This window comes from Sphaerodactylus townsendi, linkage group LG03 (assembly GCF_021028975.2).
Source record: "Sphaerodactylus townsendi isolate TG3544 linkage group LG03, MPM_Stown_v2.3, whole genome shotgun sequence".
In the NCBI taxonomy this organism is placed as follows: Eukaryota; Metazoa; Chordata; class Lepidosauria; order Squamata; family Sphaerodactylidae; genus Sphaerodactylus; species Sphaerodactylus townsendi.
The window spans coordinates 18,967,693-19,037,683 of record NC_059427.1 but is presented as its reverse complement, the minus strand read 5'-3'; the positions used below and the strand labels follow the sequence as shown (position 1 = coordinate 19,037,683).

The 69,991-nt window shown below is 46.8% G+C and overlaps 1 protein-coding gene and 1 long non-coding RNA gene across 2 annotated transcripts; both read right to left on the bottom strand.

Moving 5' to 3' along the window:
* Positions 1-22,219: 22,219 nt before the first annotated feature.
* LOC125430149 (neural proliferation differentiation and control protein 1-like) lies at positions 22,220-43,544 on the bottom strand. Its single transcript, XM_048491938.1, has 10 exons — positions 43,255-43,544; positions 38,081-38,233; positions 35,813-35,926; positions 34,610-34,825; positions 34,396-34,462; positions 29,608-29,692; positions 29,434-29,510; positions 26,476-26,563; positions 23,680-24,183; positions 22,220-23,542 (listed from the first exon to the last, which is right to left on the bottom strand). The coding sequence occupies exons 1-9, from the start codon at positions 43,325-43,327 to the stop codon at positions 24,118-24,120; spliced, it is 939 nt and encodes a 312-aa protein (XP_048347895.1). The 5' UTR covers positions 43,328-43,544; the 3' UTR covers positions 22,220-23,542; positions 23,680-24,117.
* Positions 43,545-50,718: 7,174 nt separating this feature from the next.
* On the bottom strand, positions 50,719-56,526 carry LOC125430233. Its single transcript, XR_007244114.1, has 3 exons — positions 56,482-56,526; positions 52,894-53,002; positions 50,719-50,931 (listed from the first exon to the last, which is right to left on the bottom strand). It is a non-coding gene; the product is annotated as an uncharacterized LOC125430233 (long non-coding RNA).
* Between the last annotated feature and the right edge of the window lie 13,465 nt (positions 56,527-69,991).

Sequence of the window (69,991 nt, the reverse complement as noted above, 5' to 3'; positions counted from 1 at the left end):
AATCTACCTTGCTTCCGCTGACCTCAAAAGGGATCCAAGAAACGTTCAAGCCACACCCCGCACTTGTACGGAGACCTTCAACTCAAAAGGAGGCAGGGATGAGAAGTTGCAACCAAGACAGCTTCAGTCAAGTTGGGGAGGGGGTGGGGGAGAGAAAATCTGCAGGAGGTTAAATAGTTTGCAGGGATGGCGGGCAAACAAATTTGGGGGTGTAAATAAGGCTGGAAGCAGAAACCAGCTGCCCAGCTGGTTGACTAAAACAACAACAACAAAAGTTACAAAAGGTGCCCTTCTCTAGCTGCTGTAAGCCGCCTTCAGCCCCGGAGTCTGGGAAAGGAGAGAAAACCCCACAAGGAACGAAACTGGGGAGGGAAGGGAGCCCAGAAGGAAGGAAGGAAGCCCCAAGAGGTGCCCAGAACCCGTCAAGAAGAGCAGACGCAGGTGGGGAGCCCAGGAGAGGCTGAGCAGCAAGAAAAGGGAAGGCCCCCCGGACAAGGGACCCGCATGTCTGGAGGTCACTGGGCTGCAAAGGCTGCAGGGCCGCCATCCTAAGCTTTCAACATTCCCGGGCTCCAAAGCCCCGCCCCTGGCCACGCCCCTCCTCCAGGTACAGGCCAAAGGCAAGGGATGGGAGCTGGGGGGGTGGGGGGGGTGGGAGAGGTCTTCGCCCCGCCCTTCCCACCTGGATCAACCCCCTCTTTAACCCATTGGTAGCTTCAAACGCCCAGTCAAGGTTGGGCTCCACTGGATCCCTTCCCCCTCCCCCAAAGCCATGGCCCTTCTCTGGCCAGCCTTAGAAGCCCTAGTAGACAATAGACCCCGGGGGGACACACACCCGGGGGTGGGAGGGGGGGGGCAAGGCTGGAGATCGCCGGGCGAGATGGCTGGGCGGGCGGGGCAAAGGGTTGGGAAAAAGCGATAGAGTGCTTCAAAGCCAAAGGGGAAGCGGGGGAGGAGACCCCAAAGGGGCCAGGATTCCCTGGCGGGGGGAAGGGGCCATTGAAGAGACCAGCAGGGCCCGGGGGTGGGGGGTGGGGGGTGAAGCAGTGGGAATGGAGAGAGCTTAAAGAACGTTTGGGGTGACTCTAAGAGGAGAAATGAAAAGTGTTAGTCGTAATACTGTAGTTAATAAATGTTATATATTATATCATTGTTACTATAATTATTTATAATGATTATGATAAATTAATTATAATGATTATAATGATTATTTATTTGTATTGTCGAAGGCTTTCACGGCCGGAATCCTCTGAAGATGCCAGCCACAGATGCAGGCGAAACGTCAGGAGAGAATGCTGCTAGAACACGGCCATACAGCCCGGAAACCATACAGCACCCAAATTATTTATTTGTTTTGTTACAGTTTATTATATTTATTTTTTAGTTTGGTTTATATAGTTTATTATAATTAATCTAATTAGCCCTTTTAAGAACATCAGAACATAAGAACTGGCCTGCTGGATCAGACCAGAGTCCATCTAGTCCAGCTCTCTGCTACTCGCAGTGGCCCACCAGGTGCCTTTGGGAGCTCACATGCTCCATGTGGGGAACTCCTTATGTTGCCTCGGTAATGCCACCATTCTGGGGGGAAAGGCGAGGGCTTCTGTGGCTGGCAGACACTCCACCGGTGAAGTTCAGTCCCCCTCGCATTGAGCCTTCAATGGGATAACCAGCTGTTAATGGACCTGGTGGATTTCTGCCTGCTGTTAAGGGGAGAGAAGGAGACAGGCACTCTACCAGCAGAGTTTTCCTATTCGCATTGAGCCTTCAGAGGAATGGGATAACCAGGTGTTAATGGACCTGGTGGATTTCTGCCTGCTATTAAAGGGGGAGGAGGAGACAGGCACTCTACCAGCAAAGTTTTCCATTCAGCCCCACTCGCATTGAGCCTTCTGAGGAATGGGATAACCAGCTGTTAATGGACCTGGTGGATTTCTGCCTGCTATTAAAGGGAGAGAAGGAGACAGGCGCTCTACCAGCAAAGTTTTCCATTCAGCCCTACTCGCATTGAGCCTTCTGAGGAATGGGATAACCTGCTGTTAATGGACCTGGTGGATTTCTGCCTGCTATTAAAGGGAGAGAAGGAGACAGACACTCTGCCAGCAAAGCTTGCCATTTAGGCCTACCCACACTAAATTTTCAGACAGGTGGGATCTTCAGCTGTCAATAGACCTGGTGGATTTCTGCCTGAGAAGCTCTGCACAGTAAAGATAGGGGGTGGGAGGTTAGTGTGTGGGGGAGGGGAGAAGGACACACCTGGGTTCTTTGGAAAAGAAGTGGTATCTACTGGCTACAGTCGGGGACCACAGAAGGATAGAAAATCGGGCTGGGGGACTGGGTTTCCATATGAATTTTCAGAGGTGCTTATTCTCATACGGAATAGGTGAGCTGCAGCCACAGCTATGCAAAGCTGGCTGTGCCTGAAGCCATTTAGGCACCTAAAACTCCACCTTGAGCTTCTCTACTCCCACTATACCTACAACCTTTGTTCAAGTGAAGTGTTAATTTGGTTTAATAAACTCCACAGGGCCCCCTCCCAAATAGATTTATTCAGATGCAAGTCCCATGTCAGCTGCAATCTGAATGCTTTCCTGGGAGTAAGCCCCACAGGGTAACAAGAGACTTGCTTCCGAGTAAAGCCGTTTTGGATTGTGCCTATTAAGTCTTATTTCCTGATAACTATACTCAGAATTACAGCTTCAGTGTTTCAGTGCTGGAAATGCTAACTTGGGAGTAAGAACATAAGAACATAAAAACTAGCCTGCTGGATCAGACCAGAGTCCATCTAGTCCAGCACTCTGCTACTCGCAGTGGCCCACCAGGTGCCTTTGGGAGCTCATGTGCAGAATGTGAAAGCAATGGCCTGCTGCTGCTGCTGCTGCTCCTGAACACCTGGTCTGCTAAGGCATTTGCAATCTGAGATCAAGGAGGATCAAGATTGGTAGCCATAGATCGACTTCTCCATAAATCTGTCCAGGTCCTTTTTAAAGTTATCCAGGTTAGTGGCCATCACCACTAAATATTCATCATCAGTAAGATTGGTTAAAATATTTATCATCGGATTAGATTGGTTCAAATTAATGTATTGTCGAAGTCTTTCACGGCCGGATTCAACTGGTTCTGTTGGACACAGTGTGTAACAGACTTCCCTCTGTGATACACCTCTGAAGATGCCAGCCACAGATGCAGGCGAAACGTTAGGAACAAAATCCACCAGACCACGGCCACACAGCCTGGAAAACCCGCTAATTAAAATTACTTCGGAGTAGTTGCTTGTTGTATGGGCAACACTGCAACTGCATGGAATCCTTGTTTCCAGGAAAGACGCCATGATGAATATTTATTTCCAAATAAACTGCATAAGTCTGCTGGAAATCCCCGGCCCAAAACAGATCCGGCTGGCCTCTACAAGGGCCAGGGCTTTCACAGCCCTGGCCCCTACCTGGTGGTACAGGCTTAGTGGGACGTATTTCCATATAGACAACCTTAGATGCACACATTAAGTTATCTTTGTACCACTGTTATCCTTGTACCACACATGAAGTTAACGTTGTACCACTGTTCAGTTCCCAGAACCTCAGCCCTCCTCCCCAGTATTTATGTGTAGGGTTTATATGTACACTTGGGAGTGCTATGTCCTAAACCTACAAAGTAAATCCTACTATTTGGAATGGTACTTCCTCACCCAAATTAAACAGGAGGCCTGTGTCATCTTATAAATATTGTTAGTCTTTACAATGCCACCGGACTCCTGTTTTATTTTGCTGCACTAGCAAGATACTCCTGGAGTGATATACTCCCACGAAAGAGTGGCTAGTAGTGTCGACTTGCAACATGGTCCTACGTCTGTTTTTACTCGAGAGAAAACCCCATTGTTCATTAGTGCCCCCAAGTAAATGAGCATAATCGTTCGTTATATTTTGACCCCTCTTGTGTCTTATCATGGAAGAAACCAGAGTTATATGCTCTAATCGTACATCCAGTTGTGCGTAGTTAATGTCACTATAGTGAACAAAGTTGTGTCCAAGAATAAACTTGATATTGGACTAAACCCAGAGCCAGTGTAGTGTTGTGGTTAAGGTGTTGGACTTGGTTTGAACCCCTGCTCTCCAATGAAAACTTGCTGGTGTCCTTGGGCCAATCACACACTCTCCACCCTGACCGTAGCAAATTTTTGGATGGGAGACCTCTAAGGAATACCAGGAACGTGACACAGGGAATGGAGAACGACCTCCGAATGTCTCTTGCCTTAGAAATCCCTCTGGGGACACCAAAAGCTAGCTGTGACTTGACGGCAAAAACACCCGCAGAGACCCGAAGAGAAAAAGGAGCAGATTCTTCTTTAAGTATATTTGCTGTTAATGTGATCAAGGGAGATCAAGTAAAGCATATTCCCCAAAGGTGCATAAGCAAGAGATCTACTGTTTGTTTTCCTCAAGAGCGTAGGTGGACTTGAATGCGACTCTAGGGAATATGATCGGTCTTGAAGATCAGACCAAAGGCCCATCTAGTCTTAATGGCCAAATAGTTTTCCCATGCTGGAAAACAGGGCAATAGCCCTCCCCCCACCCCTTTCCTTCCTCCAGCTGAAAATTCCCAGCACTTTCCCATCCAAGTGCTGAGCAAACAGACATTTCTTTAAGGGCATTCTCCTTGAAAAGGGGGGAGGGGAGAAAGATCTGTGTTCACATAACACAACTGGGTGGGGTGGGTTGTTTTGTGATGGGCGTTCTAAATGGAATTTGTTTCATTTGACTGGCGATTATGGTTTTGCCGCAAATATTATTCCCATTTATGTCTCTCAGAGGTTTAAACAGTTTTTTTCATTTACTGTTAGGAGAGGCAGCGGTTCAGAATAAAAAATGCAGGATTCCAAAATCCCAATAAAGTCGCTGTTTATGCACCGGCAGCAAGGACGATTCGAGCCAAAGAGTCTACAAATAAAGCCTATATTCTGAGTGGTTGAAAATGTTTTATTAATGAAAGATATAATTTACCATGCATGTTTCTATATTAAACTTTGTCTCTCTCTTTTTCTTTCTTCCTTTTTAATATTGTGAGGCCCTTTGGCCAAATACAATAAAAATGTGCTACTACTACTATAAACAAACAAACAAACTGTAATAGGGCATATGTGTGGCACTTGAAGAAATGAAACTAAAATATCTTTTATTCTTTTGTTTTTCTGAAATCTGAAATTTACACAATACTTTTCTAAGGAAGCGGGACATATCTTTGTGCCTCTATTTTCACAAGTTTCTGAGCGGCAAACATTACGATCAGAGATGTCTCTTTCCTGTCAGGTTCAAGTAGACTTTTTCTTTTCCGTAAGTCTTTTCAATTGTAGTAAAAATTGGTGTTTGGATGGCGAGGACTCTTCAAGTTTATGCACTCAAATGAAAAACAGCTCTGTCCGCACGGAGGTCTCCGAATAAAAATCATTGAAGAAGAGGTCTGATCCTGATACCTATTCATCTTAGCTTTTCATGTTGTCTTTTTTTTTTATTGTGGAGAGCCAGTGTTGGGTTATGGTTAGAACACTGGACTAGGGTTTGGAGATAAGGTTGCTGAGTGGACAGAAAGAAAATTATCCTGCCCCTTTAACAGAAGCCTGATGTATTGAAATCAGCAGTGGAAGTTTTTCAGGGTATGGAGGTAAAGATCCCACCAGCTGGTGTTTGCCGCTGATTAAACTGATATTAAAGAGGCAGCAAGTTGACCAAGTTAAAAAGCTGGCAGCTCTGAGAAAGATCAAGTTGTAGTCCTCACTCTACCATGAAGTTCACGGGGGCAGTATAATCTGTCAGCCAAATTTAACTCACAGACTTGTGAGGGGAAAATGGAGGAAGGGAGAGAGCTGCCTGTTATTTTAGCCCCCTTGGAGGAAGGGGGCAGGTAAAAATTAAAAAAAAAAAGTTACCCCTGCGACAATATTGGTATTTACTTTTCCTATGTAATTCATAAAACATTATGTTGTCGTTATGATTGATAACCCAAAAAGGCAGGTGTCGTGGAACACCCGCCACAAAAAGGTCCACGGAATAACAGCATGAGGCTTCGCCTACCTTACAGGATTGTTGTGGGGCTTGGAGGAAAATTGAGATATAAACACTGTACTCAATCGAAAACATTGTGGCCCCACTATCCAAACAACATCCATAAATCATAGCAGGGATCTTGATCCAGAAGTGAATAAAGATGGAACAATGTTTTATTTCTGTGTTAGGTAGGAGCAAACTGTATTAGATAGAAAATAGGATTTATAGTTATCTCTTGTATCCTTTGTATTTGCGTCTGCATGGAACCTCCTTGGCTCAAGGCAGGAATCCACCCCTGCTCCACCTGGGCTTGTCCCTCTGCCCGCTTAGTTTTACTGAGCTCCCATGTTTCATTCCTTCCTTCCCCCTCAGTTTGAGTGTCAGCGTGCCTTCCCATCACAATAAAAAATCCCTACAACCCACCCACCCCACAAATCCTTCTTTTAGAGAGCGCCTTCGTCTTGGTTCCAACCACTATTCGCCACTGCCACATTTCAATACAACTTGGCTGACATTTAGTGCTCATCAAGGATCATAAAGTGATCAAATCTCAACTGAGGGCTGACAGATGAAGCCCCGGGAGTCAAGTTCTCTCCCTCCCCCCCCCCCTCAATCCCTCCTCCCCTAGAGGTGTCAAAACCCAGCGACCAGCACAATGTATCAAAGGGCCTTCAGTCCCCATTCTCTTGCTAAACGAGCTGTCAATTTATCAATGGCTCTTGCCGAGGCCTTGATGGGTCTCCCATGGGGTTGGTTTCCTGGTCTCCTATTCTCTCTTGGCCAACAGGAGTTGCAGGCCCCCCCACGGCCCATCTCCAAAAGGTCCCATCAGCTTCCCTCAACAATGAGGCATTCACACCTCCCTAGCTTCTACCAGAGCCCCCTCCCCAAATTTACCCGCTTTGGCTGTAAACAAGTCCTTCCACCCCCCAACCCCATAAGGTGGAAATCAAGGTCATCTGTTCCCTGCAGAAAGGCATGTACCTCTAAACCAGGGGTCCTCAAACTGTGGCCCTCCAGATGTTCATAGATTACAATTCCCACGAGCCCTACCACTTGGCCATGCTGGCAGGGGCTGATGGGAATTGTAGTCCATGAACATCTGGAGGGCCATAGTTTGAAGACCCCTGCTCTAAACTGTACCTCTTTGATAAGAATATCCCCTTTCGCCTCAGTACGAGGCAGGCACGCTAGCTATTCAACTTGAACATCTGCTGAAATGGTTCTTATGTACCAAAACCTACCTGTCTCCCTCGCTCAAAATGTCTCTGCTGTGGCGACACTAAAGTATGCAATTCCGTTTGGCTCATGTGGAAAGAAAGCTGAGAGGCAGTGAGGATGGACAAATGGGTAAAATGAGAATGTGGAAATACTCCTTTTTGTTCTGAAACAAGCGGGGAAGCTATGTTAGTCCTTTGCAGGAAAAAAAATGTTTTGGGGCACTTTAAGAATTAATATTGATACATGAGTTTCTCTAGGCTTAAAAGCCCAGCAGGAGGTGAGCCTTCCATGTACTGTTGTGTACACAGTCCGCGGACAGAAATGGCAATTTGTTCATCTATCAAAGTGGGCATTTGCTTCAATAAACCTATTATAGGGAGCAGCAGTGGCGTAGGAAATTAAGAGCTCATGTATCTAATCTGGAGGAACCGGGTTTGATTCCCAGCTCTGCCGCCTGAGCTGAGAAGGCTTATCTGGGGAATTCAGATTAGCCTGTGCACTCCCACACACGCCAGCTGGGTGACCTTGGGCTAGCCACAGCTTCTGGGAGCTCTCTCAGCCCCACCCACCTCACAGGGTGTTTGTTGTGAGGGGGGAAGGGCAAGGAGATTGTCAGCCCCTTTCCTTACAGGAGAGAAAGGGGGGATATAAATCCAAACTCTTCTTCTTCTTCTTCTAGTTTAGGGTCCCACAAGACCATTTTTTGTCATTAATCGGAGAAGAATGTTTCCACCATTTCATGTCACCAATTCATCCCTTGGAGACTGAGTATGGTCTAGTAGTGGTTAAGAGTGACTCTAACCTGGAGAAGTGGATTTGATTCCCCACTTCTCCATATGAGCAACGGAGTCTAATCTGGTGAACCAGATTCCCTTCCCTGCTCCTACGCATGAAGCCTCCTGCGTAACCTTGGGCCGGACACAGTTCTCTCAGAACTCTCTCAGCCCCACATAATTCATACAAGGTGTCTGTTGTAGGGAGGGGAAAGGAAGGGGATTTTAAGCCACTTAGAGACTCCTTAAAGGTAGAGAAAAGAGGGGTATAAAAACCAACTCTTCTTTAATTGTTGTGTGGCACACTTCATCTCCATGAAAATGCTGTTTTGCATTTCAGAAGCGTTTGTGTGTTGTACATCAGTATACCTCAGTTATCCTAAGGTGATATTTTTCCCGTTGTCAAAATGCCAGCCTTGATTATTTCTGTTGCTCCAAGTTACATTACATATCTATTACATTATGTTTTATCCCACCCTTCCATCAAGTGGAAGCAGCAGCAGTGGCGTAGGAGGTTAAGGAGCAGCAGTGGCGTAGGAGGTTAAGAGCTCATGTATCTAATCTGGAGGAACCAGATGGAGTTTTGGGATTCTCTGCTCTGCCACCTGGAGCTGTGTGGAGGCTTATCTGGGGAATTCAGGGAATTCAGCATTAGCCTTGTACACTCCCACACACGCCAGCTGGGTGACCTTGGGCTAGCTCACAGCTTCTTGATGCCCTCTCAGCTCCCACCCACCTCCACAGAGGTGTTTGTTGTCAGGGGAAGGGCAAGGAGATTGTAAGCACCTTCGAGTCTCCTGCAGGATAGAAGGGAGGAGATAAATCCAAACTCCTCCTCCTCTCTCCCTCCTCTTCATTGTGTCTTCTTCTTCTTCTTGTCATCACTTTTAATTTTAACAGCTAACCTCTGAGAGCAGGTTAGGCTGAAAGAAAAAGATACTGATTGGGTCATATTCACCCAATGAACTACATGCCTGATGGAGATTTGATCTTAGAACTTGTGAGTCCTAAGTCCATAAGAATTTAAGAAGAGCCCTGCTGGCTCAGACTAGTGGTCAATCTAGTCCAGCCTCCTGTCTCACACACAGCGGCCAACCAGTTCCCCTGGATATCCAACAGCAGGGCAGAGAGGCTGAAGTCTTCCCCTCATGTTGATTCCTGGCACTTGCTTACTGCCTCTGAACATGGAGACTCCATTTAGTCACCATGGCTAATAGAGAAGGGCAACGAGGATGATTGAGGGACTGGAGCACCTTCCTTATGAGGAGAGGCTGCAGGGTTTGGGACTCTTTAGTTTGGAGAGGAGACGTCTGAGGGGGGATACGATTGAAGTCTATACAACTATGCATGGGGTAGAAAATGTTGACAGAGAGAGATTTTTCTCTCTTTCTCCCACAATGCTAGAACCAGGGGCATACATTGAAAATGCTGGGGAAGAATTAGGACTAATAAAAGGAAACACTTCTTCACACAACGTGTGATTGGAATATGCTGCCACAGGAGGTGGTGATGGCCACTAACCTGGATAGCTTTAAAAGGGGCTTGGACAGATTTATGGAGGAGAAGTCGATCTATTCTCCCTGTTGGGCTGTTTTAAAAACATGTTTTAGAAATCACGGTAAAGCAGTTCCTTGTTTAAAAGGAAAGTATCAGCTTCTTTGATTTCTAGAAACAAAAGTAAGTATTTGAAAGTATTAAGTATTTGACAGGGAGTCAATTGGAGGAGGAGGAGTTGTTTCTGTTGGCAGTAGCCGATAGGACTTGCTATAATGAGCTTAAATTATGGACAGAAAGATACCAGCTGGAAATTAGGAACTTTTTTTACAGTAAGAGTTTTTTACAGTAACAGAGAAATTATTAATGCCCCGCCCCCGGAATGCCCGGCCACGCCCCCGTCGTGCCCCGCCCAGCCCCATTGGCGCTACACCACTGTTTGAATCCCACCCCCATGGGAACCTGTTACTAAAATTTTTGGATCCCACCACTGTATAGATTGTCTCTCCCCATCCTGTATTTCACCCCAAATCAGGCTGCCTTTGCTGTAGAATTCAACAGGTGCTGTTCTAAGGGCTCAGAAATCCCCCCTCCCCCAGGAAAAGGGGAAAACTTTGGAAAAGAGATTTGCCAGCCCTTGAAGGCCGAGGACTTGGCTGTGAATGACCCATCCAGGCGTAGACAACGACCCATCATCCCTGTCATTGTAAAGTATTGTGTCAAGAGGCCCTGGCTGTATGGCAGAGCCTGAGGGAGAGGATCTATTTCAGCTGTGCATAGATGAATGGATACCCCCAGAAGGACCTGAGAACATAAGGAGAGCCCCACTGGATCAGATAAGTGGTACATCCGGTGCAGCATCCTGTCTCCCACTCTGGTGAACCAGTTAACTCTGGAGGGCCAGCAGTAGGGCATAGATGCCGAAGCCTTCTCCTGCTGTAGCCTCCTGGCATGGGTATTCAGAGGTTTACTGCCTCTACATGTGAAGTTTTCGGTGGTGGGATCCAAAAAATTTAGTAACAGGTTCCCATGGTGGTGGGATGCAAACTGGCCCAGCACCAATGGGGCTGGGCGGGGCACAACGGGGGCGTGGCTGGGCATTCCTGTGCAGGGCTGTGGCAAGGACGCAGCCGCTGCGCCGGTCCTTGGGCGGGAAACGAATGCACACAGGCGCAGGCTGCCATGCACGCCGGTGCACCTCCTGCTAGACTGCTTCAAGTTCTGCGCGCTACTGCTGAGAGGAGGGCGTAACTAAGGCAAAAATCACGTGGGCAATCTTCACCACTAGTAACCCCCTCTCGGCACACACAAATAATTAGTCACCTACTCTCGGGAACCTGTGAGTACCTGCTGGATCCCACCTCTGGTAAAGGGTTTCCCTTACCCAGTGTAGTGGACGGCCAGTGTGGCATAGTGGTTACGCTTCAGGGTTCGGACTGGGGAGCATTGGGTTCGAATCCCCACTCCGACATGGAGTTTGCCCAACAAACCTTACAGGGTTGTTGTGAGGATGAAATGAAGAAGAGCGAGCCTCATATAGAATCCTGAGCCCTGTGAAGGAAAGGTAGGATAAAAAAAATACCCTAGGAAAAGAGCACCAGTGGTATTAATTCATTACAAGTATTTATTAGTTGCATGTATTTATTTATAGAATGTATTCATTATCTGTCACAAGGCATATTACTATAGCATATTGCATTTATTTTTCTTTTATTATGAGCTCAAGTTGGTATAGAGAAAGCTCCCAGAAGCCATTCACCATTCAGGTGGCTTCAGACACTGGGATGACCGGTTTGGCTGGTCTAGAACCCATTGACCTCCTGGGGCTAGTTTACTGGGGGAGGGACTGTGACTCACTGGTGAAGTATGCGTTTTGCATGCTTGGGTTCAGTCCCTGCCACCTGCAGTCAAAAGCATGCCAGGTAAGGCCCTCCTGTGCGTGAAAACCCAGACAGCCTCCTGCCAAAGTGTTGAATTATCCAGAGTAATAGCTTGGCTGGGTATTGCCTAGCTTAACAAAATGGGCAGAGGGGATTCTGCAACAACAATTATAGAACAACGTCCCCAAGGAGCGACTGCATTTGGTGGATCTAACTTTTAGAGCAGCAGTGGCGTAGTGGCTAGTGGCTAAGAGCAGGTGCACTCTGATCTGGAGGAACTGGGTTTGATTCCCAGCTCTGCCGGTTGAGTTGTGGAGGCTTATCTGGGGAATTCAGATTAGCCTGTACACTCCCACACACGCCAGCTGGGTGACCTTGGGCTGGTCACAGCTTTTCAGAGCTCTCTCAGCCCCATCTACCTCACAGGGTGTTTGTTGTGAGGGGGGAAGGGTAAGGAGATTGTAAGCCCCTTTGAGTCTCCTACAGGAGAGAAAGGGGGGATATAAATCCAAATTCTTCTTCTTCTTCTTCTTCTTCTTCTTCTTCTTCTTCTTCTTCTTCTTCTTCTTCTTCTTCTTCTTCTTCTTCTTCTTCTTCTTCTTCTTCCAATTGAGAAAAGTGGGGTATAAATCCAAACTCATCTTCGTCTTCTAAAATAGTCGTACTCTGATCTGGATGGCCCAGCTAAACTCATCAAGATTTTGGAATTTCAGCAGGATCAGCCCTGGTTAGTTCTTGGATGGGGGACCACAAGGGAAGCCCAGGGTTGTTGTGCAGAGGCAGGCAATGGCAAGTCATGTCTGAACATCATTCATTGAAAATGCTGGGGGGAAGAATTAGGACTCATAAAAGGAAACACTTGTTCACGCAACGTGTGATTGGTGTTTGGATTATGCTGCCACAGGAGGTGGGGATGGCCACTAGCCTGGATAGCTTTAAAAGGGGCTTGGACAGATTTATGGAGGAGAAGTCGATCTATGGCTACCAATCTTGAACCTCTTTGATCTGAGGTTGCAAACGCCTCAGCAGACCAGGTGCTCAGCAGCAGCAGCAGCAGCAGAAGGCCATTGCTTTCACATCCTGTGTGTGAGCTCCCAAAGGCACCTGGTGGGCCACTGCGAGTAGCAAAGTGCTGGACTAGATGGACTCTGGTGTGATCCAACTAGCTTGTTCTTATGTTCTTATGTTCTTAACATCCCTTTTCTTGAAAGCCCTACAGGGCTGCCATAAGTTAACACCACTTTCCAACACCAAGAAAGTAGTAAAACACTGAAATGGTAGAACGAACTGTAGTGTCTGAGACCACAGGCTTTAAGACTCCTGCCTGTTTCTTTGTGACTAATGTGGTATAGAGGTTAGACTAGGGCCTGGGAGTCCTGTGTTTGAATCCCCGCTCTGTCACCGAAGCTGGGTCAACTAGGCCTGGTCACTGTCACCCACCTCACAGAACAGTTGTAGGGAGAATAAAACCGAGGCAGGGAGAATGACACTTGTAAGCCCTCTGAGGCAATTTTTTTGTCCCGCCATTTGGGACTGAACTGCAGCGTCAGCGTCGAAGCATTTTCGGATGGTTGTTTGTGTCTTGAAACGCTTCCTCTCTGAGGCCCCTTCTGCACCTGCGGAATAATGCACTTTCAATCCACTTTCAATGCCCTTGGCAGCTGTGCGGAATAGCAAAACCCATTTGCAAACAGTTGTGAAAGCGGACTTAAAGTGCATTATTGTGCTTGTGCGGAAGGGGCCTGAGTCTTGCACAAGCCTATCCGACAAAGGGAGAGGCAGGAGCAAAGCCAGGCTATTTGGTAATCTGGCAAGTCCAGCCGAGATGGAACTGAAACAGCAATCCCACCCCCCACCCCGCCAAATCTCTTGTCCATTGACAAAACCAGACCGACACAAACAGGCAGGCCAACTCAGATTACTGCATTTCTCTTGTGTTCCCAGTTGTTTATTCAAGTACGTGAGGAACACATAGGGGCAAAAAATCCAAACTTCACATACACGCTACAGGGGTCAGTGCTATCAGTCACAGACCAGGAAAGGGATTTAGGCGTCTTAGTTGATAGTTCCATGGAGATAAGCCAGCTCAATGCATGGCAGCTGCAACTCTATGCTGGGATCAATAGAAAAAGGAATTGATAATAAAACTGCAAAGATTGTCATGCCCTTATATAAAGCAGTGGTGCGATCAAGCACTTGAGTACTGTGTCCAGTTCTGGTCGCCGCGATCTCAAAAGGATATTGGAGGAGATAGAAAAGTGCAGAGAAGGGCAACAAGGATGATTGAGGGACTGGAGCACCTTCCCTATGAGGAGAGGCTGCAGCGCTTTGGGACTCTTTAGTTTGGAGAGGAGGCTGGCTGAGGGGGATATGATTGAAGTCTACAAAATTATGCATGGGTAAAAAAATGCTGACAGGGAGAAATTTTTCTCTTTCTCACAATACTAGAACCAGGGGCATACATTGAAATGCCAAGGGAAGAATTAGAACTAATAAAAGGAAACACTTCTTCACGCAACGCAGGATTGGCTTGATTATGCTGCCACAGGAGGTGGGGAGGGCCACTAACCTGGATAGCTTTAAAAGGGGCTTGGACAGATTTATGGAGGAGAAGTCGATTTATGGCTACCAATCTTGATCCTCCTTGATCTGAGATTGCAAATGCCTTAACAGACCAGGTGATCGGGAGCAACAGCCGCAGAAGGCCATTGCGTTCACATCCTACATGTGAGCTCCCAAAGGCATGTGGTGGGCCACTGCGAGTAGCAGAGAGCTGGACTAGATGGACTTTGGTCTGATCCAGCTGGCTTGTTCTTATGTTCTTATGTTCTTATGAACAATGTTAAGTCTTCAGGGGCGGTGGCAGACTGGCAAGAGCAGGGCAAGGCAGCGGCTAAGAGAGGCAGGACTAGAAAAGCAGGGCAGCAGGGACTTCAAAGCCAGATTAAGTTGCACCTTTCCCTTCCTGGAAGAGCCCTAAAGGCGTTAAAAGCTGAAGCGACTAGCGGGAGAGATTTATGTTAGCAGCAATGGAAGAGGGAAACAATGGCTGGCCAGCAGTGAGGTTTATCTTTTCGCGGCTCCCTTCTGCCCCCTAGTGGAAGTGGTGAGAGGAACATGCCGTCTTTTCCCGATCAGTTCTCTTCCACACGCTATTGGGGCTATTGGATTTAGGGCAGGGGTCTGCAACCTGCGGCTCTCCCGATGTTCATGAACTACAATTCCCATCAGCCCCCGTCAGCATTGGCCATGCTGACAGGGGCTGATGGGAATTGTAGTTCATGAACATCGGGAGAGCCGCAGGCTGCAGACCCCTGATTTAGGGGCAGTGATGTGCCAAGGATTTTGAGGCAAATGTGAACACAGGCAGCTGGCAGCAGAGAGGCTTTGGACAACATGCGAAGGGCACAGAGGGTAAGGAGCCCACAGCGTGAGTCAGCAGGTGCTCTAACAAGCGCCAAGCAGGGATGGTGCATTGCTATAGGGCAGAGGTGTGGCATTTCAGATGTTCATGGACTACAATTCCCCTCAGCCAAGCCAGCAGGGCCTGATGGGAATTGTGGTCCATGAACATCGGAAGCACCAGAGTTGAACACCCCTGCTACAGGGGATCGAGGCCATTCATGTAATGAAAAAGGGTATCGGTGGGTGATGTGCCCTTTGGGGAGAAGACAGAACCCGAGGCGAATGTTTCCAACAGGGCCGCTCCTTCCAGGGAAAGCGCTATGCCTCATTAGCATATGTAAATTCATTCCAGCACAGATGTCAGTGTACCTTTTGTTGTCGTTCAAGGCTAAAATTGCAGGAGACAATTTTTGGGTCAATTTTTTTTTTAATCATGGCCTAAATTTAAGTCTAAGAATATCTACCCATGCAACGTCCGTATATAATCACACCAAGGAATCGTGTTGCATCAGCCGCTATTTATATCATACCATGTGCAACAAACAACCGTGACATATAGCAGTGCAAATTTACCATAGTCCTATTAAAATACAATTCAAGATGGACTACAAATCCTTCTTAAAGTGACAACATGTCTCAGATTGTTCTTAAAGAAGCGATGTCTTTAGAAGCCTTGTGTTCCAGTTAATTGGATTTATTGAAAATCGTGCAGGTCCGTCTGGACGGAATGCGAGTTATATGCCGTTTTCGAATTGATCTTCAGATAAGATTCTCCTATTAATCAATCAGCCATCTCAGGGGTGAAAATTCAAAGTGAGCCTTTTCACATCTCTACAGATCCCCATTCAGGCTTCTAAAGACATTGGTTCTTTAACAACAAACTGAGACATATTGTCACTTTAAGAAGGACTTGTAGTCAATCTTGAATTGTATTTTAATAAGAGTAGGGTAAATTTGCACTGCTATATGTCACAGTTGTTTGTTGCACACGGTATGGTATAAATAGCGGTAGATGCAACGCGATTCCTTGGTGTGACTACATTTAAGTCTGTCCATGTCAGACCCAAACATTGATGTGTGTAAGCTATGCACAACATCTAACAGCAGGCGACAGCGAGAGATGTCACATGCAGGCACACACCCGGATCACACACTTGGGAGCATGCAAGCCACATGCAACCTTTACGTTCTATTTAACGCTATAGAAAAGCATAGACGTCTTAGTTCTTACAAGCACGTAGAGGAGAAAAGATGGCTGGTTTGGGGCATAGCTGAAACACCTTGGTGGCACACTGTCACAGGGGTCATGCCCAGGCTCAGAATTTGTCTCAGTTGTGGGAGACACCCCTTTGGTCCCAATATGCACAGAGTCCCGTGCGTGTTACAGGAAACGAGAACAATTTGCTCAGAGGTGGGATCCAGCAGCTTCTCACAGGTTCTCAAGAGTAGGTCACTAATTATTTGTGTGTGCCGAGAGGGGGTTACTAATGGGTGATTTTGCCACGTGATTTTTGCCTTAGTTACGCCCCTCCTCTCAGCAGTAGCGCGGAGAACTTGAAGCAGTCTAGCAGGAGGTGCACCGGCGTGCGTGGCAGCCTGCGCCTGCGTGCATTCGTTTCCCGCAGCCACGTACTTGCCACAGCCCCGCCCCGGAATGCCCCACCCCTGGAATGCCCGGCCACGCCCCCGTCGTGCCCCGCCCCGCCCCATTGGCGCTACGCCACTGTTTGAATCCCACCACCATGGGAACCTGTTACTAAAAATTTTGGATCCCACCACTGAATTTGGTGGCTGCAGATGTTGTAGACTGTTGTGGTTCACACCTTCTAGAATTTATGGGCATGCTATGACATGTACACAGTCTGCAAAATGCACATGACGTATGAGGCACAGTTCCTAGCATGCACAGACCCCCGATGTGGTGTTTTCATCACACTTGGCACACATGGACGTTTGAGAGCATTCCAGAAGCCACTCCTCTTTGGGTCCATGTCAAAGCAGTCCAGAGCTAGCCAGACATTCACTAGCCACACATTCCCTGTGAGGTAGGTGGGGCTGAGAGAGCTCCGGAAAGCTGTGACTAGCCCAAGGTCACCCAGCTGGCGTGTGTGGAAGTGCACAGGCTAATCTGTTGAACTCAGGTGTTCGTGAATATGGACCCTCCATGCATTCACTGAAATCCATGAGAAATAGAAAAGGGCTTGTACCGTATTGATTATGAACACTGGAGTTCACGATGGATCCATTGGTTGTTCAGCCTCACCACATGCCATTGTGAAATGAACGTTCTCCAGAATTTCCCCCAGGGATAAGCGTTATGGAGGGCCGCTGTTGATATACCCATTTAAGAGTTCCTAATAAGTGCTCTAACACAGTGAAGAAGGGAGGGGAAACTGCGCCCGGGGCATGAACTGCCCGTGCACCCCTCCCGCCCCCAACCCCCCAGCCCCGCCCCTGACACGTGACTGCAATGGCAGCGCCTGGGGCTAGTTGCCCCGAAGGCCCCGTTGCAGCTACGCCTCTGCTCTAACATCTCTAGGAGACAACACTCCTTTCATTTTAGATGGTGGCAAAGTGCTGTCAAGCTGTAGCAGGTTTGTAGCAACCCTGTAGGGTTTTCAAGGCGAGGTGCATTCAGAGGTGGTTTGCCATTGTTTGCTTCTGCATCTTTCATCGAAGTACTAACCAGGAAGTACGACCCTGCTTAGCTTCTGAGATCTGATGAGACCAGACTGTTCTGGGCAATCCAAGTCAGGGGCCCCTCATTTTACCACCTTTCAAATAACACTCAATATTTGACAGTAGATAACAGCCAGGAGAACCAGATTATAGGCAAATTCATTTTAGGTCTTTTGGTAGTTTAGAGAGGCTTGTGGAATATTTCGAGCTGCCCAGATGCAGAGAAGACACAGGAAAGAGCGAGACCTGATCCGGGACATGAAAATCCCTCATTCGAATCCAGTCTCCCCAAGCACTCACTGTGAGCCCTTGCACAAGCCACTCTTTTGGGGCGTGGTTCACACATGCAGGAGAACAGACACCATCGCTACAGGTGACAGGTGGGGGATGCCAACTCTTGAGTGTGTCTTCAGTGCAGACGTCCTGGAAACACACAATGCTGGACTCCCCTTTCCCTGCTTGCTGTAGAAGTTATCCTTGCTAGGATAACAACAGCAATGGATCGCACCTTGCAAAAACGGAGAGGCAATTAGAGGGTTAATTCACTTTTGAATATTTAAAAGACATAGGGGGGTGTTGCCTAGTAACTAAAAGGGGCCTAGACATTTCTTCTTCCAGTTTCCCTTTTGCTCGTTGCTTCCTTTGTCATTTGCGGAACCTGCTGAAGGTCAGCGCCGTGCCTGCTCGTTTTCCGTTTGCCGTGTCTGAAAGTTAAGTAAAGGTTTTGCATCTTGAAAGAATCTTCAACCTGGACTCGTGCTTATTTGCAAAACTGCAACATCTATCAAACCCTGACTTGGATGGCCCAGGGTGGCCCAATCTTGTTAGATCTCACCAAGCTAAGAAGGATCAGTCCCACTAACTTAATGAGTTCCGCAGGGCCTGCAAGACCGAGCTGTTCCACCGGTCGCTGATGGCCCCCCCCCATAACATCAGTGGAACCTACCGCCCCCCTCTTCCCCTCTTTTAGGGGACTTTTAGGGGATTTGATAGTAGGCCGCCATCTATTATGTTTGGTATCTGGAAGCTGCATTTTAATAGGGTTGAATGTGTATAGAGCCATAATTACTTATTTAACTAACTTTGGTATTATTGATTTTATTTTGTGCTCTATTGAATACCTTGTTGTTCACCGCCCTGAGCCCTCCGGGGGAGGGCGGTATACAAGTATAATTAATTAATATTAATTAATTAATTAATATTAATAATAATAATAATAATAATAATAATAATAATAATAATAATAATAATAATAATAATAATAATAATTAAAAAAACAACTACTTGGTTGAGAGACCAACAAGGAAGTCCAGGTGGGACTCTACACTTTAAAATGCTGCGGCGACTTTAGCCATTGGACTTCTGTGATGTCACAGAGTCTTCATGAACATTCAGCCTGCTCAGGTTAAGCTGCCAACAATATGCCCCTGAGAGAATCAGTCGGCCCGGGAAAAAAAATCAACATGTAGGATCTGAGGACAGCAGGTATTGTAAGCAGCAAGTGGGGTAAAACTCCACCAAACGGGGAGTTGAGATACAGAAGCATGATTGGGAGGAAAAGATATCTCTCCATCAGTGGCATACTTGCAGAAAATTGCACCTCCCCAAAATGCGCCCCCCCAAAAAAAATTGCATGGCAGGTAGTGGGTAGGCTCCCCACCACTCCCTGCTCAAGAAAGTGGGGCAGCTTCAAATCTGGCTGGTCTTCTGGGCTTCCCTGTCAATGCTCTTTACCAGCCCCCCCAATCCCTCCCCGTCTGCAAGCCAAGAGACTGACACTTCTCTGCACCCCCAAAGTTCAGGAAGGAAGTGAGGGGGGGGATAAGACAGATCTGCCTAGGAAGAGCCCAGCCTTTAGGACTGAAGGTGGTGGGGCTTACCCGGTGCCACAACATTTGAGCCAATGGCCCCTAAGGATTGGGGCAGGGGTGAGGAGGTGAAATGCTGGGAGAAAAGATGAAGTCTTGCCTGTGCAATTTTGGGGAGGGGGTTGCGCGTAAAGGGAGGAGAAGCTAGGCACACACAGGCTGCGTTGCTGCTTTAAAAATGCCACACTGGCTGAAGATCTGACTGAGGTGAGGCGGAGAGTCCCTTCTGTGCCTTCCAACCTACAGCCCTAAGGGTGAGTGATCCTGGACAGGCAGGGCAAAATACCTAGAAATAGGTGTAGGAGGAGAAGGGGGTGGGCAGCAGCAGCCTAAGGCTGTGGGCGGTGGGTGGGCAGAGGCTTGTGGGTGGGGGCATAGGAGGCGGAGGCCAGCAAGGCAAAGCAGTTCTCATGGGGGCAAAGGCGTGGCCAAATGCATCCCTACGTGACACAAGTGATGCCTGGAGTGTTGGCCTCTCCTGTCCCCCGCCTAAGTACGCCACTGCTCTTCATTTCTCAGTGGAAAATCAGGAGCTCCCTTGCACCCAGCCATGCCTGAAAGTGGGCAAAATCTCAGGAATGCCATGGAATTGCAACACAAGGGATAGCAGCAGGAAGTTGGAAACTGTCTTCCCTTTGGGCATGCTTTTGCACCTCTCTCGCAAGTGTGAGGAATTTCCCTCAATTCCTCCGCCCCCAGCAGCACTCTCCCCTGCACTGAATCCCACACTGTTCTTGAGGTCTGCCTATCTTTGTGGGGGGAGGCAGGGGGCTCATTAAAAATGGAAGGACAGCGAAGATCCTTTCCAAGCCCTTAACTGTAGTGTGGCTGAAAAGTTATGGCCGTAGAGCGGTTAAAGCAGGGGACCCCAAACTTTTTAAACAGGGGGCCAGTTCACTGTCGCTCAGACTGTTGGAGGGCCGGACTAAAAAAACTATGAACAAATTCCTATATACAAATGATTGTAAAATGTTTGATTTCACCTTTCAGCCTTTCTGTTATGGTCTATTTTTAGAACAGTGACCAAAGTATGTCAAGTACAGGGTGGGCTCCAAATATTGTTGGGGAGGCTGTGGAATACCTTCCCCTGTAAAAAAAAAAAAGCAGAACTTTCCCAATGAAGCATTCCATCTAACCCAGGATCAGATATCTTCCCGGGTTCTTTCCTCCCTAGCAGCCAGCGAGCGATTCGCCAGCCTGGCTGATGCCAATGGGAGTGAGGCGGAACAGAAAGCCTGAGAGCAACACATGGAGTAGCTGAGAGGGAAGGGCGGAACAGGCATTGCCACATGTAAGGTTTCCAACTCTGGGTCAGAAAATTCATGGAGATTTGGGGGTGCCATCATGTAACTGCAATCAACAGCCGTTGGGGCCGGTTCCTCCTCTCCCTCGAGCCCCCACTGCACATGAATGGAGCCATCGCCGCCATGCCTGGCGGGCCGGATAAATGCCTTCAGGGGGCCACATTTGGCCCCCGGGCCGTAGTTTGGGGACCCCTGGGTTAAAGTGTTCGGCTTCAAATCCCGACTGTGCCTTGAAAGCTCACGGGGTGACCTCGGGCCGAACTCTCGCTCTCCTTGCCCAACCTACCTCAGACCTGTTGTGGAAGTCAAATGGACAAGAAGAGACCCATGTGGATTGCCTTGAGCTTCTTAGACTCAAAGCAGGATTTTTTAAACAAAATGTACTTAAATAAGTACATGAATAATTCAAAGGATCCAGCTGAACCAGCCCTCAAAGGAATGGCAAATTTCAATTCCAATTCAATTGGCTTGGATCCTTTGAATCATTCATGTATTTGTTTATTAAGTACTTACTAGGTACTTTTTTTAAAAGTTGGACTTTGGACTAGGACTTAAGGCAGTGATGGCGAACCTTTTTGAGACCGAGTGCCCAAACTGCAACCCAAAACCCACTTATGTATTGCAAAGTGCCAACACGGCAATTTAACCTGAATACTAAGGTTTTAGTTTAGGAAAAACGGTTGGCTCCGAGGCATGCATTACTCAGGAGTAAGCTTGGTGGTAGTTGGTGGCTTTGCTTTGAAGCATCTCTTCCAACAGGTGAATCACGACCCTAGGAGGGTTTACTCAGAAGCAAGCCCCATTGCCAACAACCAAGCTTACTCCCAGGCAAAAGATCATGCTTTAGTTCTTTGTATGAAAATCAGTGGGGTTTAACAGCCTACCCTGCTTCCCCAAAACTTGGTCTTAGGTTTAATGCTAATAATCGAGCCCAGCGGCCCAGTCTAGCATAGAAATGTGGGGGGGGGGGCACTCTGTTAGCACGTGCCCACAGAGAGGGCTCTGAGTGCCACCTCTGGCACCCTGACTTAGGGATACCCAGTAGAGTGCTACTATGAGAAGGAGCACCGTGTGTCAGGACTACAACTCCCAACATGCACCGGTTCCCGCCTTTTTCCAAAAGGTGCAGGAAAGCAAACTGAAAAGCTACATCCCACTGGAGCTTCAGAACCAATGGGAGACCAGGAGCTGGGAGGAAGGGAAAAGCTGATTGGTTGCTATCTGTTTTTGTAAATAGTTTAAATACTGGAACTGAGGACAAGAATCCTCAGTTCCAGCAACCTGTACCTAGGGCGACACATATCAATAAAGTTCTTCTTTTTTAAGCTGCTTTGTTTGAGTGTGTTCAGCCTTATACCGTGAAGCTTGTTAACAACATTTGTTAGATGCTGAGGTTTATACTGAGGTCCTCAAACCCATTCCCTTGGCGCCAGTACCCCCTCCCTTCAACCAATCCAACCCATATTTCCACGCCACCAAAACAAGAGAACAAACAGGCAGAAGCAACCTCTTCCCATAATGCCTAGAGCACCGCAGCAGTCAGGAAAGGCATGCGCATTAAGACACATGTACAATGCTTGTAATATACAATGTGTACATTTCCAACCAATGTGTGGCTTCCAGCACATACACAGAGACAAAACTCGTGTAGGGCAAAAATGCAAAGTTGTAGCATGAAGAAGGAGGAGATACAGGGGATGGCTCGATGCGATAGGCCTGTAAAGTTTCTCACTCATGCAGATTCTATGCCACGCAGACATGGAATTAGATAGTCACATCAACTATATGGGCAGAGGTGAGGGGGAATGAGAAACTCAGATCTCTGTGGTCCATGCTGAAGGTTATCATGAAGGAGAAATCTACAGATGGTTTGGGAAGGGCCACCTCAGAAGCAACCTCTCAGTATAGCTTTTGCTGCCGAGCAAAGGCATTTATTTCTCTGGCTTCTCCTTTGTACTTCTGGTATTCTTGGCTGTGGATAATGATTTCAATGCTGTTTTGCTTTAAGGTTGTTGGTATCAGTCGTTATATTTTTACAATGCTACAGATTTTTATGTTACATTAATCAAATATTGATTAAAGAACAGCTATCAACAAAAGAAAAGCACAGAAGACGACATGCTCCATCTGAAACAAGGGATTCCTTCCTATTTTGGCAAGAAAGAATGCCTCTTGTAAGGGGATCTGCACCATCTGAAATGAACTGTAAGTTTGCTTTTTAAACAAAGTAAAGCTAGCTAAAAGTGAGCAGTAAACTATGGATCGTCAGAAATTATTTGGTCTCGATTTCATCTCCAGCACAAAACATTCTAAGTAGCCGCAGACAAGTCACCGTCTTTCAGTCACAGCCTCCCAGCTCCAATATGGGGGTTATAACAATGTTCTACTTTATAGGGTTGGTGGAAGGATTACAACATTGTAAGGACGGCACGTCCATGAAACACTCGGAATACTTGAAAGCACTGTACAAGTACTAAATATTATTCTAGAAGCACCGTTCCGTCATCTCCTAGGCAGACTTCATTCACCAACAGCGATTCCTAACAATCAACCTAATTGGGCGTTAGCCCTGGTTTTAATAGCGTTCTCTGCTTTGAGCAGAGAAGAGAAAGTGGTTCTGTAAATAAATAAGAGGACATACAGGCTAGAGCCCCAATCCAGCCCCAACACAAGAATCAGTGACTGTGGAGTTGGGGGCCAGCTTCTTAATATCAGAAGGTGCATCCAGCCAGTTCAAACAAGGCCGAGCTGAATTTTCCAATGCCAATGGGTATACATATCTGTATCATCAACAGCCATGCATGTATAAGTATGCTGCCCTCATTAGCAATGCAAACCTAAGCAGTATTTTGCCCTTCCAAATCTGAGGAAATCAATAGGCTTAGAGCATAGGTGTTAAACTTGCGGCCCTCCAGATGTTATGGACTACAGTTCCCATCATCCCCTGCCAGAATCATTCCGGCAGGGGATTATGGGAACTGTAGTCCATAACATCTGGAGGGCCGCAAGTTTGACACCTGTGGCTTAGAGGGTTGTAGGTGTTTTTAGGATGACACTGTAAATCTACCTTGCTGGACCCCTTGAAGTTGGGGAATTACTGGGATCTGGACATCTTGTAGATGGTCTTTGTATGCTTGAGGCTGGGACTCTAGTACTGATGGCTTATGGTCACACGAATGTTGAAGCAGATCTACAACAAGAATCTCCTAATAGTAGCCTCCACTCTTTGTTCTGAGAAACGATCTCCGTAAGATTAGGGTGGGATAAAAGGAGGGTTTTGGAAGTACTGTCGGTATAGATGCTGTTATACCTGAAGGGAGCCGGATGCACACCCAGTATTTACCCCACCCCACCCCAGGGGCATGAATACGTTTGAAAGCCTGAGTTCTCCGCAAGTGGAGATGAACAGGGTATGTAGAAACAAAAAAAGGAGAGAGAGAAAGATGGGTGAGCGTTTAGGGAGGGCATCGGCGTAGGGTGGAGGTGTCGAAGAGCGGGTTGTGGATCTCCATCTCTCCACTCTGCGAAAGGAGAAAAGGAGGGGGAAAAAGGTCAAGTCTTCACATTCTTTGAAAGGGAAAGAAGAGCATTTCCTACAGGCACCCACTCGGAAGAATCACGCATATATAGTAAGTCAGTGGGGAGATATTAAGGTAAGTTTTCTTCTTGCCTTGCTACTTTTCTTTGTAGGGAGGGGTACCTTAATTAGGGTTTTCAAGGGAGGGTGCTGTCATGTCATAATGCCCTTTTAATTTTTTTGCTTATATGGAGACCAATTAGAATAGTATTTTAGTGCAGCAGGAAATCTGGAAAAATAAAACAAATTACTGTTGCACTACAGCTGTCCCAATTCAATAAACTTTTTTTTATCATCAACTACTGTGTCTTCTTACTTATCTAATTTGTTCGACCGTATATGTGATTAATACCAACAGTTAATGCTCACATTCATACAGTCTATAAAGGTCATTAATAATTGTACATCCAACAGGTAAATGACACTTTTACATCCAACAGGTAAATAACTCCATGCAGAAAATATATACAAGTCTACAATCCTTAAACAGGTAAGTGTCCAATATCATATGAAGATACCTGGATTTGGATGGATAATATTAGACATTGGACAATACATGATATTGGACACTTACCTGTTTAAAGATTGTAGACTTGTTGTATATATTTTCCGCATTGAGTTATTTACCTGTTGGTTATTTACCTATGGAGTTATTTACCTGTTGGATGTAAAAGTGTCACTTACCTGTTGGATGTACAATTATTAATGACCTTTATAAACTGTATGAATGTGAGCATTAACTGTTTGTATTAATCACATGTATGGTTAAACAAATTAGATAAGTAAGAAGACACGGTAGTTGATGATAAAAAAAGTTTATTGAATTGGGATAGCTGTAGTGCAACATTTATATGGAGACGACATTGTAAGGATAGATTAAGCAGTGTCTCAAATTCCCAGTTTTTGTTTTTCTTTTAAATAATCTCTAGCCTCTTCCCCATGGAGATATAAAGAAAGAGGCAGCTCTCCACCAAGGGAGGAGCTAGAGATTTACGCCATGGTTTTAATTAAAGCTGGGAATTCAGAGAACCTGTGTTTTTTTAAGTAATATTTTTATTAGTTTTCTCAAATGTAATTCACAAACATGGAAAGTAAATATAGAACAGGAAAAGGAGAAGAAAAGAATAAAAGAAAAAAATACAGCATTCAAAGGGTGAGCTCTAAAAGTCAAATGTCACTTGAAGCAAAAAAGGCAGATAGATAGATAGATAGATAGATAGATAGATAGATAGATAGATAGATAGATAGATAGATAGATAGATAGATAGATAGATAGATAGATAGATAGATGGATGGATGGATGGATGGATGATGGATGGATGGATGGATGGATGGATGATGGATGATGGATGGATGGATGATGGATGGATGGATGGATGGATGGATGGATGGATGGATGGATGGATGGATGGATGGATGGATGGATGGATGGATGGATGATGGATGGATGGATGGATGGATGGATGGATGGATGGGTGGATGGATGGATGGATGGATGGATGGATGGATGGATGGATGGATGGATGGATGGATGCTTGGATGGATGGATGGATGGATGGATGGATGGATGGATGGATGGATGGATGGATGGATGGATGGATGGATGGATGGGATGGGTGTAAGAATTGGGTGGGTAAGGTAGGGTGGGTGGGAGGAATTATACAAGGTGCAGGTGCAAGGAGGGTGGGAGAGAGAGGGTGGGAGGGTGGGAGGGTGGGTGGGAATAATAGTTGTGATGTATAGACTTGCAACCAGACACCTAACACCTCATACTGGCACATAGCACCCTCATACAACATTATAGCCTGGTCCTCACCACCACAACAGGTGCAAGTCTATGCATCACAACCTTTATTAGGTAGCTTGTGTGCTGTTATTTGTTGCGTTTTTAAAAAAGAGGCTTAGAGCTGAACATGCAGATAAGGAGCCTGCAATAGCCTTGGGGAGTTGGGTTGCCAACTTCAGGTGAGGCCTGGAGATCTCCTGGAATTACAACTGATTTCCAGACAGACATCAGTTACCCTGCAAGAGAAATAGCGTTGGGCCCGGACTGTGTAGTGGCCGTTAATATATCCTGCTGAGGTCCCTCTGCAAACGTCACCCTCCCCAAGTTCTATCCTCCAAATCTCCAAGAATTTCCCAACCCAGAGTGGGCAACCCAATTGTGGTCTCCACAGTTGTCCTCATCTTTGTGGCCCTAGTTATGAAAGTCATTAGGCAGCAGGGGAATACCTACCGGTGCCAGTCCAGGGCACTCATACACAGTGTAATCCTCATTTTCAGACTCTGTGGAGAGCTGCTCGACTGTTTTTGGAGGATCTTTGCTGGAGGGGAGACAGAGCAACAGGGGTGTGAGTCAAAGGATCTGAGAAGATGGACCCCGACAGCAATACTAGATTCCCTGGCAATTGACCTCTCCTCCATTCGTTTTAACGCATTCAACCAGCAATCCCTGCCCCCCATCTCCTCTCAATGTGCGTCATGCTCACTTTCATCCCCTACTTAGATATCGGGGAGCCTCCTAAACAATCCAGCTTGTCCACTGTGTAACCTGAACTGCACGCGTGGGAATCCCTCAAACCCACAGCCATACAGCCAGTCCTTCAAAGCCACAGAAAACCTAATACAACAGTAGTGAGGTGGGATCAAAAAAGAGGTACAGTAACAGGTTCCCATGGTGGTGGAGTTACAGGCATGGCATATGAGTGCCGTAATGGGGCTTGGAAGGGGCATGACGGGGCAGGGCCACACTGGCATTCCAGAGCCGAGGGCATTTCCTGGGGCGGAGCTGTGGCAAGGACACAGCCGCTGCGCCGTGATCGCTTTAGTGGGCTCTCGGGAAACAAATGTACGCGAGGCGCGAGGCTGCCATGCTGCGCCTGCGGTGCACCTCCTGCTAGATCTGGCACTTCAAGTTCGCCGCTGCAGCTACTGCTGAGAGGAGGGGCTTAACTAAGGCAAAAAATCACATAGCAAAATCACTCAGTCAGCCCTTTATCTCACCGCACACGTAAATGAGTGAGTAACTTCCACTCCTCAGGAACTCTGTGATAAGCCTGCTGGATCCCACCTCTGCACAACAGCCAGTCTTTCCCATGCTTGCTACCTGACATCCAATGGGTTGGATCCTGCAATCAGTCAATAGAACGTGTGGATGTAACCTATGCCATTTTAGTATTTGTGTTGTGAAGTTGCGGATTCTGGGAAGAATTACATCCTGAGTACGCAGGACCGCATTTTACCGGTCTGTACTCCAGACTAACTTCTTTAAGGTGAACTCAATTTGCAATCCATTGATAATGTTGGATCTCAGGTTTCAGGGGGACAAGAGCTCGGTGAGCACGTGCAGTTGGTGAAGCTTGCTTCGATATTACCAACGGCAACAACCCCATCCTCCTCAGTTGATCCGGCTTGCCCCAGGAGGAGGAAGTACCACAGCTTAATCGAGGGAAAGGCTTGTATTTTTTTGTACAGGCCCAAGTTGAAGGAAGAGCTTGAACAGCTACAACCGATGCAGAAGAACAGATGGGATAAAGAGCCCAGCATTATTGATTGTTTGGACTTTCTAACTTTTTCTTTATTTACTGGGTACTGCTAGTAATTGTAACTGTTTTGAGCGCTTTCCTTGAAAGGCACGGACGATTTTGTATAATTGAGTTGTGCTATCGACAGACAGACACAGAACCAGACAGACATTTTGAACGACAAAGCTTCTCACAGGGGTGCTGTTATTTTATTAAATTTTAAATTTTCCTAGGTCTCCGAGTGGAGCCCACAGTGATGTAACCAGAGGATTCGCGTTGGTTACACTGCAGCATAACCTGCCGATTCTTTCCTAAGCCTCCTGAAGTCGTTTCCCCAGCAACAGTCCTTTTCTGGATCCCAGAAGGAAAGCGGCTGTGACGCAAAGGGGCAGGGGAACCGGTGGGAAGGCGGGAAACAAGGATCGGTAGCACTTCTGCTTGCCCAGCAGCGCTCTCGCGGTGGCTTAAAGAGAGTGGTCTCTCATTCTCGCTAGCGGCTGCAATTTGTCCAATCCATGCAAGGGATCCATACCGGGCAGTTTTTTCTCCATGATCCAGAAAAGACTTTGTTAGGTGGAGAACGCTGGGAAGAATCTGTGGTCTTTGGGCACTTTCGCACGTGCAGAATGATGCACTTTCAATCCACTTTCAATGCACTTTGCAGCTGGATTTTACTGTGCAAAATAGCAAAATCCACTTGCAAACAATTGTGAAAGTGTATTGTCGAGAAGCCTTTCCGACTTCGGAATCGTCAGGGTGCTGTGTGGTTCCGGGCGCAATATGTGGCCGTGTTCCACAGCAGCATTCCTCTCTCCTGGCGAAGCACATGGACAACTTCAACAGGAAGGAAGAAACCATGAAAATAGCGGAACCAAGAACTTGGCTGCCAGTGTTGAAAAAACTCTAGAATCGAAGACAGTGACTAATCAGCTCCACACAAACACAGGACAACTATGAATAATAGCAACCAAAGGGAACAAAGACCAGGATACTTTCTATTCAAGATGCATTCATCTATTGACCTTAAGCTACCTTCATTTGTTACTCCCCGAGGCTATAGACTTCTTTGTGACTCACATACCAGGCTACTCTATTCAAGAGGGGCCTCTGGCGACCTTTTGACTCCACATTGTGCATATATACTCCACTTCGCTTTCCGATTCCTACCATCAAGATCCTCTGGAAGATTACTGCCAGCCACAGATGCGGGTGAAGCGGATCAGGAGAATGCTGCTAGAACAACGGCCGCGTTACAGCCGGAAACCACACAGAAGCACCCCAATTGTCCAGAATTAGTTGAAAGTGCGCGTATTCTAATATCTGTGCAAAAGTGCCTCCTGTGTCTGCAGATTGCAGCATCCAACCCCTCCAGTTAAAAATGCCCTAGATAAGGCTCTTCCCCACCTAGCAGTAGTTATACTTCAGAGGCATAGCAAGAGGGAAAAGCGCCCAGTGCATTAAGACTGTACGTCGCCCGGCTCCCGATCCCTCCCCAGAATGCCCCGATCCAGCCTAGAATGCCCGAGGAATGCTCCAGCTCGCTACACCAGGGGCCATTAAGCCACAGATGGCCATGTTGATCCGCTGTCCCCTATGAGAATTTCACAGCCTCTGTATACTACAATCATATGCCACCCCTCCCATGGAGTAATTGTAGATAGACTACTTACTCCTCACTCGTGAGAAGTTTCTTCTGATGCTGATAGTGGTGGACTTGGCAAGACTGAGCTAACCTGGAATCCATATACTGCAGAGAATTGGAGAGAAAATTGTCAGGGGCGGGGGGGAAGACTCTACTACCTTCTCCACAACTAAGCAGCAAGCGGTAGCAAAAAGTCTCTTACTGCACTGGGCTGATGGTACCGGTACTGGTTTCCCCGAGTGGTTGTGTAGGCCATCTTCTGAGCCAAGCGTACCTCTTGCTGAAGCCTGGGAAATCAATCATAAATTTACACAGAACCGCAAACTGCCTGTGGGTTTTTACACACGCCTGCCATGGCATTGCAAGACCTTGTGAAATGGAACCACTACAAAGGTTTAGCATTTGTTTTTAACTCGGAGATGGTCCTTGTGGCAATTATGGGGTGAGAGAGAGAGGGAGGACTCTAAGATCGCTGCCCACTGTCCAATCCCCTGTTCTGGTCTCTCCTATGGATTCTTTAAACCCCAGCCTCCCACAGTCAGATAAAAGGGGGGGGGGGCACAAGCTTTGATAAAAGGGTTGGTAGTGTGTAAGCTTTTGATATGGGCATATATGATGTTTTAAGCCATTGTGTTTAATCATACAAGTTATATGAGAGTAATTCACTGGGCACCAAGCACTTCAGAAGGTTACTTTGGTTGGAGGAAACGAAACTCATGGGGCAGCCTGACACTGGGTTAAGGTTTTCAGGTGGTTGCTTAGGAGAAGGAAACACAAGGGACCCCACCAAGGGAGGATAGGAGGAATTAGCAGAAGCTCACAAATACAGATAAAAGGTAAGAAATAATAGAGACCCAGTAGTTAGTTATAGAAACCTTTACCCAAAGGTAATTTGTTTTGACTTAAGTTTCACCCAATATGGGAATGGGCAAGGTGTGGTAAAAGGTGGGATGAGATGACCCAGTCTGTACGTTTCTTGACTCAAACCAATGGTCAGAAGACAAGAAGGGATGTTTTGTACAGGAGAGGTATAACGATGATAAGCTTACATGGCATAGCAAGCAGCCTCCTTCAAACCTCTTCCCTACTCTGTTGCTAACAGAGGAGAGTTCCCTCTTCTCGCAGAATTGAATAGAAAACAATAAATCTCTGAACACTGAAGAAGCTTTTGGATGGTTATTTTTGTAACCGGTCAGAGCTTTTGCTCTGTGGACAGGGCCTTTGCCCTGTGCCTATCTCTTTGTGTTCCCTAAAGGTGTCTTATTTGGGAACCTGCTATACCAAGGCTGTAATTATTTATGAGGTAAGTAGGAATCTAATGACACACAAAACACAGAGGGTGTCAGGACCACAACTCTCAGCATGTGGCAGTTCCCGCCCTTTTCGCCGCCAGAACGGGAAAACGAACAAGGAAGCTACACCCTACCGCTACGAGCCAATAAAGAGATCAGGGGTGGAAGGGAGGAGAGAGTTGATTGGCCGTTGCTGTTCTTCTGGAATAAAATAAATACTGGAACTGAGGACAAGACTCCTCAGCACCCTGTAGTTAGGGTAGCATAAGTCAATAAAGTCTTCCTTTTAAAGTTAGCTTTGTTTGAATGTGTTCAGCTTTACAGAGGGAGATGAACAACAAATGTTTATTTCACAGAAAATAACATCTAATAGGCAAATGTTTTTGTTTGACTTGCTTTAATGTAATGGCTCTCAACTCCACTCCAAAATTACGAGCTTTCCCCACTTTGTAGCTGAGCCCCATTCAATGTAAATAAGCCCAGAGGGGAGGTTTGATTCCCCTTTCTCTGAGCAGGTTATCTCAGCTACCGAGGTTTCATGAGAATCTGACAGGATTCTTCCCAGGTCCAAAGTTTTAACACACAGAGCTCCCATCTACAGAGCCTGCTGAGCCCTTAATATACAGGTGTCAAACTCACGGCCCTCCAGATGTTATGGACTACAGTTCCCATCATCCCCAATGCCAGCATGATGCTGGCAGGGGATGATGGGAACTGTAGTCCATAACATCTGGAGGGCTGCAAGTTTGACACCTATGCCTTAATAGGATGTTTATTTGTCGTGCCAAAACAAGCTTTCTTCCCTAAGCTGACCCCAAATCCTAAATAAAAGCTATATAAAAGCCGGACTAAATTGACGCTCTTATCCAAAGACACCATTCCCTGTCTGAGGAAAAAGGCTTTTCTTCACCCCGCTTAGGTGAGGCTGGCTCACCCCCGCCCATCCATGGCAGATCCATGGCCTCTGACTGGCTGACCATCTCTGGTATTTGTATGAGGACAAAATCCTAAGGAGCCGTGGAGCAGAGGTGGAACTTTTGGGGACGATTGTGGAGTGCTGGTTGCAGAAGGTAATTGTGTAGGGTTAGGGAGGAGTTCTCTTCCCCAAAACGAGTTCAAGGACTGTGTAAGGAAGGGACCCTAATACGGTATCTGTGGTCATCATGGCACCCACACCAACACCTTTCCTGGTACCCGCCAAGTGTTTTTAGAAACTGGGTGGGACCAGGTTGTGCTTTTGCCCAGCAAGACTTCTGATTAGCTGTGCAGATTTTTAACAAATTTATTTCAGCAGAAGCTGCCACCATAGCACAAGGATCTTCACTGTATGACTGAAGGTAAGGTGGTTGGCTATGCCTCCTGAAACTGGAATTTTGTGGCAGCCATTTTGTGGCTGTGCCCACCACATGTGCCCACCAGAATTCTAAGGGCACTTGCTGGCACAGAAAAGGTAGGGGGGCCTTGTTGTAACATATAGTTACACTCGCCTTTGTTGTCCTCGGTTGAAATTTAGACTGTAGCCTCCTGGGAGCAGAGATCTGTCTTTTTGGTCATGTAATGGTGTAAAAAAAAAAAGTCAGGTCTGTTTCTGGCACTATATGAACCATGCCTCTACCCGCAGCAAAAGATGAAATTTATTTAAGCAGGGCCCACAAGGACACAGTAATACTGCGATTATTACTGTCTCATTTTTGAAGAGAAGCCATAATTCTCTTGATCCATTACCTACATTAGAGAATATGTTTCAGGCTGTAGAAACTATATTTTTCAGTTCAGGTGTCCTGCGCCCGGGGCCGCTGGGACCCCTGTTGCCAACCCGCCTTCCCCTGCCCGGATGCTGGAACTTCCGGCCTCACTCCCGTTCTCCGGGGAGTGGACTAAGTGGGACAACCGCTTTAGCCACAGCTTGCGCCGACTGCCCACAACTGACCCAGGGCTCGCAGGAAGCTAGGGAGGGAGAGTGGGGTGGCCCCCCTGCCAGCCTTTGGACGGCTGGCTCCTCCTTCCCTCTCAGTTCCTGCCCCCTCTGCCCAACCACCAACTCTCCTCCTCTCCAAGACCTTCCTCCCTAACGTCCTCTCCTTCCCCAGGACTTCCCCACAGTCGTCCTCCTTGTCCCTTCACGTTTTTCCCCTCTCCTTCCCACACACGCGCACACACCCTCCTTCCCTCCTTCTCGTCTTTGCTCTCCCCAGTCGTGCCCAGGTTCCTCTCTTTTATCCCCTCTGCAGCCAACCTCTGGGTTAAAACCCCCGCCCCCACACTCAGCCCAACAGGGCTCAGCTGGCCCGGCTCGTCCGGCCCGGCCTCTTCGGTGCGCCGCCCCCTGCTGCCGAGGCCCCCGCCCACCTCGTCAGCTGGCGAGAGCGCAGGGAGTCGCTCCGCTCCTGCGTCGCTACAGCGACCGGCCCAGGAGCGCTCCCGTCCCTTGCCGGCGCAGCGACGGGACTCCCCTTCCGTCATGACGTCCCGTGTCATGGGGGATGCGCCTGCCGGTCGCAGGCAGGGGCGCAGGTCCGGGGAGGGGGTGGAGGCTCCCCCCGCTCCCGGACAGGTATCCCACCAGTTTTGTTTATTTTTCCTTCCCCCCCCCCTCCAGGGACCTTAGTGGGGTACAAGGCCACAGAGCCCACTCTCCAAATCATCCATTTTCACCAGGGAAAACTGATTTCTGTAGCATGAAGATGATCATCCCAGAAGCTCCCCAGCCCCCATCTGGCAGCTGGCATATATTATCCACTGAAAGTCCCCCTCACCTTATCTTTACCAAAAAACTGACAAACCCCGTCCTGTGTCCAGAGGCGTACTGGGGCCAAATGGTGCCCAGAGGTGACACCCCCTCCAGGCGCCCCCCGCATGCGGAGCCACGCTTACTTGCGAGTTGGACTCCAACCCCTCTTTGCTGCCTAGAAGCCAGGGCGCGAGTTTCCCTTGTGCCCCAGCTTCTGGGCAGGGAGGAGCCGTGGCAGGGACTCCCAGTCCTGCCTCCCCCAGCCAGGGGAGACCTGGCGGCCTGCTCAGCTTTGCGCCTCCTTCCCTTCACAGCTGGAGAAGGCAGGACTGGGAGCTCCGTCGGTGGCTCCGTTTCGTCACGTGAGGGGGCCATCCAGCACCCCCATGTGACCAAAAGGCGTGCGCCCTGGGACATAGAGTACCCCATGTCCACAGGGGCGTACGCCATTGCCTGTGTCTCCTATGAACTTGCTAAGTTGCTGCAAAAACAAATAGGACTGACTGAACTGGACAGCTTGATGCTATTTGGCAGTCAGCGTGGCATTGCCCCTGCTGGAAATCCCAGAGGAACCCCACTGTTCCCTTGAAGTTTATTTCCTCTGCTGGGATCCCTTTTAGGGTGAAAGAGTGGTATATAAGTGTCTTGTTTTGCTTTTTGCTCTCTACTTTTACAATTCCATCTTTGTTATCCTCCTAGGGAGGAGTTCGGCCATTCCCTTTTTTGGGGAGGTTTTAATGAACCGGGTTATGGGGCGCCTGTTACTATTGTTATTATTGTTTGACCGCTGTTTTAACTGAATTTTAAGGGATTTTAGCAAATGTGATCCTTGTTATATTTGTATATTTGTTGACACTATTGTGCACCGCCCAGAGCCCCTTGGGGATGGGGCGGTCTATAAATTTAAATAAATAAATAAATAAATAAATAAATAAATAAATACATCAGAGGCTAATGCAGTTCCTACCTGTACCAGCAGATGGCAGCGACCACCAACCCGGAGACACCTGTGACTGTGCACATCACCACCAGAGCTGCAAAGGACCACAGTTAACTCTTTGAGTGCCAAACAGGAATAGACTGGACTAGTCACCCTTTTCTTAACAACACCCCCTCCCTCTCCTTGTAACTCCACTCCCCACATCACCCTTGCCATCCTTCCTGGACTCCGTCATACTCACTGAGGGATACTGCTTTGTTCAGACTAGGAGCTGGGGGGCGAGACCTTTGCTTGAAATCCACTTTCACACGCCTCGGCGGTGTGGTGGTTGAGACTGGGGTGTCTTCGTATGTCTCAGAAGACGCCGGGGCGCTGCTCACGGCATAGGAGGCGTTTGTAGAAAGGGAAGTTGGGAAAGTGGTGGGGACGCTTGGGGGTTCATACGGTACCATGTCACCTGAAAAAGAAACACATTATTGGTAAGGATCCAATTTCCTTGAAATAGATGATCTGTTTTGTGATCAAGTGTAGTCTGGAAGGCTCTGGAGTGACAGCGGTTCCGTCTTCTTAGCATGGCTGTGAAGGAGGGGGGGGGTTGTGTGTGTGTGTAACCCCCATGCTCAGAATGGGTTGACCCAGAAAGGGGTGGAGACTCAAAGCAGCAGAAGGCTGCAGAGCTCATGTAGTTTGAAGGCCACCAGACTTGGACCTTGGTTTGTATAAGCCCTTAACACCTTGTTAAGGGTTTTTTGTGTTTGTAATGGGTGAGAGTTCTCCTGGAAACCTTCATCATGTTGAATCCAGTTCATCAAGCCCTTGGAGTCTTCAGGAGCCAACCCACTTGCAAAGAAGAATTGGCCTTGGCAGTATCAGTAGACTGTAAATATAAGGACTTGAAAATGCAACCTGAACAGGACCTTGAAGTGTGATGTTAAATGTTGATGTTTGATGTTATATGTTAAGAAAATAAACCATTTTGTTTTTTAAAATTTGTTGTTGCAAACTCATTCCATAGAACCCACAGATAGAGGTTACATGTGGTTAGGGGATTTCTGAATCATTCAATGCCTACTATAACTAAAATTAAAAAGAAAGGGGGTGGGGAGAATTGCCTACACTTTCCTAATGTAAGGAGAACTAAATATAGAAAGTACGTGTGGGAAAAACAACTGAAATTCCTCAGCCCAGACCAAGAGATAGGATGGCCTCCTTGACCAAGGGACAGAAACGCCCATGGCTTACAGCATTGCTGTTCCCCATTCCATTTTATCTTCACAACAACTGCCTGGGTAGGCTAGGCTGAGAAAGACCAGGCAACTTTGAATGATGGAATGAGGTTCTAAAACCTGAATCACCTAGAGCGTCACCAATCTTCCTCCCTAACCATTACACAACGCTGCTCGACTACAGTGCACAAAGAGGAAATATTGATCGGTTCGAATACCAGGAAGAGTGATCTCCATGCTTGGGGGTCGCAAGTCCTTCTCGTGCTTGGCCAGGAGGGAGCGGATGAGGCCTGGCAAGTCTTTGGGCCTCTTCTGGGTCTTTGATTTGCTTTCTAAAAGAAAAGGGATCAAAAGTTTAAAATGGCAGTGTGGTATTTATTCCCTGTTGAGGTCCTTCTCCGGGCTCCACCTTTACAAGAATTTCCCAACCCAGATTTGGCAACCCTATTTAAATACGACCCACAAACCTTTCCCTTCTCTCTCCTATGCTATACTATTCGGTTAGATGTATTCCAGGACACAAACCTGTTTTCTGTCTGCCCAGTGCATTTTAACCTGAACTCTCTCTGAAACTCAGAATGGCTTACATTCTCTGAAGAAGACGACTTTGGATTTATACCACACCTTTCTCGCCTGTAAGGAGACTCAATGCAGCTTACAAACTCCTTTTCCCTTTCCCTTTCCTTTTCCTCTCCTTTTCCTTTTCCCTGGACCCTTGCCCTTTCCTTTTCCCTTCCTTTCCCCACAACAGACACCTCGTGAGCTAGGTGGCACTGAGTGAGTTCAGAGATAACAGATAAGAAGAAGAAGAAGAAGAAGAAGAAGGAGGAGGAGGAGGAGGAGGAGGAGGAGGAGGAGGAGGAGGAGGAGGAGGAGGAGGAGGAGGAGTTTGGATTTATATCCCCCTTTCTCTCCTGCAGGAGACTGAAAGGGGCTTACAATCTCCTTGCCCTTCCCTCCTCACAACAAACACCCTGTGAGGTGGGTGGGGCTGAGAGAGCTCCGAGAAGCTGTGACTAGCCCAAGGTCACCCAGCTGGCGTGTGTGGGAGTGCACAGGCTAATCTGAATTCCCCAGATAGGCCTCCACAGCTCAGGCGGCAGAGCTGGGAATCAAACCCAGTTCCTCCAGATTAGATACACGAGCTCTTAACCTCCTACGCCACTGCTGAATAAGAGTTCACCGCTCATGTGGAAGTGTGGGGCATCAAATCGTCTTCTTCAGATTAGAGTCCACCTGGTCTTAACCACGTCGCCATGCTGGCCCTGTGAGGTAGACTATGCTGAGAGCATGTGTCTGAGCCAGGGTCACCTAGCATCCTTCATAGCAGAGTGGATTCAAATCTGGATTTCCCAGGGCCTAGTCAGAACTCTCCTACATCGCATCAGGCAGAAGATTCTCTGCGCTTATATGTACCTGATGTTTGCCTGTGTTGAATAGGGTCACCAACAGACCTTGAGAATAATGTCCTGCTGATTTAATAGAGACTTAATGTGAAGGAATGGGCACCTAAAGCTTTTCAGAACCAGCAAGGCGTAGTGGTCAAGAGCAGGTGGACTCTAATCTGGAGAACTGGGTTTGAAACTCTGCTCCTCCACATGAGCAGCAGACTCTTACCCGGTGAACCAGATTTGTTGCCCCACTCCTACATTCCAGCTGGTTGACCTTGGGCTAGTCACAATTACCTCTGAACTCTCTCAGCCCCACCTACCTCACAAGGGGTCTGCTGTGGAGAGAAGAAGGGAAAGGAGTTTGTAAGCCCCTTGGAGTCTCCTTACAGGAGAGAAAGGGAGGAGATATAAATCCAAACTACTACTACTCCTCTTCTTCTTCATGGCATAATAACATCAGCAGCAGTGGCATAGTGGCTAAGAGCAGTGGCTAAGAGCAGGTGCACTCTGATCTGGAGGAACCAGGTTTGATTCCCAGCTCTGCCGCCTGAGCTGTGGAGGCTTATCTGGGGAATTCAGATTAGCCTGTGCACTCCCACACACGCCAGCTGGGTGACCTTGGGCTAGTCACAGCTTCTCGGAGCTCTCTCAGCCCCACCCACCTCACAGGGTGTTTGTTGTGAGGGGGGAAGGGAAAGGAGATTGTAAGCCCCTTTGAGTCTCCTACAGGAGAGAAAGGGGGGATATAAATTTAAACTCTTCTACTTGATAAATAACAACCCACTCAGCCTCTATTAAAGCGACAGGATTTTTTTCCCTCCAGGCCTGTCAGCAATCCTAAATTCAAAAATTGAATGTCCCTTCAAAAACAGGTAGCCCCTGAGTGTGGTACTTGGGAAAATTCAATACTCCTTCCTTACTTTCATTGCTATTATTTTCTATCAGATCTAACAGAAGTCCCAGACTCTGGCATGGAGCACCTCAGAACAGATGTCACCTGTACTCAGTCTTAGGGCCATACATTTTTGGAAGTTGTATTTATGTTAGAAGCAGGGTCCACTGATGTTTCATCATTTCCCCCGCCCGAGGCCTTACCATGCTTGGGGGTTCTCTTCGGCACACAGTTGCCTTCCGCATCCTCTTCATAATTATGGAAACAAGGACCGCAGCTTGGCGCGCCTTCAGGCCCACAGCCCAGCCGTCGGCGAAGGAGGCAGTTGAGCTTGTACCTGGCAGGGCAGAGGGGATCTGCAAAGGAAGCAGCAGAAACTCCTTGCTGAAAACCCCTATCAATGGTCCTTGTTGCCCCCACCCTGCCCTTCCTTGTAGGAGATCTTCACCAAAGCAAGCACATCATTGAAAATCCGCAACCTTTTGGACGACATGGGCTGCTTTCGCATGTGTCACACAGTCAACCATTATGTGTCGACTTGAAGCTTGTTCAAAGCGTACCCAGAACACACTAAACCATTAGTGGCATTGGGCCTACATATCTGAGGGACAGTGTCTCCCTGTATTGCCCTGCTAGGTCCCTCTGCTCTTCGGAGGAGAACCTGCTGGAAATCCCTGGCCCCAAAAAGATCCGACTGGCCTCTACAAGGGCCAGTGGTGGGATCCAAAAATTTTAGTAACAGGCTCCTATGGTGGTGGGATTCAAACAGTGGCGTAGCACCAACGGGGCTGGGCGGGGCATGATGGGGTGTGGCCAGGCATTCCGGGGCGGGGCATTAATAATTTCTCTGTTACTGTAAAAAACTCTTACTGTAAAAAAAAAGTTCCTAATTTCCAGCTGGTATCTTTCTGTCCATAATTTAAACTCATTATAGCAAGTCCTATCGTCTACTGCCAACAGAAACAACTACTTCTCCTCTAATTGACTGCCTATCAAATATTTAATACTTTCAAATACTTAATTTTGTTTCTAGAAATCAAAAGAAGGATACTTTCCTTAAACAAGGAACTTTACCATATTTCTAAAACATGTTTTTAAAACAGCCCAACAGGGAGAATTATCCCGTTTTCTACCTTCGCTAACCAGCCACAAACAACAGGACTTTATGATTTTTGGACCTAATGGAATTTCTAGCAGAAAAGCGGCCCCAATTAGTAACCCCCTCTCGGCACACACAAATAATTAGTAACCCACTCTCGGGAACTGGTGAGAACCTGCTGGATCCCACTTCTGGCCAGGGCTTTTACGACCCTGGCCCCTACCTGGTAGAACAGGCTCCCTAAAGAAACCAGGGCCCTGCGGGATCTACACAGCTTCCGCAGGGCCTGTAAAATGGACCTGTTCCGCCGGCCTTTTGGCCATTCAGGGTAACCATCGTACCCTCGTACTATCTAGGCTTCCCATGGGCGGGGTGGGATAGGGAGGGGAAAGTCGCCATCAGCTGTGTGTTATTCATCTGTTGTGTTGCAAGCTTTAACTCACTGTTTTATGCAGATTTTACTGAGATGTATACTATTATATGTTGATGTACACCACCCTGAGCCCTCTGGGGGTGGGCGGTCTAAAAATGTAATAATAAATAAACATCCATGTCAATTTAGAACAATCCATGAACACACGGTGGAGTTTGGGAATCAGACAGGCCAAGAAGTTAAGGTCGGAATTATCCGAGAGACACAAAATCACAGAACGCGTGAAGTTGTCTTATATGGTTGGACCCATCAGACCATGGGACCATCAAGGCCTGTCTACTCAGACTGGCAGTGGCTGTCCAGGGTCTCTAGCATAGGTCTTTTGCATCACTTTTACATCACCTATCTTTTTATCTTTTTATCAGAGAGGCTGCAGCGTTTGGGACTCTTTAGTTTGGAGAGGAGACGTCTGAGGGGGGATATGATTGAAGTCTATAAAATTATGCATGGGGCAGAAAATGTGGACAGAGAGAAATTTTTCTCTCTTTCTCACAATACTAGAACCAGGGGGCATCCATTGAAAATGCTGGGGGGAAGAATTAGGACTAATAAAAGGAAACACTTCTTCACGCAACGTGTGATTGGTGTTTGGAATATGCTGCCACAGGAGGTGGTGATGGCCACTCACCTGGATAGCTTTAAAAGGGGCTTGGACAGATTTATGGAGGAGAAGTCGATTTATGGCTACCAATCTTGATCCTCTTTGATCTGAGATTGCAAATGCCTTAACAGTCCAGGTGCTCGGGAGCAACAGCCGCAGAAGGCCATTGCTTTCACATCCTGCAGGTGAGCTCCCAAAGGCACCTGGTGGGCCACTGCGAGTAGCAGAGAGCTGGACTAGATGGACTCTGGTCTGATCCAGCTGGCTTGTTCTTATGTTCTTATGTTCTTATCTGGAGATGCTGGGGACTGAACTTGGACCTCAGATGCTTGCCCACGGAGCCACGGCCACGCCCCACAGCTCTGGCACACTTTAGATTACCAAGCAACACAGCTCTTTTATAAAATAATTTGGTTCTCCTTTCAGAGGAGCTGGACAGCTGCAGGAAAAAGCGTATGCTCACATGGAAAAAAAAATCTGCAATATAATTTGGAACAGGTTGTGGTGGGTTTTCCGGGCTGTGTGGCCGTGGTCTGGTGGATCTTGCTCCTAACGTTTCGCCTGCATCTGTGGCTGGCATCTTCAGAGGTACCCAGCTACAGATGCAGGCGAAACGTTAGGAACGAGATCCACCAGACCACGGCCACACAGCCCGGAAAACCCACCACAACCAGTTGAATCCGGCCGTGAAAGCCTTCGACAATACATTAATTTGGAACAGTTTTTGAAAACATACTTAAATTGGAACATTTTCATTCCTTCCGGGGCTGCCTGCCGTTTTCCAAGTGATCCCACGTTGCTCATTATGACTGGTTTGTCTATGTAACGCTCTTAGGATGCTCTGAAGTGCTACGTAAGTGCTAAATGTTATGCTTGGGTAGCGGCTGGCTCTCAACACCCCACATAGTGCACAGCTATCTCTGGAAGTACCCAGCTGAATTTAAAAACATTTGCGTACTACAGCAAGGCTACCCTTATCCTCAGCCCTTCCATTACATAGCTACTAGCTTTGGATCAGAGCATAATGGACTATTGCAGTAAGTATGCAAATTGATTTAGCAGCTGACCTCTTGCAAAGCTCATCTTTAAGCGGCTTGTAATGCAGAATTTACCATCTATTGGGTGATTTTATTATTTAGGGAAACCACCTAGTTCATCTGTAAATGGAAAATAACTTTTTCCAGGGAGTTTTGGCCCACAGCTTGCTTCTTTTGCTCAGCTCTTGCAAAGTTCCTCCACTAGATTTGCCAGCTTTATCTCTCCTCTGTAACATGCAAAAATTAAACAGGTGGAGTGTTGTTCTGTAGAGTACATGTTTAATTCCATCTTTTCTCTAAAGAGCTTAAGGCGGTGTGCATTTTCCTCCTTTCCTTCATTTTGTTCGATCCAGAGAGATTGACTAGCCTAAGGTCATAAGAACATAAGAACATAAGAATAAGCCAGCTGGATCAGACCAGAGTCCATCTAGTCCAGCTCTCTGCTACTTGCAGTGGCCCACCAGGTGCCTTTGGGAGCTCACAGGCAGGAGGTGAAAGCAATGGCCTTCTGCGGCTGTTGCTCCCGAGCACCTGGACTGTTAAGGCATTTGCAATCTCAGATCAAGGAGGATCAAGATTGGTAGCCATAAATCGACTTCTCCTCCGTAAATCTGCCCAAGCCCCTTTTAAAGCTATCCAGGTGAGTGGCCATCACCACCTCCTGTGGCAGCATATTCCAAACACCAATCACACGTTGCGTGAAGAAGTGTTTCCTTTTATTAGTCCTAATTCTTCCCCCCAGCATTTTCAATGAATGCCCCCTGGTTCTAGTATTGTGAGATCACGTAACAAGTTTCATGAGGCAAGGAACTGATCCCAGGTCTTCTAGATACAATTCATTTTCTGCATGGCATGTTACTGTTAAAGACATAGGAGCAGGGTCAGAACAAAAATTGGCAACCTTTGTTACCACTAGAACTTCCCCTAGAAGCCAAAGAATCTATCCGGTTCTCAATCTTCCTATTCCCAGCCTTTTCCTAACACCCACTGTAGAGTTCAACCACCACCACCACCACCCTCCTCGCCAGCAGTTTAGGTATTACCTGTCACTTGCTACTGATTTTTAGATTACTTAGCAGGAACTAATACCTTGATGAAGCAGTAAGCAATCAATTCAGACCCAACCAGCTCTGTTGATGCTTCATCTTAATAATCTGATCAGCTTCCTGATCAAAGGCGGCTTATCTGACAGTAAGTGTGTTATCATCCTCCTCCTTATGACACCTAATAAAAAGCATCAGCTCGGATGAACAGACCATTTCCCCCACTGGTGATTGCATTTCCGAACAGGAGACAAGAGTCGGTAGCAGCATCGGACACCCCCCCCCTTCCACAGAATTCCTACGTTCCTTCAACAACTGTAGAACAAGCAAAGGCGGTCTTCAATTTGCCCAGGCTGCACGGAGAGGCTTTGCCTGCTGAATTTCTGTCTGCCGCCAGGTTGTTAAAAGCACAGGAATACAGCAGGGAATAAAAGAGAGAACGTGGGTGGGCAATCCTAGTTCTTTAGAGGGGTGGATTTAGGAAGTTGTGATTTCCCTGGGCACGGGACGCGCAGTGTAGCAGATTTTGAATCTGTGGCAGGCAATAAGGTCCCCTGGATTCTCAGAAAAGAAAAATAAAAGGCCTAGTGATTTAGATCCAGGGGGCTTGGAAAGACCGAACTTTGTAGGCAGAAGCTAAGAATTCGTTTGACCCAAGATCCTGGGAGCTGAGTCTTGGGATCTAAGATCAGGGCAAAAGAGATGGCGAGGTTGTCTCTGAGCAGGTGCAAAGTGTTTCTCCGGCCTCACCTGGATCCACACCGCGTTTGGGATTTGGCGGAAGGGATCTTTGGTTTCCTAAAAGGGGGCTGAGCGCGTCTGAGCTCCTGCTCCTAAAAGCGGGGTCTGATAAGTTAAGAGAAAAGGGAAGGGGGGGGGGGAAGAGAGGAAGGAGCAGCTGCCAACGGGCTTCCCTAAGGCTTTAGCCGAGTCTAGCCTAGTGCATTACATTCCCTCCTTCGTCTTATCCCTTGATCCCTTCATTGTTCCTGCCTGTTTCTGCTCCATGCATTGAAGATTTCCCTCCTAGACAGTCCTCTCGCCCCCTTTCTCTCCTTTCCTCGACCACCTCCACCTTTTCTGCTCCCACCCCAGAAAGGTCTCTTTAAACTCCGATTTTGCATCCCTCCCCCCCACCCCCCGGCCAGCCAAACGCCTCCTCACCTGCTTCCCAGTTGGCCCCCGTGGCTACCAGGACTGCGAAGAACCCCAAGCATCGTATCGCTCTGGCCAGCATCTCCTTTCCAAGGATGCAGGGATCAGGGGGATCTCTCTGTGTGTGTGTGTGTGTGTGTGTGTGGAAAGGGGGGAGGGGGGAGTAGCGCCCCCTCCCAGCTGTACCCGGGGGGGGGGGGGCTGTCCCCTATGCAGCTGCTGGCACCCAGCCCAATGCGTGAGAAAACCTGGCTGGGGGCGGGGGGGGGGAGGAGGGACTGCGGGTCTTTATGAATGAACCAAAGATGGGAGGGAGTAGGGAAGGGGCGGGGGAAGCAGGAGAGGTGGAGGAAGAGAAATGTGCAGCTGTACTTGGAGCGCTGCGCTGGAGAGAGAGGATGGATGGATGATTGACGGATGGATGACAGGAGAAATTGACAAGTTAATTGGAAGGGGAAATGGAGGCTTCCATAGAACGGATCTGGCTACCTAAATGGATCTGGTTACTATCAGGGCTACTGGGGGATGTTTTGCGCCGTGACACAATTTTGCGCATGCAAACCCTGGTTTTTTTTTTTTTTTAATGGAATAAATAATTTCCAGGTTGATCAAGTTTTGGAAAAGCCGTTGTATATTTTTACCTTGATGGTGGTTTGGCGACGATGATCTCCTGCGAGTTGTTTTTTTTTTTTTTTTGGTTTGTCTTTAAAAGTAATAAACTTTCTCCCCTAACTTCTGGAGCGTGGACGCACACCAAGAAGACTCCCACTTGTATCGATACGAATAATAGTGCATGTATTAAGCTCTGTGAAAGAGTCAAGACAGTGTCAAGAGAGTCGAGATACTAGAGTCAAGACAGTGTCTAACCAGCTCCACACAAACACAGGATGACCATAGACAAAGGAAACAAAGGCCAGGATACTTCTATTCAGATGCTCCCACCAGTGACCTTGCTATCTCCATTGTTACTCCCATGCTATAGACTTCATTGTTACTCATACTTCTATTCAGATGCCCTCAACTATTGACCTGGTTGCCTTCTTTGTTACTCACAGACAATGTTTCTTCACCCACCCTGGACACTCCAACAGATATATATACTCCACTTGCTTTCCCAACATCAGATCCTCTGAAGATGCCAGCCACAGATGCAGGCGAAACGTCAGGAGAAAATGCTGCTAGAACACGGCCATACAGCCCGGAAACCACACAGCACCCAAGTGATTCCGGCTGTGAAAGCCTTCCACAATACAAGCTCTGTGAAATATTGATTAATGCAGTTAACTGATGTCTGTCTATTATCTATATCCTATGAATTATTTACTTTGAGCAACATCTATATCAGTGTTTCCCAACCTTTTTGAGGCCAGGGTACCCTTGACCTCACTCTTCATATCTCACGGTACCCCTGCCACCACCCTCCACCTTCCCCTCCCATTGCCCCTGCTTGCCACACCCCCCATCTTCCCCTCCCAGGGTGAAGGGAAGCACGGGGGGGGGGTGGCTGCTGACCTTGTGGCAGGCCCTGCCCCATGGGCCAGCTCCATGTCCTTGCTGGCACCGGTGGGAGACACCACAAAAATGAAGGGGGTGGTGGTAGTGTTGCCGCGGTACCCCTGGGATATGCTCACGGCACCCCAGGGTACCACGGAACCCTGGTTGAGAATAGCTGATCTATATCTTATATTTCTTTTTTAAATGAATAAAGTATCAAAAAAAGACTCCCACTTGTCTTTAAATGTTGTAAATGTAGTTTTGAGCCATAAAAATCATTTGTATTTCTTGAATAAATGTTAAAGCAAAGGTCAGAGCTAGTTTAAGCAGGTCTGTTCTAATTCCACTCATGGCTATTCAGTGGAGCTGACTTCCAGGGAACAATTGTACTGGATATGTTTCTGTACCATGGAGCTACTGTGGTGGCTCCATCTGAATTCTGGGTCAACAGGATTCTGAGTAATGCAAGAAGAGATCCTAGATATGTTGCTATCGATATACTGGGAAACAATTGCATCAGATTCTACAGTGATCACATGATGCTGTGAAGGTTGGTATTGTCGGTTTTGGTCTGGCAGGCCTGTCCAGGGTTTCATTGAATCATAGAGTTGGAAGAGACCACAAGGGCCATCAAGTCCGACCCCCTTCAAAGCAGGAACACACAATCAAAGCACTCCTGACACATGTTCATTCAGCCTCTGTTTAAAAACCTCCAAAGAAGGAGACTCCACAACTCTCCGAGGCAGTGAATTCCACTGTTGAACAGCCCTGATGGTCAGGAAGTTCTTCCTAATGTTTAGGTGGAATCTCTTTTCCTGCACCTCAAATCCATTACTCCGTGTCCTAGTCTCTGAGGCAGCAGAAAACAAGCTTACTCCCTCTTTGACATGGCATTCCTTCAAATATTTAAACATAGCTATCATGTCCCCCCTTAAGCTTTGCTTCTTTAGACTAAACATCCCCAGCTCCCTAAGCCTCTCTTCGTAGGGCATGGAGTCCAGACCTTTTACCATTTTGGTTGCCCTCCTCTGGACTCATTCCAGGTTGCCAATATCCTTCTTGAATTGCGGTGCCCAGAACTGTACACAATATTTTCAGGCAGAGGTTTTCCATATTATGTACTGCCTGATCCATTTCAAGTCCAGTCAACCTTTATTGATATATCAGCATGAAAGACAGACAAAAATACATCCATATATAAAATAATGGATTTTGAGAATTGGCTGCAGCCTATAGACCGATCCATTTAAGTGGAGAAGCCAAGTACTGGGGAGCCTCAGAAAGCAATTTTTTAAAAAATCAAAAATATTCATACTCTACCTTTCCCCTGTGACCCAAGGCAGTCCTGTTAACCTACACCCCCAAGAAAATATAAGTTGCTTAAACCCCATTCAAAGCCCTCAGAACTGCCTTACAGACCTCCGAAGAAGAAGAAGAAGAAGAAGAAGAAGAAGAAAAAAAGAAGAAGAAGAAGAAGAAGAAGAAGAAGAAGAAGATAAAGAAGAAGAAGAAGAAGAAGAAGAAGAGAGAAAGAAGAAGAAGAAGAGAGGAAGAAGAAGAAGAGAGGCAGAAGAAGAAGAAGAAGAGAGGAATTTGGTTATATCCCTCTTTTTCTCCTGCAGGAGACTCAAAGGGGCTTACAATCTCCTTGCCCTTCCCCCCTCACAACAAACACCTTGTGAGGTAGGTGGGGCTGAGAGAGCTCCGAGAAGCTGTGACTAGCCCAAGGTCACCCAGCTGGCGTGTGTGGGAGTGCACAGGCTAATCTGAATTCCCCAGGTAAGCCTCCACAGCTCAGGCGGCAGAGCTGGGAATCAAACCCGGTTCCTCCAGATTAGTTACACGAGCTCTTAACCTCCTACGCCATTGCTAATAAATTTTGAACAATGATGCCCCCACCCCATCTTCATGTAGCCTGTTCCACAAGATGGGAGCCACTGTAGAAAAGGTTCAGACTCTAATAATGGGCTCCCCTGTGGACTCCACGGTACTTGCCAGTACTTCTGTGAACTTTTCAAAACACAGGCAGGCCCTGGGAAGGCAGCACTTGTTAGCTGCCCTCGTTCAAATGGAAGGTTTTCCCACCACTGCAACCACAGTTGCAGCCATTGGAGCATCAGGAGGACTGGTAGACATCCATGCCTTTGATTCCACACCTTCTCTTTCTCCCTTCCTCAGCTTTGGGCCTTCCTTTGATTCTTTTTTATTTGCTTTCTGAGTAGGGCTGCCACTTTCCAGGTGTCGGCTGGAGATCCCCTCTAATTGCAACAGGTCTCCTGGAAAAGATGGCTGCTTTGGAAGGTTGACTGTATGGGATTCTACTCTACTGCAGCAGTGGCGTAGGAGGTTAAGAGCTCGTGTATCTAATCTGGAGGAACCAGGTTTGATTCCCCGCTCTGCCGCCTGAGCTGTGGAGGCTTATCTGGGGAATTTAGATTAGCCTGTGCACTCCCACGCACGCCAGCTGGGTGACCTTGGGCTAGTCACAGCTTCTCAGAGCTCTCTCAGCCCCACCTACCTCACAAGGTGTTTGTTGTGAGGGGGGAAGGACAAGGAGATTGTAAGCCCCTTTGAGTCTCCTGCAGGAGAGAAAGGGGGGATATAAATCCAAACTCCTCCTCCTCCTCCTCCTCCTCCTCCTCTTCTTCTTCTTCTTCTTCTTCTTCTTCTTCTTCTTCTTCTTCTTCTTCTTCTTCTTCTTCTTCTTCTTCTTCTTCTTCTTCTTCTTCCCCAATAAAACCAACAGTAGCTCCTCAGAGCTGTTTCAGGTCAAGAGAAAGGATAATAGAGAAGATTGAAGATTGAAGATCACCCCCCAAATTTCCACAATTCAGAACTGGCAACCCTGTTTCTGATTTTTTTTATTTTTATTTTTGCAAAATGAGAAGTGTGGTATTGTGCTCGGTTCTGCCAGCCGATGCAGCCATTTGGGCCTTGGCTCTACCTCCTGCGGTAGCTGTTTATTGTTTGGCTTTGCCTCCCACGGAAGCCGTTTGTTCTAGAACTCAACACCCCCTCTTGAAATCCTAAAGGTGCTGACGGGCTCATAAAAGTTGAAGATCCCTGCTCTAAGAGATGCTAAACAGGTTTCCTTCAGTGGGGAAACAACTGGCGAGCGGCAGCTGGAAAACTAGCCGGCACACAGGAACGTAACAGGGAATTTGCGCCCCAAATGCCATCCCTGAGCTACAATCCCTGCAACAGTGGCCCCTTCCGCACATGCAGAACAATCCACTTTGAATGCACTTTGCAGCTGGATTTGACTGTGCAGAATAGCAAAACAATTGTGAAAGTGGAGTCAAAGTGCATTATTCTGTAAGTGCGGAAGGGGCCAAAATCTAGTCACCACTTATTACCCAGGTGTCACAAACACATGCTTCTATTCACACGTACCACAAGTCAGCCTTGAACTCATTATTAGATGTAGCACTTTTGTAAGATTTTCAATCTCTCCCTGCAGCCCCAATATATGAAACACATTTACTTTCTTATCAGTCTGTGGAAGGGCTAAACCAGGGGTAGGGAACCTGCGGCTCAAGAGCCGCATGCGGCTCTTCTCCCCTTGCACTGCGGCTCCACGAGCCGAGCTGCTGGCCCCATCCTTGCCTGCCCTGCAGGCAGCAGGGCGGACACATCCATGCACTTCTCAGAATGAGTGGAGTAAAAGGTAAAAAAAACCAATATAGTGTTATCTTTATTTTAAATGTCAAAAATTATTTGCGTCTCCAAGTGTTTTCTTTTCCCATGGAAAACACGTCCAAATGGCTCTTTGAGTGTTAAAGGTTCCCTACGCCTGGGCTAAACCCTACCCAGGGTGGGCAGTCATGCTTCATATGTCCTCTGCCTTCATGGAGACCCATTTGCCTTCAATACTGTTAAAGGCATGCCCTAGCTGTGGCCTTGTTTTCCTGAAGAGCAAGTGGAAACCCCGACCTCATCTCTAAATTTGGAAAAGACCACTTAAGAACCCTAGCAGCCTTGATTATTTTGTCAGGTATCCTATGCTGTTAACAATGGGGGGGGGGACAGGTAGGGATCCAACAGGTATTCCTCACTCAGTGCAGACTTCTAGTCACTAGGACAGTGGTGGCGAACCTTTGGCACTCCAGATGTTATGGACTACAATTGGCCATGCTGGCAGGGGCTGATGGGAATTGTAGTCCATAACATCTGGAGTGCCAAAGGTTCGCCACCACGGCACTAGGATAACTCTACCTGTTGAATTTCTGGCTGTTCTATAACACAGGATCCCTGACAGGAGGGGAAACAATCGTGCCAACCATTGTAGCCCCCTCCCAAACTAATGAGGCCTAGGCCTAGCTCCCTGCTACTTCCACGCCAGTCGTTGCTACGGCAACCGTCTCTCCTGGTTGCCATACCGTAAATTCCTGTAGCTTGGACCCTACCGTTGCCATAGCGATGGGAGGGGAGGGGGAGGGAAATCAGGCTCCTCCTGATGTCACTGGAGAGTGATGCAATTCTGATAGATTGATAGCGAGGCAAGAAGGGGGGACATTAGAGCGGAAAGGAGATGGCGGAGACTGCAGTATAATTTAGGTTTTCCAGATATTTAGATAAAGTTAGCAACATGGGCAATCTATCACAATGGTGTTGAAACGTTATTGGTTGTGGTTGAAAATTGATTTTAATTCCTTTACCATTAGCTGTGCGAGGTGGCCGGACGAGCACGGGCGAGCTCAACGTGATGATGTTTAATAAAGAGGAACAAAATAATCTCCTGATGGCGACGAGAGAGAGCGAAAAGAGAGAGCCAATCTCGCGTAAAGTCAAGAGTCAGGGAAAAAAATGATGAACGCTTTCCTGATGCGGAGGTGAAAAATTGACCTTCTAGAGGCGCTTGCCGCATCCTTTCTGCCTTTGTGCTGATTCAAGGGCGCACAGATCGAGAGGGCAAAGTGAATTCAATGTCACACAACACTGGCTGTTGAGGAGGCTCTTTGTAAAGGAGGGGTGGAAAGCTACACTCTGTGAGACGTGGTGCAATCCGGGATCCTGTTTCTCCCTGTATTTTGTGAACTTAAAAAAGCAACAAGTAGGGGAATTGCACTGGAGTCATGATTTTTTTATTTCTTTTCTCTTTTTTATGTCATCAACCATCTCCTGTTAGCTCCCATTGAAAATAATGGGGATGGGGCACCCCCTTTGGGGGTCCATAACTTTGCTGCCCCTGAACCAAACATCACCAAATTTGGGTGGTATCATCAGGACAGTATCTGGATGGTACCCTGAAATTTTGGTGCCACTACCCTTAAAGATGCGCCCCCTGCAGGCCAAAACATAAAAAACACTAAAAAAATTTAAAAACACACAAACGACCCTGAAATGTTGGTGCCCCCCCACGTGACCAAATGGGGGCGCCCGGGGACATAGGGTACCCCCTGTCCCTAGGCAGGTACGCCACTGAGTCACAGTGGACTTATGGTGACCTAATAGGGTTTTCAAGGCAAAAGATGTTCAGAGGTGGTTTGCTATCGCTTCCCTCCGTGTCACACCCTGGTTATTTCTTGGAGGTCACCCATCCAAATACTCACCATAGGCTGAGAGTTTGTGACAAGCCCAAGGTCACCCAGCAAATATCCATGACACCAGTGGGGATTCCATCCATGTAATTCAGCTGAGGAGAAGACCGGCTCCCTGATGTTGCCCATCTTTTTCCTTTACCAAGACCACTAGCAATGAGTGTTGTCAGCTACCAGCATAAAATAAATCGTTTCTCTTTATTAGGTGCATAAGCTGGTGTTATATACCAAATGTTGTTTATCTTCCTGCCACAATAACCCTTGTTTGCATACATGAAGCCTATATCACAGGGGCTGGACATATTTATCTCGGCAGTTGGCTGTCTAATTGCAATCTGAGGAAGTGGTGCCAGGCATCTTCCCAATCAAGTTCAGTTTTTTTCTCTTTTTCTAAAAGGTGCCTGCCTGATTCATTTACGGAGGAAGCCGGACAAGAAGGTTTCAGATCCAAACAAGCTTTATTTGCCTTTGGAATTTTACGAACATATCGAAAAAACAACAACATTTGATAGTAAGAGGTAACCTCTCAGCACATTGCCAGCGTGGGAAGAGAAGACATGGTGGAATCCGTCGAAAAAGTACACAAGCAGATTTCATTCTCGCTTGGGTGGCTCAGAGGCCTTGGGTGGCGCAAAGGGGCTGTCGTACAGATCTGAAAGAGAAACAAATGTGTTTTTTAGGACTGTAGGGAAATATAAACGGTTGAAAGCCAGGAAAAAAAAATGTTTATAACAACTGGGAAAGACTCCTGATTTCTTTGAGGCAAAAAAAAAATGGTTGTGTGAGCTTGAGAAAGGGTTTTCTAGTTGGCTTACTAATGGTGGACAACCTCTCGATAATTGTTGCTGACCCCTGCCATCCTCCCCTGATTGATGGGCAGGAGCAGGGTGGCAAAATGGGGGGAGGGTCTTCCTTACCATGTGATAACTTCACTTCCAGCATGACCCAGAAGCACCAGCATCACACCAAGATGACACTCTACTACTTGCCCAGAGACTCCATAGAATTTTAGGGTGGGTGCTAGAGCATTCCACAAGTACAATGCTGGCACTTTTGAAGTGTGCAACAGGCGACATCATCATACAGTGACAAAGATCACCCCCGCCCCCAGTAAGTACTCCCCTCCCGCCGTCAGCTAGCCTCTCTGGAAGGGTAGTGGCAGGGCTGGGAAGTCCCATGGGTGAAGCTTGTATGCCTGCTGCCAAGGCTTCAGTACCTTTTCTTCCCCACCTTCATAGACAGACATTTAACTTCCTGTCCTTCTCACACTCCTCACCTAGCGCATTTCGTTTAGACTCCCTGCCGCAGAACCTTAACACAGACAGAACTAATGGATCTATGATTAAACCCCTGCTCTAAATGACAATTAGAGTTTGCAATGGTAGAATTGTGTCTGAGTATTCAATTTGTTCAGTAAAGTCTAGGAAATCCTCAACCTTTAAGTAGGGCTGCCAGTTCTGGGTTGGGGAATTCCTGGAGATATGGGGAAGGGAGAGACCTCAGCAGGGTATAATGTTGTAGAAGTCACCCTCCGAAACCACAATTTTCTGCAGGGAAACTGATCGCCATAGTCTTCTCATTTGTGTTAGGGTCGATATGTGTGCTGATCAAAGACTCTGTCAGCTGAATTAATCTGCGGGCTCACAAACACTTATCCACATATGTAGGCTATCACAGCAATGGGGGTTTGTAAAGAATTTTGCCAGGGTTCGTTTCTGGAAGCTATTTTCAATGCCCCAGGGCTTAGCTCAGAAATATATGAAGAGGTAAAAGTGTCCTGAAGCAAGTGAAAAGTAGATATTCATTTCAACCTTGACTTGGCACAAAGGGTTCCTGTACTTCAGGTATTACGAGAAAGGATTTGCTTTCAGGCAGATTTGAGCCTACTTTTTTGAAACTGAGCACTGATAAGCAAACAGTAGGCAAACACTGTAGGTATAGGGGGACATCTGGATATGTACCACAGTGGTGGTGGTGGTGGTGGTGGTGGTGGTGGTGGTGGTGGTGGTGGTGAAGAAGAGGAGGAGGAGGAGGAGGAGAAGGAGGAGGTGGAGAAGAAGAAGAAGAAGAAGAAGAAGAAGAAGAAAAAGAAAAAGAAAGAAGAAGAAGAAGAAGAAGAAGAAGAAGAAGAAGAAGAAGAAGAAGAAGAAGAAGAAGAAGAAGAAGAAGAAGAAGAAGAAGAAGAATTTGGATTTATACCCTGCTTTTCTCTCCTGTAAGGAGTCTCAAGGTGGCTTACAAACTCCTTCCTTTCCTCTCCCCACATCAGACACCTTGTGAGATAGTTGGGGCTCAGAGAGTTCAGAGAGAACAGAGAGAAGTCCAGCAGACTTCATGGGTAGGAGCAGGGAAATACACCCAGTTCTCCAGATAAGAGTCTGCTGCTCATGTGGAGCAGTGGGGAATCAAACCCAGTTCTCCACATTAGAGTTCACCTGCTTTTAACAACTACATCAAGCTGCCTTGAATGGCCCACATGCCTTTTTTCAACAGGGATGCCAGTGTGCATCTTTAACTGGTTATTATGTGCAACTAGAGGCCCGTGGTAACAAGAATATCAAGCCTACAGCTTATGGTTGTGATACAGCCTCTTCCAGAAGCCCAGTTCACTTACCTTTTGCCTTATCATAGATGCGCTTAACTACCTGCAGTACGGACCGTAGCGCATTGAAAACACAATCCGTGTTACACATGTTGGCAGTCTGCTGTGGGCTCACCTTCACCTGTGTATAGAAATTGGGTTAAAACGGGTGGCAGTAGATCCAGGACATCACCATATAGAAGTCCGCATGTCATTTCTTGGCCCCTTCCAGGTCTGGGGGGCTCTGAGCTCAGTGCTTTCCAATGACTGCCGCCTCCCCACAAACACACCATGATTTGTGCACCCCCTCACACAATCATGTTTCCTTGAAGGAGGGAGTCGAGTACAATTTTTCCACGTTCCTTTAAGTCCTGCTGGCATCAGCAAAACAACTCTACTTCCTTCCACACCAGGAAAAGGGAGATTGGCCAAAGGCTCTCCTATGACATTATGGGGGATTAGACTGCTGGTAGGCTTATTATTGTTTTTTATTGATTATATTTATATGCATTTATATATACACCTATTGCAAACACACAAAATAAATATAATACAGCTCAATGGCTCCTCTATGAACCTTTGCTGTGTAGGACAGGTTCCACAGCAAGGTGAGGAATTGGGGGTGAATAATTGAAAAAGCTGGTTGGATCCAACCCTAAGTTTTCATTCTTGTCAAAGTGTTCATCAGATACATGTCAGATGGTGGAACTTTGTCCCCCTTTGGCCCTTGACATCTGGGCCATCTGTCATCCAACGAGACTCACCATTCCTCCCTTTTGGGGGGAGGGAACTTTAAAACTAGAATGCTGGACGCCACTCGTATTTTCATTTTACTGAGATTTATTGTACAATTATTAGAATTAATTCTTATGGTTTTATCGCTGCTTTTAAATGTTTTAACTATCTCATATTGTTACTTCTATAGGTTGTACACCGCCCGGAGCCCTTCGGGGATGGGGCGGTATAAAAGCCCAAGAAATAAATAAATAAATAAATAAATAAAAACACTTACGGTAGAATAAAAACCTATTAGTCTTTGAAATGCTGCATGATTCTTGTTTGTTTGTTAAATTCTGTAAAACACATCATGGATCGGCACTGGCTTTTAAAAAATGTTGCCACATTTGTGCAATCCACAATTCCATTTGCCCAGCGGTGGCATGTCGCCGGATCAGTTCCTGCCTTTGATCTGCTATACTCCTCCTCTGCACTGCACTGCATGCGCTGCGCCGTCTCCCCGATTATACCGCTATCACTTGCATCTTGAGGTTTCACGATACTAATGAGGGCCAGTATCTGACATCCATTCTTGGAAAATCCTGCCAAATATTCTGCAGCTGAACAACCCCACAACCATCATGACCCAATGCTAGTGAAGGGGGGTGGGGGTGGGAATGCAAGTTTAACTAACCTGTAAGAGAAAGGGTGGCATATAAATTGAATAAACTAAACTAATGATGGTCTGGCTCTCAATATGAGAGCACTGAGAATTGCCTACTAGTAGGAAGAGACAACTGGAAAAGATTGCAGTTGCACACACAGGGTACTCTCTGGCTGTCTGAGGCACTTTCTTAAGAACTAGCCTGCTGGATCAGACCAGAGTCCATCTAGTCCAGCACTCTGCTACTCGCAGTGGCCCACCAGGTACCTTTGGGAGCTCACATGCAGAATGTGAAAGCAATGGCCTTCTGCTGCTGCTGCTCCTGAGCACCTGGTCTGCTAAGGCATTTGAAATCTGAGATCAAAGAGGATCAAGATTGGTAGCCATAAATCGACTTCTCCTCCATAAATCTGTCCAAGCCCCTTTTAAAGCTATCCAGGTTAGAGGCCATCACCACCTCCTGGGGCAGCATATTCCAAACACCAATCACGCGTTGCGTGAAGAAGTGTTTCCTTTCATTAGTCCTAATTCTTCCCTCCAGCATTTTCAATGAATGCCCCCTGGTTCTTGGTGACGTCTTCTGCTCCTCCCCACTCCTAGGGAAAATAAGTCCCTCAGAGAACATCTCTAAATGGAGTTACATCCAAGTCCATCATCTTTGAAAGGTGCCACTCTGGTTAGGGTTGCACTGAAAGGGAGGAAAGGACACCTACGCAGTCTGCTCAGTGGCTGAGTCCCCTGAAAGGGGCTTGTTCCCAGGGAAAAACTTTTAAGACTGCAGCATATAACAATGGAGGAAAAACGTGCCATCGAATCACAGCTCCATCCACAGGGTGTTCCAGTCAAGAAGTGAGCAGAAACAGCTTGCCCCGTGTTCCGTGGTAGCCGTCCATCCAAGCACTGACCACAGTCAATCCTACCTACAGGGACGTCATGAGGCAAACTGTAGCCCTGGGCAAAACCAGAGTTGGATGACCCCCAAATGGGCGGCCACTCCACCACGACCAAATTTTTTTTTGCACCAGGACATTGGTGCCTGCAGGGGGTGAATTTTTAGACATATCAGCACCAAAATTTCAGCGTATCATCAGGAGTTATGGACTCCCAAAGGGGGTGCCCCATCCCCCATTGTTTCCAGTGGGAGCTAATAGATGGGGGCTACAGTTTTGAGGGTCCATAACTTTGGCCCCCCTGAACCAAACTGCACCAAACTTGGGGGGAATCGTCAGGGCCGTCTCCTGATGAGATCCTGAAAGTTTTGAGACTGTGCCTTCAGAAATGTGCCCCCCCCCCAGCCTGCAACCCCCATTGACAGCAATACAGAAAACTCAATGCAGAACAAAGATTCTTGGGCAAATTTCTGGGATGTTCCTGCAGGGGGTACATTTTTGGATGTATCAGCACCAAAATTTCAGGGTATCATCTGGAAACTGTCCTGATGGGACCCACCCAATTTTGGTGCAGTTTGGTTTAGGGGGTCCAAAGTTATGGACCCTCAAAGGGGTGCCCCATCCCCTATTCTTTGCTAAGGAGATGGGGCTACCCTTTTGAGGGTCCATAACCTTGGCCCCCTGAACCAAACTGCAAGCTGGAGAGTACTTATTGACAGAAAAACTACAGAAAGGGAAAGAGTCAAAAAGTCCATCCATCTCCTTCTCCTCTTCATTCCTCCATCTTCCATTCCATACTGTACATATACACACACTAAATCAAATTACAGTCAACTTATGATGACCTCATAGGGTTTTTAAGGCAAGAGATATTCAGAGGTGGTTTGCCATTGCCTGACTGGGCAGAGCAGCCCTGGACTTCCTCAGCGGTCTCCCATCCTAGTGCTAACCAGGGCTGACCTTCAGAGCTTCTAAGATCTAATAAGATTGGACAAGTCTGGACTACCCATCAGGGTGGGTTTGTGTACACACACTCAAGCCTCTGAAAGGAAAAAATTACACGACAATCACGGAAAATCTGAGCCACAGACTGCATAATAAAAGCACTACAGAAAATGTCAAGAGAGCTCATGAGTCAACTGCGTGAGCCAATCCATCCTTTGTGAGGAAGATAAAAAACATCCAAAGTCAATAGAACATTTGATGTCGGAAGAATTTCCTTCTTTTAATTTTCCTGCCATATCTTCCTCCTCTTTCGTTAGTTGACATCGGTCTGAAACCTCCGTCCTGAAGCCAACTCTGCCTTCTCCCTCCACTACCCTACTAGTCATGAAAGAATGTCCAACTTACAAGACAATATTGTTTCCTCCTGTCCTGGATGCCTTCTCCTGATGCTGTCCCAGTCCTGTGAGCATCTCAGGTGGCTTATGTACCCAGGTCCCAGATGCTTCCAGCTCTGATTGGGTAAGTAACCTCCAATGAGAGCATGGGTAGCATTAGTCATATGCTCAACTTTCACAATCGTCTTGAAGCTGCCTTGTGTGGGTCAAGCTATGGCGTTGTGTGGGTGGTTAAATGTTCAGTAAGCAATACCAGCTACAGGTGCTTCATCGGAATGTGCTTCTGTCCCATTTGGCACTGTGTAATTTTACCATTTATTTAAGATTTGTTTAGATCAAGAGAAAGAGTGCATTTATAATGCCAATTCATAATACCAATTCTCAATCCCTTTACTGCAGGTAGAACAATAACATTTGAGTCCTTAGAGACCAACAAGATGTTCAGGGCATAAGCTCTTGAAAATCAAATCTCCCTTGGTCAAATACAAGAAGGGAGCTTTGAATCTTGAAAATTCTGTAGGTGGTACTGGACTCAACCAGTCAAGCTTTACTGCAATCCTAGACTAGCAAAAGGTACTGGACTCAATTCTAGCTGTTCTACTGCAGACCAACAGAGCTACCCCCTGAAACATGTCTGCATTTATCATTCGATTCAATAAGCCTTTATTGGCATATACACGATAGTATAAAAATACAGTTCCAGTTAAAAAGTGAATAGTAAAAAACTTCGCGTTTGTCATACATTCAGTTTACAAACTTCTGACAAAAACTTTGCCACTATAAGGCAACAATGAAGATCCTGACAATTTAAAAGCATAACTACTTTATCTGATTCAGTATAATCAATCATAGAGTCTATCACTTGGGATAACAGACTGGATCGGAGTTCTTGGTACAATAAGCAGTTCAGGAGAATGTGTGGGATGGAATCCAGCTGTCCTGTGCTACAGGGACAGAACCTCTCATCGCTTGGAAGACCTTTAAGTCTTCCTCTATGTAGCGGAGATGGCATGATGTTAAATCTAGCCAGCATATAGGCTCTCCTGTGTATGGGATTTTTGAGCGCTGTAATATATAAGCTGGGTATCCCTGCGTGAAAGGAATTGACATATTCATTGGTGAACAAGATTTATTTGCCAAGCTCTGCAGTTGTTGATAGTCCATTGCTAACAGCCTCTCTTTAATGAGGGCAAAAGTTTCAGTAAAGGTTAGCATATTGAAGGAGTCACTGTCATTATCATTAATTTATGGTCCCTTTCACATGACTTGGAAAGATAAGACCACATAGGTATTATTCAGCTCACCCTGAGCTTCAGGCTAGTACCACAAAGCAAACATATTGCCATAAGAATAGCCTTTGTCAATACGGAGATACCCTCAAAAGACATAAATTGATTGTTGTATAGTGGTCTCTAGGGAGTTATCTAAATAACATTCATCCGGTATTATGACTAACCTAGGGAGATGGGGTTATAACTTATATGTCACGGTCCCAAGTTGGGCAGGACACAAATGGACCATCAACAATCATGTCATATATTAACAGACGTTATAACAATGCTGACAGCCTGAATTGGTGTCATGGGTAAGGTGGGTAAGGTGTCAAAGTAGGGTCTGGGAAACCCAGGTTCAAACACCACCATCCTCTGCCATAGAAACTTGCTGGATGACCTCAGGGCAGTCACACATTCTCAGCCTTGACCCTGGCAAGTATTTGGATGAGTGACTTCCAAGGAATACTAGGAGTATGACCTGGAGGCAGGCAGTGACAAACCACCTCCAAACCCCTCTTTCCTTGAAAATTCTAAGGGGTCACCAGAAGTCAGCTGTGACTTGACCGCAAAAACCAAAACCAAAAAAAGCGCACAAATGTTAACATTAGTACCGTGTTTCCCCGAAAATAAGACAGTGTCTTATATTAATTTTTGCTCCCAAAGATGCGCTATGTCTTATTTTCAGGGGATGTCTTATTTTTCCGCTCCACAGCTGCATGCTCTGGTGTTCTGTTCGATGGGCATGTTTCCAAACAAAAACTTTGCTATGTCTTACTTTCGGGGAATGCTTTATATTTAGCACTTCAGCAAAACCTCTACTATGTCTTATTCTCCGGGGATGTCTTATTTTCGGGGAAACAGGGTATAACATATTCTTAATCTGATGCGCAGTGTGGGCAGTGGGCCAGGCATTGTTTTGAACAGAATGTGTATCTCCTGCCTTCATTCTCATACACATTAAATTCTTGTTTACATGTGACTCAAAAATGGTACTATGAGAGCCAGCACAGTGTAATGGTTAAAAGCAATGGACTCTAATCTGGAGAACCAGGTTTGATTCCGCACTCCTCCACAGGACTCTTCCTGCTGGGTGACCTTGGCCTAGTCCCAGTTCTTTCAGAACTCTCTCAGCCTCACCTACCTCACAAGGTGTTTGTTGTGAGGAGAGGAAGGGAAGGAGTTTGTAAGCCACTTTGGGGCTTTCCCCACTGACAGAGTTGAACTGGTTTCTACCTAGGTTCGCCTCAGTGAATCCCCACTGCCACCGAGCTCAACATTGTTTTGTCTCAGTTCTCCCCCCACCCCCCTCAGAAGTGCTACATCCTTGTCGCAGTTATGAACTACACTTTTCTGCCGGAACAAGGTCGATACCGCTTCGAAGTGGGGAAGCATCAAAACGACACCTCATCCATTCAACCAATCACAAGCCGCTTTTGTGGCATGCGCAGAACGGGAGAGTAGTGGTGGACAGAAAGCGCATGTAACTGTAAACTGTAAATTGTAAAAACTGTAAAAAAAATAACACTCCCGTTTCCCGCCATAACACAAGCGCCAATCACGATCAAGGAGCAAAACAGGCACCAAAATGATCCCGCCCACTTAGCTCAGTTCCAGGGGGCCAACTCAGTTGCTGTGGGGACAGCCTGGAGTCGCCCTCCACTGAAGGGAACCGAGTCAACCTTAGCTCCCTTCTGTAGTGGGGAAAGCCCTTTTGAGACTCCTTACAGGAGAGAAAGCAGGGTATAAATCCAAACTTCTCTTCTTCCTGGATCTGAGCAATTTAGCTACGCATATGATTTCAGTTATAATTTGTATTAGATTTAGTGGAATGTCAGGATTAAGGGAGTGTTCCGGGAATTGGGATATTCCTGGTTCCAATTCCAGATTGACTATAATTCAATCTGGGAAATTCAATCTAGATCAAACCAAGGGAAATTCAATTTAGATCAAACCAAGGAAAATTCAATCTAGATCAAACCAAGTCTGAAAATAAACTGCACCTTTTCATCGAGGTTTCAACCTCCCCACCGCAGCATGTTTCCAATGAAGAAATCTAGGCCTATCTTGGATTCAAGAAATGTAACAATCCTCACTACCACGCGATCTGCTTGGCGGGTCTCTCTTGATTGGCTGTCATGCCGTGTTGGGGCGGGACCTATTTTTGTTCTCCTGCAAAAACATGCTGATGTTATGACATTAGAATGTCAGCACATCATCATGTCTCCCCCGCTCAAGTTTCTGGTTGGTTCTCGTTTTCTTGTGCTCTCGCGAGAATAGCACCGCGCGCACTGATTGGTTGTAAGACAATTGTGTCACGCTTCACGGCGGGAAATTTGAACCAGGATTAGACCCCCAATCCTCCCCTCCAAACTGGATCGAAGACGTGTTTTTTGAAAAAGTAGTACTTTCAAGCAGGTTCGGCAAAGACGCGGGATAAGGGGGAGAATGAGCGCCAGAACCGGGATGAATCCTTGTTCATCGATCAGGCAGTGGGAAGTTCTTCCTGAATCCTGGATATTTCACATGAGTATCACGCAATTAATTGACCGTGGGGAATTGGCCAAAGTAACCTTAGGCAAAGCGCAATTATTCTCTCAGCCTGTCCATATTGCCTCAACCCTGTCCTGCCTCTTTCAGTGATCTTATTTCGGGGATGCAGTTTTGAAATGGTCTTAGCATGCTATCATTACTGAACTGGTGCTAAAATAATAAGGGTCAAAATGCATGCTCCTTTAGCCAGAGCAATAAACAAATGCCCTTGACATTTAAATCTGTTTCGGGCAGGCTATTGCAAAATAGGCAATTAGAATGAACCTCAGGTGTTTGATTGTACATGGGGTGAGGGACTCAAACAATTATCCTTGACGTGAAGTTTAGGGCATTGCAAGCATATTCCTATTTGCCATCTGAGAAACACTAATAGATATGTGTTGTTTCTCTGCGGCCACTTCCATTTTGCCTCAGAGACTACAGTGGTTTGGGGGGAGGGGTTGAGCTTAAACTAAGGTGACCAGATGGTCACCTTTGTGATCCGGGATGGGGGAGGCGGCTGCGCGAGCGCATGCGCGCGCAACCACAGGAGCGCACTGCCTTCTGGGGCTTGCCGTTTCCCGCCCTGTCACAGGACGGCAAACGGCAAGCCCCAGAAGGCAGTGCACGCGGCCGCAAGAGCGCACAGCCTTCTGGGGCTTGCCGTTTGCCGCCCTGTCACAGGATGGCAAACGGCAAGCCCCAGAAGGCCGTGCACGTGGCCGCAGGAGCGCACGGCCTTCTGGGGCTTGCCGTTTGCCGCCCTGTCACAGAGCGGAAAACAGCAAGCCCCAGAAGGCAATGTGCTCCTGCAGCCGGGCGCGCAGGAGGCTGCAGCACTGCCTTGCGCCCCAGAAGGCAGTGCGGCAGCCTCCCCAAAATCGGGACAATTTGAAGAACCCGCGGGACGCGGGACAAATTGTTTAAAGGCGGGATGGTCCCGCCAAAAGCGGGACGTCTGGTCAGCCTAACTTAAACATAACATCGCCATGCAACTGTCCACCTTCTGAGTTTTCCCCTGCCTCACCATGATTTTTCCCCCAAATCAACTTTGCTATGATTCTTCTGGGAGAATCCTACTCAGAGTGGATTTGGTCACCATGGGGATGGGAAAGGGTGAATTTCCAGATATCTTAGCTTACGTCAGCACCATATTCACTTCCTGTCCTCTCATGCCCATCATTCCTCATCAGTAGTACTGGCAGGATTTTTGCCAACTTAAAAAATTTAAGTAGTTGCTCTATTTCAATACTGGGTTTTTTTTAAAAAAAACCCACAGCAATATAACTGGGGCGTTGTGGGGTTTCCGGGCTGTATGGCCGGGTTCCAGTAGCATTTTCTCCTGACATTTCGCCTGCATCGGTGGCTGGCATCTTCAGAGGATGCAGATGCAGATGAAATGTCAGGAGAAAATGCTACTGGAACACGGCCATACAGCCCGGAAACCCCACAACACCCCAGTGATTCCAGCTGTCAAAGCCTTCGACAAAGCAGTATAACTACTGGCTGTTGTGGGTTTTCCAGGTTGTGTGGTTGTCGTCTGGTAGTTTTTGCTCCTCACATTTTGCCTCTTCTATGGCTGGCATCTATGACCGCATCTATGGCTGAAGATGCCAGCCACAGAGGTGGGTGAAGCATTGGGAGCAAAAACTACCAGACCACGTCCACAAAGCCCTGAAAACCCACAACAGTCAATTGATTCTGGCCACAAAAGCCTTTGATGGTACAGATGTAGCTACTGTAGATTTTTATAAAAGCCTTCTGAAAGCAAAGGATGGAGAAATGGCAGGCAGGAGGTGACAAGAAGGGAAACATGGCAAATCCTACAATGAAGACATCTCAGTACCACTGGGAGCACTTGGGGCTGCTTTTAACCTGCTCTGTATTTGGACTATAGGCACGATATCATCCTACCTCTCTCATTTTATAGACTACTGAGAGAATATATTTACTTATTTCCTTTATACCTTCGCCAGTGGGGACAAAACATCATTCTCCCTGCCTCTGTTTAATTCTTGCAGCAACCCCGTGAGGCAGGTCAGGCTGGGAAAGAGTGACTGGCCCAAGGTCACGAGGCAAACGTCCGTGGCAGATTGTGGGTTGTGACCTGCGACTCCCAGATCCTTGTCTGACACTCTAACGCTTCACCACACTGGGTCTGACGCGATCAGTATTCTAAGATAAGGCTTAAGTATAATTTATTGAATCTGCTAAAATACCACAAAAGGCGCCCAGTTTCAACAGCAATAAACTCACCTCCGTTCAGTTATTTATCACATACTATTTAGGCAGGGTTGATGAGAACCACAGTATGGTGTCTGAGGCAAAGATTCTCTCAGGCCACTTTGACACACTCAGAATAATGCACTTTCAATGCACATTGCAGCTGGATTTTACTGTGGGAAATAGCAAAATGCATTTGCAAACAATCGTGAAAGTGGATAGAAAGCAGTAATGGGATCCAAAAATTTTAGTAACAGGTTCCCATGGTGGTGGGATTCAAACTGTGGCGTAGCACCAATGGGGATGGGCGGGGCACGACAGGCGTGGCCAGGCTTTCCGTGGGCGGGGCTGTGGCAAGGACGCAGCCGCTGCACCGGTCCTTGGGTGGGGAAACGAATGCACGCAGGCGCAGGCTGCCACGCACACCGGTGCACCTCCTGCTAGACTGCTTCAAGTTCTGCGCGCTACTGCTGAGAGGAGGGGCGTAACTAAGGCAAAAATCACGTGGCAAAATCACCACTTGGTAACCCCCTCTCGGCACACACAAATAATTAGTAACCTACTCTCGGGAACCTGTGAGAACCTGCTGGATCCCACCTCTGATAGAAAGTGCATGATTCTGCATGTGTGAAAGCGCACTCAGGGTCCACCTCCAGCCAAATCCAACCTACACATCAAATGGAAGCAAATCACATTACTTGTTTGCGCCTGCATAGCTACGTGTGCATTGTAAAAAAAATAAATTAAAAAATAGCGGGTTTGTGAGAAGGGGCAGAAAGAAAACAGATTCTTTCCCCTGACCTCAACTAGATTCCTTCTTGGAAAATGGGCACCCATCTGAAGGGGAAAAACAGACCCTGATTCAAGAATAATGGATGAAACCCGTTATTTTTATTCTGAACAGAATCAACCTCTGAGGGGCGTTCAACTGCCTCAATGTCTCGGGATTTTGTTGCATTGGTTGAAAATTCCACCCAATTTCTCAGTGGTCTGAATTTTAAGAACATAAGAACATAAGAACTAGCCTGCTGGATCAGACCAGAGTCCATCTAGTCCAGCACTCTGCTACTTCCTGCGCAGAGTATTGGGCCCACCAGATGCCTTGTGCCTCACGCACAGGATGTGAAAGGCAAATGGCGGCTCCTTCCTGCTTGCTGCTGCTCCTGAGCACCTGGTCTGCTAAGGCATTTGCAATCTGAGATCAAGGAGGATCAAGATTGGTAGCCATAGATTGACTTCTGCTCCATAAATCTGTCCAGGCCCTTTTTAAAGCTATCCAGGTTAGTGGCCATCACCACCTCCTGTGGCAGCATATTCCAAACACCAATCACATGTTGTCTTTAGGAAAGATTAAAATCTCCTATATATTTCTGAACTGTTCATATGAAAGTTGCCATGCCTGGTGTCCAGAGCTTTGTGATCAGGGACACATCGGAGCTTGGAATTTTATTTGTCTGCATCTGCATGATGATCTCCCTTGAATGTTGCGGAACAGGGAGGCAGGACACAATTCTGGGTTTCAAGGTGGAACATTAGCTTTGATCTGTTTTCAACAAGAGGAGACAAGTGTAAAATATATTGCGGCGTGACAAATGCCTTCCTTGAAGGTTTTGATGTCGGGGCAATATGCCAGACAAAATTCTACCATTTAAGTTTGAATACTTTCTTGACCCTGATACCCTGTTTTCGAGGGGGGGGTGGTGGTATTAAAAATGTTTTGTGATGCAAAATTTGAAGCTGAGGCCTCTTGAACAAAGCAATTATTTGGGAAAGTCCTTGGTTTCGAACGCCTGTTTGTTCACCACAATGCTGCACTAGATGAACCACTCAGTGGTGGGATCCAAAATTTTTAGTATGACCAGTTCCTCACAGCCAGCCCCCCAACTCAGCAGGCAAGCAAGGGCAGGAGGCGTACCTAGGGCAAACCTTGGTGAGGACTGGTGAGATGCAAAAGGTACAATTTTAAGGCTGAGAATCAATGAATTGCAGTACCTGAAAGGGATTAACCCAGTTCAGGGAGTTACATTATTAGTCGCAATTGCTATATGGAACCTTCACGTTCAAAGGCAGTGTGCCTCTTGGGGAGGCGAGGATGTGGAGATGAAAAAGCGGACCCAATTAGTAACCCCCTCTCGGCACACACAAATAATTAGTAACCCACTCTCGGGAACTGGTGGGAACCTACTGGATCCCACCTCTAGAACCACTTGGTCTGACCAAGCCAAGCTCTTCTTATATTTTTAATCTAGCTGCTGTCGCTACCTGCAATATATTTTTTCCCCAGAGGCAGTTGTACTCAAACACAACCCGCAAAAGCAGCATTCTCCTCAATCGTCTGCATCAGTGGAAAAACCACCATCCTTAAGTTACCTCAGACATCATACTGTTCACCCTAGTCATCTTGCTTTTCTATCATTAATATTCACTACATCCCAAAACGCCTCCCAGACAAAGCAACCTCATGATCCACTTCCCCTAGTCTTGACACACCCAAATAACACATGTCCCTCCGAAGTCTCTTGCTATCAACAAGGTTTGCGCCAAGTGACTCACCTCTCAAGTAGCAACAGCACAACACCTAGCCTGATTTGCAAATACTACTGTCTTGTAGGCTCTGCTAAACTTACTTTTTAACCTTGTGTTTTTCCTGCAGAACAGGCCTCACTCTCTCCCCAAACTCAGTCCGCTCCCAACATGATTTAAATAACAATTTAAACCTAACCTCCAAAGACGCTCCTTAAACCAACATCTGCTCTCACTCTTTACTACGCCACTCACTTTCTGTTGACGTTTTACTGTACAGTACACAGTAGTAGGATCATTTTCTGGTATAATCTGGGCCTATCCCATCCTTATGGAAGAGGAATATAAAGGAACAGTACAATCCTTAGGCCTAATGTCCACCCTTAGCTTACACTTGACAACTCTTCAAGCTATAAAACACTATCAAATTCCCTTTCACAAGTTTGGACTGTGGACGAAACTCTACCTTCTTCATAAACTGCAGTGTTTGGGACTCTTTAGTTTGGAGAGGAGACGTCTGAGGGGGGATATGATTAAAGTCTATAAAATTATGCATGGGGTAGAAAATGTTGACAGAGAGAAATTTTTCTCTTTCTCACAATACTAGAACCAGGGGGCATTCATTGAAAATGCTGGGGGGAAGAATTGGGACTAATAAAAGGAAACACTTCTTCACACAACATGTGATTGGTGTTTGGAATATGCTGCCACAGGAGGTGGTGATGGCCACTAACCTGGATAGCTTTAAAAAGGGCCTGGACAGATTTATGGAGCAGAAGTCAATCTATGGCTACCAATCTTGATCCTCCTTGATCTCAGATTGCAAATGCCTTAGCAGACCAGGTGCTCAGGAGCAGCAGCAGCAGAAGGCCATTGCTTTCACATCCTGTACGTGAGCTCCCAAAGGCACCTGGTGGGCCACTGCAAGTAGCAGAGTGCTGGACTAGATGGACTCTGGTCTGATCCAGCAGGCTAGTTCTTATGTTCTTATGTTCTTAAACACAGGATTTTAACAAATTGAATATTGTCGAGAGCTTCACCTCAGGTCACTTTGGACCAGTCGATCCTACATAATAAAAGCAAAGCTAATGTGCCTTAATGGTGGTAGATTTCTCCTTGAGGGGCCCTACATGCCAGGAAATGTTTTCGTTCTTGCTCATCAGGGTTTGCAAAAGATGAATTTCACCCCAGCTGGAAGAAGGGAGCAAATAGGTGGTGAATAGCCGCTGCTTTGAACTGGATTCAAGCCTTCTTTGAGGGTGTAGGATTTCTTTCTGTTTGGGATTGATTCTCCTCTACCAGTGTTCAATTTGTACATTAAAGCTGATATTGTAAAAAAAATGTCATCAGTGTTCTCTGATCCAAAAAAAAAAAAAAGCTAATAAAGGCCTGGCCCTGGAAATTCTCAGTACGGTGAGCACAGTCATACAACCGCCTCAAGACAGTGGGATGTGGCTGGATGTTAATATGAAAGTGTTGCAGAATCTAAGTAGGTGTATGTTTGGACTGTTCTTGAATGAGAGACTTTCTGAGTCCCACACATGCAGAATAATGCACTTTCAACCCACTTTCACAATTGTTTGCTAGTGGATGTGGCTATTCCGCACAACTGCAGAGGCGTAGCTCCAAGGGGCCTGGGGGGGGGGTGCACAATGCACCGGGCGCGTGCTCCTGTGGAGGTGTGGTGAGGGAGTTCCGGGGGTGTGGAGGGGTGGGACAGGGGCGTTCTGGGGCAGGGCGGGGTAGAGGATGCATCATGAATAAAACAGGACAGCTGCTAAGAGTACATTATGAGGAAAAAAATCTTTTTAAATGTTAAAAGGCAGCCAAAAGGGAGAAAGGTGGCTTGGAAGGAGGCATCCGTACAGAGGAAGAGGCGTCACCATTTTCCTGACAGACATTCTTGCCCCGTTTCCCTTAGCTGGTATCGAACTCATGAAGCTGCCGTCTACTGAGTCAGGCCATGGGTCTTTCAAGATCAATACTGACTAGCACCTGATCCCTTTAACTGGAGATGTCTGGGATTTAACGTAGGACCTTCTGCATACAAAATAAATATTCTACCATAGAGCCAGCCCCTCCACCAAAATGCTATTCTCCCTTTCAATGTGGGAAAGATAAATACAAATTGGACACCTGTTTTTGCTTCTCGCTGAGGCTAATGGACAGCTTAGGGTTGGGAGAAGAGAGAGAATGGGACAGTTTCTACTGGGGTGGGGGAAAGGAACTGTCTCCTATCACTGCAGCCCCAATCCAAATTGGTTTTTTAATATGAAAAGAAATTTTTAATATGAAAAGAAATTATCCATATTGTGGATCTCCCATGTAACATGCAATTGGATTCTAATCACAGGCCTGCATTTATTTTGCCCTCTAGCAGGCTGCTATTACTATTAATGAGCAGTCGATGAAGTGGGCCGTAGCTCACAAATACTTATGACACAATACCTTCATTAGTCCATCGGATGCTAGGAGAGGCTCTGTCATTATAGCTATTCATAAAGTGGCCTTATTTTAACATCCCAGCAGGCTCTGGCTAATTGATGTTTTCTCCCTCCCCAACCAAGGGTATCATGTCACAATAATGTTGCTTCACCTTAGCCAACCAGAGTTTTACCGGTTCATCGTGAACCAATAACCCATTAATTGCCACAAGATATGGAGGGGGCCACTCGCTCACATGGGTTTAAAGGTGAGTACTGTTAGGCAAATCCATGGAGGATAGATGTAATGGAACGATAGCTGTAGCAGCTTTTGAAACCTCTATGCCAGTGGTGGCGAACCTATGGCACGGGTGCCAGAGGTGGCACTCAGAGCCCTCTCTGTGGGCACGCACAAACAGTGCCCCCCTCACATCTAGGCTGGCCTGGGCCGCTGGGATCAATTATTAGCATTAAGCCTAAGACCTAGTTTTGGGGAAGCAGTATAAGTAAGCCTCTTAAGCGCTGTTAAACCCCACTGATTTTCATGCAAAGAACTAAAGCATGATCCTTTACCTGGGAGTAAGCTCAGTTGCTGGCAATGGGGCTTGCTTCTGAGTAAACCCTCCTAGGGTCGTGATTCACCCATTGGAAGAGTTGCCCGGTTGCTTCAAAGCAAAGCCACCGACAACCGCCAAGCTTACTCCCGAGTAATGCATGCCTCAGAGCCAAACGTTTTTTTCTAAACTAAAACCTCAGTATTCAGGTTAAATTGTCATGTTGGCACTTTGTGATAAATAAGTGGGTTTTGGGTTCCAATTTGGGCACTCCGTCTCGAAAAGGTTCGCTATCACTGGACTCTATGCTCAGAGGAAGAGGGCCGCGAATATCAGTTGCTCAGGAGAAAGAGTATCTGAGGAGACCCATTGCCTTCACATCCAGCTGGCGTGCTTCCTAGAAGCATCTGGGTGATCTGTCAGGAATGGCAGCTGGTTGATTCAGGTGCATTCCTAAACCAATGTAGCTTGATTGTATCTGGTTGATTGAAATGCATTCCTGTCGAAGTAACTACTACGAGATATATGTTCCCAGTCTGCTATATGTTACCACCTCTGCAATGGGACATTCTCTCCTTGATCTCTCCTCCGTGTTTTACACACTTTGTAGATAACTAGTTTGCAAGTGGACCCGAACATTTTCCCCTCCCGTAGGAAACGGGATGGCTCTGTTGACTCGTGGGGGTGGAAGATTAGGTGGCTAAATCTCTACCCGTCATTGACCGAAATAACTCTTTCTCGCATACTTTGGGAAAACTGGAAGGGGGGGGGATTGTTTCTGAATAAAGGAGCAAAAGCCAGATTCGTCAGATCTGGCTTCTTGCAAGCTGGGTGCTTTTTTGCCTTCCAATAAATACTACTGATTAACAATCCAGAGTTCTTTTATTGATTCAAGGGTCGAGACCTAACACGACCAAACCAAAGACAGATTGTCAACAGGCCCAGAGAAAATGTCATCTCCCTTTAATACCATGTTTCCCCGAATATAAGACAGTGTCTTATATTAATTTTTGCTCCCAAAGATGCGCTATGTCTTATTTTCAGGGGATGTCTTATATTTCTGTGTTCTGTTTGTCGGGCATGCTTCCAAACAAAAACTTTGCTACGGCTTACTTTTGGGGGATGCCTTATATTTTGCACTTCAGCAAAACCTCTACTACGTCTTATTTTCCGGGGATGTCTTATATTCGGGGAAACAGGGTAGTGGTTCAATGTGCGGAAATGGGCAGTTTGAAGCTTTTAATGACATGACGATAAATAACATCACCTGAGAAAATAAAATCCCATTAGGCTTATATTAAAAGAATAGGAATTTTTTTTCCCAAGCCTCTTGACAACATTACCAGCAAGGTTTTCCTTACGTTCTTATCGTGGTATGAACAGTGTGGATATCTACTATCTATCCAGTTGTTATCTGCTTCATCTATGTGGGGCACGGTTATTAGGAATGCCAGCTCTGTGTGGCAGTGGGAGGAATTTCTGTTTTAAGCTATCAGACTGATGCCATGATATCATTTCTGGGGAAAGGCAGAAGCTACATCACGTGTCTTAAGGAATCGATGGCTGTACCACAGAGTTTCCATTGATTCCTAGAGAAGCATGGCATCCCTTCTGTGTTTCCTCCGAAGAGATATCACCCCATCTGCTTTGCTCTTCCCTCCGATCTCCTTCTGTAGGCACAGAAGGAAAAGAGTGAAAGTAAGAAGGAAATAGAAAGTGGTAGAAAGTGAGAGAAAGAGAGAGAAAGAGAGAGAAAGAGAAAAAGGAAATGATTTTAGATTTACCAGAAGGTTATTTCTTCCTTCTCCCCATTATTTAGGAAAATAATGGAGAGAAAAAGATTCTGGCAGAAATACAGCTTAAAGTCATTTTCACAGAAATCATGAAAAAGAATTAGTGTCTTTGTTAAAGAAAAAAAAGCATTCAATGTTCCTGCATTCCAGAAAAAAGATACTTTTTTAATGCTTGTGTGCAAGTAAAAGGCTCATAGAAAA

Coding starts and splice junctions, on each gene's coding strand:
- LOC125430149 (XM_048491938.1), bottom strand. CDS start 43,327: ATGCTGGCCAGAGCGATACGATGCTTGGGGTTCTTCGCAGTCCTGGTA. Junction 35,927..38,080: donor GAAGAGAACCCCCAAGCATG/GTAAGGCCTCGG, acceptor CTTTTCTTTTAG/AAAGCAAATCAAAGACCCAG. Junction 24,184..26,475: donor AGTGCCCTGGACTGGCACCG/GTAGGTATTCCC, acceptor CTCCTTTCGCAG/AGTGGAGAGATGGAGATCCA.